This window comes from Pocillopora verrucosa, chromosome 11 (genome assembly GCF_036669915.1).
Source record: "Pocillopora verrucosa isolate sample1 chromosome 11, ASM3666991v2, whole genome shotgun sequence".
NCBI classification, from domain to species: domain Eukaryota; kingdom Metazoa; phylum Cnidaria; class Anthozoa; order Scleractinia; family Pocilloporidae; genus Pocillopora; species Pocillopora verrucosa.
Window position 1 is genome coordinate 14,259,678 of NC_089322.1, and position 54,089 is coordinate 14,313,766.

The following is a 54,089-nucleotide window of genomic DNA, read 5'->3' on the forward strand; positions in this document are numbered from 1 at the left end:
CAGGGTTTTCAGGACCAAGCTGCGAGAGTGAGTATCAAAGAAGAAACAGTTGACGCGAAAAAAAACTTTGGTCTTTCTTCCCTCGTACTCTTCCTCCTCCTTCTTCCTCCTTCCCCTTGTCCTTCTTTCCCTCAGTCTATTTCTCCTACTTCCCCTTTCCTCCTTCTCCTCCTTCCTCCCCATCCCCCTCCTTCTCCTTTTACTCCCTATTATAAATTTTCCCCCATTACTCCTTCGCCTTCTTCTCCCCATTTCTCCTCCGTCTTCTACTCTTTCTTCCTGTTCCTTCTCTTTCTTTCCCTTGTTTTTCTTCTTCGTCGTCCCTCTTTTCCTTCAGTGTCATGTCAGCCTCCTTTTCCTCTTTTTTTCACTATTTGCTTCATTATCCACCTTCCCATCTGTCTTCATCTCCCTTGATATCTACGGTCTCATTCTGTTTTTCTCATTTTCCCATTTTCTTCGTTTCACTAATTTTATTTGAATTTCCTCTTTTCTTCTGTTTAGAAGTAGATTATTGTTATGATAGCCCTTGCCTTAACAACGGAACATGTCGCAGTCTTTTGAATAACTACACTTGCACTTGTACAGAACAATTTCAAGGAAAGAATTGCGAAGGTTAGAACTCCACTTACTTTTCACTCTTTTTGTTAAATGTCGTCTTTATTTCTCTCAGTCAGATTTGTACAGGAATTATAAATTTATTACTTCTTTTATTTGTTACTTCTATTTGTCTGCAGAAAAAGACAATTGCTTCGACAGCCCATGCAAAAATAACGGAACTTGTCAAAATACGGTGGATGGCTTTCAATGCTTTTGTCAGGGAATGTTCAGTGGAAGGAATTGTGAACAAGGTCTGTTTCTTTCTTTACCTGAACACTCCACCGTTTAAAACTTGAAAAATTTTGTTACTTTGTTGGAGACGCAGTTATTGGTTGGTATACTGCAACGCATAAGGCAGTTTTAAGTCACAGAGTTCCTGTCTTTGAGTCACGGAGTTGAATGTTTCGGTAGGGATTCGGATGAATTGCTCGAGCCTGACCTCACAGAGCTTTTTTTCATCCAATGCCAAATTTTGCGAACGTCGACAGACGAGAAGCCAAGTAGGCTGAATAGCAACACTGATCGTTTTATGGTTGCTTCTAAAACTAGAAAAGGCTTCCACACTAATGGGCTTTTAGTGAGTAAGGTTTAAGAAAGTTAGGTAGAAAAAGTCGTGTACGGATCTGAATTTAATATATTTTGATTCCAGAATTACATCGATGTTCTTACAGTCCTTGTCTAAATAATGGGACATGTGTTAGACTATTCGATAACTACACTTGTGAGTGTCCAGAGGGATACAATGGACAGCTCTGCGAAGGTTGGTTTCTTTACTAGTTCTCAGAGAATCTTCATTTTTTGTTTTTTTTTCCCCTCTATGATTGATCCAGAAACTATGAAACACAGACCTAATGAATCGGATACAATTGCGACTTGATCACTTGCGCTTTCCTGCACTTCAGGCAATTTGTTAATGCCGCAACCCGTCCGAACAGGTTGCCAAAACAAACCTAACTGCTTTCTAAGTCGTTCTAACGGATATAAAAACGATCGATGTCAAGCGGAGGGAATTCTGTTCGAATGAGGATGGTCACAATTATCAGAACGGGTTTGAACGTCAATGAAAAAATTTGATATTTTACCGGAGAAACAGATTACTGTTATGGAAATCCATGCGCGAACAACGGATCCTGCATCATCACCGCTGACAGCTTTCAGTGTAGTTGCCTTCTGGGATTCAGTGGAGGAAAATGTGAAAGTAATTAAGCGTGACGTAAAACTTTTCTGGTCCAGAAAAGCTTAATATCATCTCGTGTGGATTATTCTCTCTCCGGTTTTTAGATTGTTTCAATAAACACGAACATTTTTTTCTTGAAAATTGTAATCGTGTAGGAAAAGTAATCAGTTTGTGTAATGTCAAAGACCATGTCCAGAAAGGCCATGGTAGAGTGAAGTTTTATTCAAACCTTTCGTCTTTAAAGACAAGGAAGGCTATTCCTGAAAAAACGGTATGCCTTGTTACAGAACCTTATCAGCTTTAGCTGGACTTCTCGCATCAATTTGATATATCTCTACAACCTCAAAGCCCTTACGTCTAAATTGACATATTTATCAATTTGCAGCTAAAGATCACTGTTTCGGCAACCCGTGTCTAAACAATGGAACATGTCAAAGCAATCCTGAAAACTACACTTGTTCGTGTCCTCCAAGTTACACTGGACAGAGCTGCGCAGGTTTGTTGAACAAAAAGAGACCTCAACAAAACTTAACTGAGCCAAATGCGCACTTTTCTCTTCTGTGCTTGGTATATTCTGGAGTATTGGAGTTCAGAAAATGCTATGTGAAGTCCGCACAGTTACCCTTTATTACAGAGCATAGGCTTTGGTATCTCGGAATTGCCGGCAGTTAAAAAATACGCAGTATAATGAAGTACACAACACAATGAGACACAGAGTATTCTTACCTTGCCTTTCATTTGATTTACAGAGCGAGATTATTGTCATAGCCACCCTTGCCGACATAATGGAACATGTCACAATCTTCCAAACGATTACAAGTGCGAATGTCCTTCAGGATTGACAGGGATAAACTGCGAAGGTTAGCGTTATACTGTAATAGTTGTAGAGGGGGTGCTTACAGGGACCCGATATTTCCTAAGCACGTCATCTTTTAGAGTTGTATGACGTCAAGAAACAGTTTTTAAGCCGGGGGAATCCTTATTAATGGAATACTGAAGGTAGGGTTTTTTTGCCTTTTTTTCAGAGATTGATTACTGCCATGAAAACCCTTGCCAAAATAATGGAACCTGTATTAATGATTTTGAAGATTACATTTGCTATTGTCCTGCCAACTTTACAGGACAAAACTGCGAAGGTGTGTAGTTCTTCACACTCAGTATTAAATATAATTATTTTACAGTTTTCCGTAGGAGCACAATCTTTGATTGATTGTTGCATTGGTATGCTTTTCTAAGCTATGTGATTGGTCAAAGACGTGCGAAACTCTTGGCCAATCAGATAACAAAAATTTGACCAAAGGTCACTTTCATGCATTACCGGTAGTTTGAGTCTTCAAGCTTTAATACTGTGACATTCGATTTGTTTTTTAATTTTAGCTCAGAACTATTGTTACAACAGTCCTTGCCAAAACAATGGAACGTGTCAAAATCTAGATGAAGGGCGCAATTGTACTTGTGCTTCCGGTTATTCCGGAACGAGCTGTGAAGGTTTGTTTGCTACGAATAAATTTCTAGCCGTTATTTTCTTAGCTAACTTCGAACCATTTTGCACAATTACATACATAATAACTGATTGTCTCTATGTTTCAGTGGTGGATCCCTGTTTCAACAATCCATGCTTGAACAGTGGGACATGCCTCAACTCTGAAAATGGCTATAATTGCACTTGTCTTGCAGGATTCAGTGGAAGAAATTGTGAAGGTAAGCAAACTTACATTTACATTTTTACATTTACAATACCATACTTGATTAGATTAAATTCCATTTTTGAATTGACAATTTCGTTTCTTTGTCTAGTGGAAGATTTGTGCGTTTCTCTGCCCTGTAAAAATGGAGGGGTGTGTACCTCGTTTGATGGCGATTACAACTGCGACTGCACTTTTGGTTTGAGGGGAAAAAATTGTGAGGAAGGTAAGGCATTATGGGAACAACTGCCCCCTTTGCCTGAACGAATTTTTTCAAGGGACAACTGTTTCTTGTTTTATTTTGCAGTAGAGTGTGTATTTCTGTACCTTTGCTAACTCTCCCTATGACTTTTCGTATGTCTCTGGTCCATTAATCTGTGCATGATCACGTAGGGAACCATTCACGCAATGATAAATCTTCAAATAAGATACCCGCAGGTCATCATCTACTTCATTCAAGCGTCAGTCCCATGCGCGCCAATGGGTTCTTTCCTGCTCTTTCCCTCCTACATGGTAACATTTTGAGTTTAATTTGTCTTTTGAATGGTGAACAGTTACTTTAAATTCGTTATCGAAAGTATCATATGGTAAATAGAAGTCCTACGATGCAGAGGCATCGTGTATGTAATTTCGAATTAACCTTATACCTAAACTACACACCTCATTACCCACAGAATTTTATTTCATCTCACCTAATGACTTTTGTTTACCATCGCCTGACGTTTACAGATATTGACGAGTGTTTCAACAACCCCTGCTTGAATGGAGCATACGGTTGTAGAAATACCTTTGGCAGTTACGAGTGTATCTGTGCACCAAACTTTACTGGGATCCATTGTCAAATAGGTGGGTTTTTTTTTGTGTGTAAATAGAAATATTTTTACCTATGACAACTTAAGAAAAATAATAATGCTCTATCTGTGTGCTTGTTGATTAATAATTTTCCTCCTCGGTACAGTTATTCTTTATTATATATGTTACAGAGTGTTGATGTGGCCTTATTACGTTTATGGTTATTCCTTAGAGAGCCACTCTTAGTTACCAACTAATCAGACCCAAAGATCACTTTATCTCTCGCTTTTCCCTCCTCTCGAGTTTCGATTGGCTGCTTCTCTTGTTTGGTTTTTTTGTTTTGTTTTGTTTCGTTGTTCTTTCCTCGGAATAGCTATTTTTTTCTCTGTAATGTGCACTTGTGCACATGTGAACCGATTTATATGGGGTCTGCATCCTCCTCCATCACCATCCATATACTATGTAAATATTTATGTCATGCAAGTTTCCACCTGTGAAGCTATATACATTTCAGGTTTGCTTACATTCTTATTTCAATCTTCTTTCTCAGGACTGGCTACGGACATATTTGATCTAATTTTCCTTTTTGATGGGTCAGCTCACCTTGGATATCATCTTTTCCGACAAACACTGCAGTTTGCAAACACAATTTTGTCTGACTATAACATTTCCCAACATCAAACCAATGTGGCTGCAGCAGTCTATGCGACGACTGCAGTTATTGGATTTAACTTCACTGAGCACTACGATGATTCCACCGTAACAGCTGCCATTGAGAATTTACCATTCATAAACGAGACAACCGCTTCCATTGAAAATGCTCTGCGCCTTGCTAGGAGGCAGATATTTGAAACTGGCAGAGAAAACGTACCTGACGTCCTTGTTGTTTTCGTCGGTCACTTACTAATTGGTGATTTTACAGAAGTTTCCAAAGACCTTCGTGATAAAGGAATAAAAATCGTTGTCGTTGGAATTGGAGACGGTTACGATATCAAACAATTAGACGTGGTCGCGAGCGAACCAAAAGACGATAACGTTATTACAATACGCGATGCACACATGGATGTTATGGAAGGTGGTGTCAGCGGTGCTGTAAGTCAAGGTAATAAAGAAATCTATTGCGTATATTACTGTAGATTTCGCGGCCAAAAGTGATAGTTGTAACAAGAACTCTGGCGCCATCAATTATCACGTCAACTTGATTTTGTTCCCCATATCTCTTCTATCATTTGATACTCTAAGTAGGAGTAACATGGCATGGTTTTGTCTTTACAGTTGTTGATCCTTGCGCTAGCATTCCCTGTCGTTTTGGAGGGAACTGCAGTAGAACTGCGCGAAACTACACCTGCTCTTGTCCAGTGGGCTTTGAGGGACCAACTTGTGAAGAAGGTAATCGATTTCCCTTCAGTGGAAGGAAAGAAATATCAAATTAGAGCGGTGATTGACGGGTTGTGTCCTTTAAAACAAAGCGCTACTTTCTTTAAGACGGGAAAACAATTTAGTTCCTCCTATCTAAAAATTATCCCAATGCCTCTTTCAAATAATTTTTGTGCTTCTATAGAACAAATGCACTTGCAAAACTGCAAGTACCTCAAGTGAGAGTGAAACCACAACATATAAGATTAGCGAGAGAAAAATACAAAGTGAACAATATACTCCAAATCGGGAAAAGGATTCCCAAAGATGGGGAACACTAACACAGTTTGCCAATTATCAGTTCTCAAATCAAATGATGGAAATCGTAATGCTAAAGAATTGGTTTTTTTCATTCCAACCAGATGTAAATGAATGCCTCATAGACGCTCCAAATTGCACTCATGGAACGTCCTGTATTAATACTTTGGGAGGTTATCAATGTGTGTGCATAGGCGGACGGTATGGTGCCAATTGCCAATATGGTGAGTATTCTTCGTGTAGAGACAAGTGAGATAATACCTCTCTCTTGACTTGTCTCACGTTTGGCCAACCTTTTTTGAGTTTTTCTCCAAAATTTGTCTTTTTACTTAGACGATTATTGTTATCCTAAGGGAAAAACTGAATTTTCCGGTAATTACTTGAATTTCTTTTTGCCAAAAAGAGACAACCAAATTAAAAACGATTAAAAAAAAGTAAAACAAACAAGCAAACAGACAAAACGAAAATTAAAAAAAACCAAAGAAAACAAAAACTAAACACTGAAAGGGACCAGAATCTATATTATCAACCCGGGTAGCAGCAGCAGCAACAAAACTGTGCAGCAATAAATTTAAGGAAACAACAGTAGTGAGATCATCAATAACTACAGCAGTCTTTGGAAAAAAAGCGCCTACTGATGTATAAAGCGTTTTTTGGAAGTGGGAGTATGATAGATAATAAGCTAGGAATATTCTGTGATATCCATTGACCATATCCCCCCCTACGTAGTCCTGATCATGTTAACATTCTTGTTTTGCATCTTTTTAAATCTTATTTTAGCCTTTGATACCAAATTGGACATTGCCTTCTTGATTGATGGAAGTCAGTCAGTAACAAAAGAGACCTTTCTCACATTTACCTCTTCGCCAATGCCGTCACCGCTTCACTAAATGTGTCTGAGGACGAAACCCATGCCAGTGTAACCGTTTATGGTGACAATTCCATTCTTGTGGCGAATTTAAATGATCATTTCAACCAGTCATCTCTTGAAAAAGCTGTTGATAAAACTATGTATCCTGCAAGTCTCCAAAGTAATTTAGGAGACGCGATGTTATACGTTGCTTCTATTCTCCATAACGCGAGCATCTCACGCCCAAAAGTTCAGAAAGTACTAGTGATATTGACAGCTAGCAAGAGCCATGATGAAATCGCAGTTCCCTCGTATCTTTTACTGAAGAACTACAATGTGACAGTGTTTACAATTGCTGTTGGGAGTGAATACAGCCTGGGTCAAGTTAAGGAGATCTCCTCCGATCCAGACAGCGACCACATACTCACTTACGATTCTGGTAAAGAGCTTGGATTTGAGGTTGCACACTTTAAAGAAAGGATGGCTGAAGGTAAGTATCTTGTTTTATCAATTATGAAGAGTAGGCTCTTAGGCCTATTTTCGTCTTTACGTTAGTAAATCACGACTGATTATTGTTTTAAGGAACTGGGATACGTAACTACAAATGAAACGTGGATTGATCGGAGAGGGCTAAAACTGAAACTGCATAATCAAAACAGAATGTTTTATCATTATATCTTAGCACTTGACCCATGCTCCGGAAATCCTTGTATGAATGGAACTTGTGAATCTTCAGAAAGTGGCTACGTATGCATATGCCATCCAGGATATTCAGGAATGAAATGCGATAAAGGTCAGCACAATAGGATCTTTATTATATCTGATAGTTTCACATGAGGCTTAGAAAGAAGAGAGGTTTCCTTGCATGCGACATCAATAACCTATGCCTTACTTTTTTGATAACCCTTGTTGCGCGAGACTCTCAGTGAAATGGACGTTGCGAAGTGGCGCCAATTGATTTTTCTCCAAAACATTCAAGCATTCCCGAGAAACGAAATACCTTGATCTCAAAATATCTTAAGAGGGATTTGTACCTTTGATATAAGTGTCACTTATCTCGTTCCGTTTGGAAGGGAATGCAGTACTTAAACGGGGTCAGTTTCCTTAATTTTTAAGATAATTTTAGCTGATATTCCACCTACCCTCACTTGTCGCTGTGCAAAGCATTGAAAAAAATTGGCTTTCAAACTAAGTACGAACTTAAAAGTTGTAATTTATATTTAGTTCATGATCCATGCAATCCTCATCCTTGCAAAAATGCTGGCACGTGCGAAGTCTTGCCACTCAACTCCTATTACTGCGCATGCTCACCGGGCTGGACCGGACCCAACTGCGAAGAAGGTTGGTAACTTTATAAATGTAAGCAAGTTACTGACACAACAGTTGTCCAAGGCAAATGAACTGGGGTCTTATTTTTCTAAAAGTTATCTGTAAATAAATGGAGTCGCGTAATTTTGATCTGTCTGTTTTTAAGCCAAAGCTCTTTGACTTTTTAATCTGTTTATCTTCTTCTTCGTCTCACTAGACATCAAAGAATGTTCATTACCGCACAAAATTTGCCAGAATGGAGGAACTTGTGAAGAACGAATGGGTGACTACCACTGCAACTGTACAGAAGGATATGCTGGGAAAAATTGTGATAAAGGTGAATACGTATAGGTGTTCTATCAATTTCATGCAAAGCATGATTAGGCAGAACTGACTTTAATGTCCCACGAACTTTTAATTTTTCGAAACCAAAATTTTTTCAAGACATCAGACTCCTTAAGTTCCTTGAAGCTTTGAAATACTTCTACCTTTTTCGACTTTACTGTAATCAGTTGCGGAGCGTAGAAACTCTGAAGGTGTTGTGTGATGACAGAGACTAACAAACAAGAAAAAAACATAGCTAACGAAAGATAAGGATTTGGGATTAGAAAAAACGAACAGATGAACAAATGTTAAGGAATTATCGCAGTCTTATCTGCCGGTTTTGCCTTGTTTATGAATGTTAGTTTAATTATATGCCCTTCAAAAGATCTCACATTTGGATATAAATTTTATTTTTACAGTCTTCAAAGAAACCATGATTGACATGGTCTTTATGATAGATGGATCTTCCAACCAGAACACAGGGAATAGATATTTTGTCTACATAATAAACATTATTAGGTTTATCCTGGGCTATCTTCACGATCCTAACACAAGAATTGGAGTGGTCCTGTATTCGTCGGTTATGAAAACAGAAAGTTACTACAACTACACTCGAAACCAAACATTGCAGTCATTAGAGAACTTACCTACACTTCCTCCTGGGTCACTGATTGGAAAATCGCTGAATTATACAAGACAAGAATTCTTCAACAACAGCCGAAAAAATGCTCACCGTGTTCTTGTTATTTTCACTGCTGGGACGTCAAACGATGGTGTCGCAGTTGCATCGAAATTACTCCATAACATGAACGTAACAATTCTAGTTGTTGCTATGGGAGACTGGTACGATATCAAACAAGTTGAAGTCGTGGCAAGCCAACCACATTTAAACACTATTGTTTTCACAAGTTACTACCAACTTGTACATATGAGTTGGAAAATCCATGAAATGATTTGTGAAGGTAAGGCTGAGTTACTTGCATGTGTTTGCGGATGCTTGGTGGAAAGGGTACCTTTTATGGTTATTGAATCCTAGTTTTCCCGTAAAGAAATCGTTTTACCCTTTTTCTCCTCGTACACTGTTCCTGGATTTGCGTAATGCAGTTTTATGTAGCTGCGTTTATTACTGCCTATTCCCGAGATTTTGAGTCATTTTGTGTTACGGGAACATATCAGTTTGATTATATAAAAAAAATAGTGACGAGATTAAACTAAAAAGGACTGAGGAGGATTAAGGATGAAGATGATGGACGCAGATTGAAACGAAACATCTTCAAAACCGTGTTTTTTTTTATTCTCGTGGAAAAGACACAGTGCCTCTCTACATCTAGTTTATTTACGTTCGTCTCAAGAAATTGAAAAGACGAAACCTGGTGAGAGGGGAGAGCTGGGCGAGGGGGGTAGAAGAGTTGAATAAAAATTGTAATCAAGACAAGAGATGATTGGAATTTTTTAATGTACATGCTGATGATTCATAGTATTGCAGTATCCGTTCGATCTTGTTCCCAGGGTGACTTGCATTTTGCTTTAGTGACGATAAAGAACATTTCTTGTTGAAATGATTGCTTCTTTTTGTTTAAATATCAGCCGTTGACCACTGCTTCAGCAGTCCGTGTATGAATAACGGAACATGCCACAACTCTTTGCATGGATACGAGTGCGCATGCCCTAAAGGAGTGAAGGGAACTCACTGTGAAGAAGGTACGGACGGGTAATCATTACTCTTTATTGAACTCCCAAGATCTAGCAACCTCACTATTTATATTGTTAAATTGATATTTCAAGTTTATAATGTATGCCTTGTTTACGAGTGTGATCCTTTCTTCAATTGCAGTAATAGACAATTGTGTCGTAAACAACACTTGCAGCGAAGGACAAGTTTGTATCAGCCAGGTTGGATCACATGAGTGTGTGTGTCTGGACGGATTCTACGGGAAAAAATGCGACAAAGGTAAAGAAAAAAAAACACGCAGAAAAGCAAAGAAAAAATCATAAAATGGTACTTCACTCCTTATATCTCAGTTTATGAATAAATTGTTTTAAACCCGTAGATCTGTTTGGGAATTTTCTCTATTTGCTGCTCAGTATATCTTGAAAATCAGTTTACAAAATTTGGTCTCGTACCAAAAAACTATCTCGCTGATGAATTTGTCTCACCCCATCGCACGTGTAATGGTATTGATATTGAGAGAAGAAATTACAGACATCATTTTTGGAAGTTGAACATTCAATGACCTTCTGATGTTGTTACTCTTAGATAGGTCAGCCGTAATTGTAATTTTTTCCTCCTTGCAGCTTGTAATACCACGATGGATCTTGTATTTCTTGCGGATGGGACGGAAGGAGCCAAGATGGAAAATTTTTTGCGAATTATACGACTCATCAAAAATGTCGCGAAAGTACTCCACGTTTCTGAACAAGGAGCGCATGTTGGTTTGGTGCTTTATGGCGACGATTCTCAAATAATTCTCAATCTGAATGATCATTTTAGTTATACAGACCTTTATAAAGTTATTTCCAAGATTTATTTGCTTAACAAGAAGAAGCGTTACGTTGGGAAAGGTCTAAAGTATGTCAAGGACGAGGTTTTTGCTAAGTATGGTCGCAATGGTGTCCACAAAGTCATTATCCTTCTACAAAACAAAAGATCTGAAGACGCTATAGGCGAAATCTCACAGGCCATCAAGAAATACGGCGTCAAAATATTTGCAGTTGGTAATGGAGACAAGATGGCGAAAGGGCAACTGAAAGAAATCGCCTCTAAACCAATGTCGATGTACTATAAGTATTCTAAGTCTTGGGATATAGACACGGCTTTGTTTACAGAAGAGATGAAGGACTCTGTCTGCGTGGGTAAGTCCTTGTGTGCTTCTTAAGAAACTGTCGAATCCTTTTTCCCTTGTGCTTTGTTCAAGGATAAGTGCATTAGTTGTGTTTGTTGTTATTACAGCTACGTCACGAAATCATGGTTCGTTACCTGTTTTATGCCCGAAATTACCTCTTACGCGAAAAAGAGGATTACAATATAAGTTTATTAGGATAGAAAAATACCAAAATGGATGGATCAAACATAAAAAGAGCGAAGATGAAGGAGGATGAGGGATACTGAGACTGCAAACGAGCACCTCGAAAACAGTGACCGGCAAAACGTGACATACCAAGTCAAGCCGAGCGATGTTTTCTTCAACCAAAATGCTTCGCCTGTGTTCATACATTATTCAACAAGCCAAAAATGTGAACAACCATTGCTAAATAATGAATACATTTGTGCGTGGCATACTTTTGTAAGATTAAAAAAACACTTCCATATTGCAGCATTAAATCCTTGTTCGTCATCACCGTGTCGCAACAACGGTACATGTGTTCCAAATGAAGATGGATACAGATGCAATTGTCCACAGGGATACTCAGGAAGCAGATGTGACCAAGGTGAGCTTTCAAATCTGACACATTATGACCCATTATATAATGACTTATGTGATTGCATTAAAAGTGTCTTACTGGCAAGCCTTCAATAATTTCTACTTCTACTTGAACAAGTTCTTAGAAGAAACTGCACGTGTCACTTGAACATTTAAATATTTGTATTTTGAGAATATTTTTTTTTCTTTTTACTTTTTCCCAGAAATATCCCCATGTTTTCCGAATCCTTGCCAGAACGGAGGACATTGCATTCGATCTGGATACTCGTACACCTGTAACTGTGTGGCTGGTTTTACATCAGACTACTGTGAAGACGGTATGTGGTACATTGAAAGAATCAAACATTCCGGCAGAAAAGGGGAAAGGGAGGACTTAATAATTTTAAGATGCAAGATTTTACACACAGGCATGTCTATCTTTCTGGAGGGCGTGATACTGAAATGGAAATGACTTTATGCTTATTTTATTTGTCAGATATAAACGAGTGTGACTCGGATCCTTGCCAGAACAATGGTCACTGTAACAACCTGCCGGGGAGTTATCAATGCGCATGTCCATCAGGATATTTGGGAACCAACTGTCAGTCAGGTAAGTTTTAGTCTCCTTCTCAGCCGATATTTGCGATGCCACACAACGTTCCACGAGTGCGCGTCTGATAAATTGATAAGTGAAGAAATGATAGGAAGTGTTCTTCATATTTTCTCATTGCAGTTTGCAAACACCAGAAATTCAACTTGGCTTTCTTAGTTGACGGCTCAGCCAGCATGAAAACTCTCAACTCATCCGCTGCTTTTCAATACAAACAGTTGGTCAAATCTGTGATCGACTTCTACAAGGTTGATAAAGAAGACACTAATGTCGGTTTAGTGGTCTATTCGTCACTCACCATAACTAAGTTTACCTTCCAAACGCATTACGCTAAACCAGACATCAACCAAATGATCGACTCCATGGACTATCCAGCAAATGGTACTTACACGGGCTCAGCCCTCATGGCTGTTCAGAATGATCTCTTTGCGCAGGCGCAATCTGGAAGACACAACTGCCTTGTGACTCTCACAGATGGAGTGTCCAATGATGACGTTTCTTTGCCATCAGCTCATCTCAGAGCAATGAAGGTTGTGACTCTGGCTGTGGGTGTCGGCGAATTCTACGCAGCAGAAGAGCTTCAACTGATAGCATCTACACCGTCCAATGTGTTTGAGGCTCCATCCTATGATCAGCTTCCATCTACAGCTGACAGGATAAAGGAGACGCTTTGTAACGGTAAGATCTGCTGCTTTTCCACAACATAGGGAGCGTCATCGCATAAATATTGATGCTTTTTTTTTAAACTGGCCTTTTTTATCTATTCTCTGGTCCCCTCAAAAATAACAATTTTTTTTTCTTCCGGTGAAGCTGTGGATCACTGCTACAACAATCCCTGCAACAACGGTGGAACATGTGAAAGTCTAATGGACAGTTACGAGTGCGCTTGTCCATCTGGTTATACGGGAGTCAATTGTGAAATGGGTAGGTGCACAAGTGTAAAATGTGCAAATCCTATCTATCGGTTCTTTACACTTCCGTTAAAGGGTCTATATTTGTGCATAGCATCAATTTATTCAAATTCTTTTATGTGTAATGCGCTTGAATCTTCTCATACACCAAGCATCTTCGTTTTCTTTTGATTTATTCCTTCCTCTTTGATACTTGTATTTCTCTGTACGCCAACTTCGTTTTTCTATTGTGATTGGTGTAGTACAGAACGATCTACTAAAAAACACAATGATGAAATTCCACTGTGTTGTAACCCTAAATGTGATTTATGTCTGAATTATTACCCAGATATTAACGAGTGCGCAGATATGGGTTGTGGAGATAGAAAAATATGCATCAATTTCCCAGGAACTTCATTTTGTAACTGCAGACCAGGATTTTTCGACAAAGAAAACTCTTGCGACCGAGGTACTGATAGCCTTAACTATGCCAGTCAATCTTGTTCATGTATGTTTTAATCACTTTTCAAACCTGTTATGAGTCAACCACGTCATCCAACCTCGCGCCGATTATATCCAATACATCTTTTTCTTTTCATCGTAGAATATTCAGGTACTTTCAATATCGGATTCCTTGTGTACACTGGAGGTGACGTCGACAGCTATCAGAAGGGGAACTTTAAAAAGCTAGTGGGGTTCGTCAAAGGCATCGTAAAAACCCTTAAGGATGATGGGGACGATTCACGCATAGGGATTATTGGGTACTCTGACACCCCATACTTGAAGAACCGATTGGACAACACCACGCATTCAGAGCTTGAAGTTGAATTGGACAATTTGAACACAACTGGTAAAGGAAGATATATTGGAAAAGCTTTGGAACTAACGAGCAGGGAGTTATTTAATCAGTCAAATGGACTTACTGGCAGAAAATCTCGAGACATCGTTGTTGTCATAGTAGACGGAAGTTCAGCCGATGACATTGCTGTCCCTTCATTCGCTTTAAAAGAAAACAACGTTACAATATTTAGTGTTGGTATTGGTCGGTACAAAAGTGGTCAGTTGAACGAGATGGCTTCAGAACCCAACTCAGAACATGTGTTTACTACGAATGATTATGAGGGACTTGGTCCCGTAATGGCTTCCCTGAAAGATGCGATTGTTAAAGGTAAAGAAATCTGTTTGATACAGAGATCTTATAAATAGATACGGTAAAGGGTAGAGAATTAATTCCCTATCAGTTGTGGTCTTCTTGAAGCAACCGAAGATGAAAAGAGAAAAAGGGGTCAGAAATATTTTTTTTGCACATAGTTATCATTCCCAGTTTACTTAAAATAGAATTGATCGATGATGCCAGCTGATTATCTCCTCCTTAATCTCAGCATTGTTTTATTGGCAGATGTGGATCCTTGTTCAATCAATCCTTGTTTCAATGGTGGAAGTTGTGTCAATCATCCTTCAGGAAACTACACTTGTATTTGCAAGTCTGGCTGGGCTGGGAAACAGTGTAAAGTTGGTAAGTGGCAAGTTTTGACCCTAACCAAGCAACGATGTGCTATGAAAAACAGTTTGCGTGCTGTTGTTGTTGTTTTTTTTTTCGGTTTCGTTCTTTATGTTGTTGTTGTCGTTGTTTTTTTTTTAAAGTTTCAATTGATAGATTTTCTTGCAGATAGTAAAAAAAATTCATTGTTGAGAATTAATGTTGTGTATTTGTGATATTTAGCTGGATCACCTTGTATTCTTTCTCAACTTCCTTGCTATAATAATGGAAACTGTACAATCGGAGATGACGGCACTCCTCAGTGCCAATGTGTTCTTGGATGGAATGGCACTAACTGTGAGGAGGGTAAGTGGAGAAACCTACTTAAAGTGAAATAAATATTTTCCTGTCTGGTTCGAGCTAACTCAGTCGATAAAAATTGTACCAAATAACCACTGCTCTTCTTTCCCTCCTTCATTTTTGAACCTCGTATCTCGCATTATAGTATGGCTCCTCCCGACCCCACCCGTGCCGTCACGTACGGCCAGCATAAGGGAATTGTTTTACATCCAATGATTTGCAATGTAAGCCCGTGCGGGTCATGCGATAAATATGAAAGTTTTTTTTCCAGACTTGGATGAATGCAAAAAGAATCCTTGTTTCAATGGCGGACAATGTATGAACACCCCAGGAAGCTATTACTGTAAATGTCCAGTCAAATTTACTGGGGAACATTGTCAGACTCGTAAGTACTGAGTGCAGTTTTAGTAGGTGCTAAGTAGGAAGTTGCTAAGTAGTAAATCCATCGTTCTCTGCTTGTCCATCTGGAGTTCTCTGCAAATATGCCTATCTCTCTGACTGACTGACTGACTGAATGACTGACTTAGTTTTGGAAGACATTCGAATCACCCATGTACGTTCTAATAAAGATGCACGAACTAATTCCTGCCATAAAATCATTTATTTCGCTATGTCGTTGAGTTTAATGCATGATATTTTGTCTTAACACTGTAACTCAAATGTAAGATGTTCAAATCTTTGTAGGGTGTGAAGGCCAATTTGTTAACGTCGGTTTTCTGATTGATGGATCCGCCAGCGTGGAACTCTCTGGTAGTGGAAACTTTAACAAGACACTTGAATTTGTAAAAGGTTTCATCGATTATCTTGATGTGTCCGAGGAAAGAGCTCACGTTGGCTTAGCAGTCTTCTCTACTGATGTTTACCAAGTGTTCAATTTTGGAGAGTACCATAACTCATCGGAAGCTGGAAGAGCAGTGAATGGCGTCCGTTACCCGAATCAGGGAAGACACATTGGGAAAGCATTGAACTACATGCGACATAAGATGTTCTCAGAGCCTAAACTTCGGAGAGACGTTTCAAATTACCTGGTGTTAATAACTAGTGGGTCTTCTTATGATCTGATTAGAACTCCAGCAAAGGAATTGCGTGACAAAAACGTGACAATATTTGCTGTCGGGGTCGGTGATGACTATGATGAAGATGAACTTCGAGAAATCAGCGGCGATGATGGACGGTTAGTTTATAGAACGACGTTTGATGGTTTGGAAAATTTGAAAACGGAGCTGAAAAGAAAAATCTGTTCACGTAAGTATTTTAACAGGGCTGACTGGGACTTAAATGTATGGTTATTATAGATATCACAACAATCTTATGTCGCATATATACTAACTGACTGACTGGCAAGTTCTACATGTACTAGGAATTTCATCACTGACGTTGGCCAAGATAAATTGGAATTTATGTCTGTTAACATAAACTTTTTGAGGTATAATTTCACCTAAATCCTCTACAAATTTTCTACCTAAGTCTCCTTTCTAAGTCATTTTAGCTAGAGATTTATTCATTGACAAGACCACTATATCGAGCAACTACCTCCAAGGACTTCCTGCTTAAAAGTTGTTTGTTTTCTGGACACGGGGGCCTTTTGTGGAGTGGAAAAAAACTGTTTCCATGTTCAATACCGGGTCAAAATTTATTTAGGAGGTGGTTCTTAACGAAATTTTGTAAATTTGTTTGGAACTGTTGCTTTGATAGATGAAATGAAATGAATCATTTTTTCTTGGGTTTATCAGTTGAAGATCATGGCACTTGTAACTCTTCACCGTGTATCAATGAGGGAACTTGCATTAACACAGGGAGAAGTTACCGCTGTGAATGCTCACGTGGATACTATGGACAGGAATGTCAGTTTGGTATGTGGAATTAACCACTTGTTACCCCGAAAGTAGACGTGAAATTGAATAAGAAGGTGTATCCCTTCAAAGATCTCTCGGAAACGCGGTGGTCTTAGCGAACGAGACTCTTAATCTAATAGGACGAAATCAATCATTGACATTCTGTTCTCGCTGGAATTGAAATATTTGCTTTAACTGTAAAAAAAAACTCTGTTTCCATTGTTTTTTTTTTTGGCATTTTCATTTTCCGTAAATGTTTAATTCGCTCGTAAAGAACTAGACACTCTACGGAGAGTTTAGTTTTTCTGAACCCTTTCACGAATTATATTCTGGACAAGTCTTGATTGACTGATTTCTTTCTCCAGTTTAAACGCTGTAATCGCATTTTTTTACTTTAGGTTGCGGATTCAGGGAGCTGGGTCTAAAAGTTCCAAATGAACGAAGAATACCAGATGATGACATCACAGCGTCTTCCCAAAAAGAAGAAGGACGAGCAGCATACCGAGGGAGGATTGGTGTCGAAACTATGGGTACATGGAAAGATGGTTGGTGCGCATCCGTTATAGACACAGCACCTTATTTACAGGTGTTCTTTGGTAAGGGAAATTAAGTTACTAGACTTGTCACTTTATTTCCTCTCCTCCCATCAGTGTTTGTTTTTGTTTTTCTTTGCATGTGTTTCTCTGTCTGGTTTATTGCGATGGTGCTAATTAAGTGGTACTTCCTATGCCAGTTTTCTTGCTCTTACCTTCATTTTTTACAAAGAATCAAGTGTTTATTCATTGGTATATTCGTGTTGGTATACTACTGTTTGTTATTTATTATCTTCTAAATTATTTGTTTTTTTACTCACGAGTACCATCTATTTACTTTCACATCTGTAGTTTTTGCTTTGTCATTTTAGCAAATGAATAACTGTTGCCACCGTTTCTCTGTGTTTAAGGGTACCTAACAAACGTATCCGTAATTGAGACCGAAGGTGTCACCGATGATTCAACGAACTCTTGGGTCGAAAGTTATTATGTTTCTATGAGTAACGACTCTCAACCTGGATCGTTCGTCAACTACACTGAACAAGGAGTAACTAGAATTGTAAGTTAAATTTCTGTTAGAGACCCATTCAGCAATAGTTCGCAAGAACGGAGATTCCGTTGCTAATTTTTGCCTAAGAGTGAGAACTTTCATCAAATTTCCTGTAAGATGGGTCAATTCAGTGAGGTCAGGTGTGCAAATGAAACATTGAAATTCAGGCAGACAAGTAGACACTCCACAAACCGATCGACCGACAGACAGTCCAGGAATCGAACAGACCAATTTATAGAATTCTTAAACACGAAATATGTACATGGGTCAAACAGAGAGCAGAATTTGCGCTCACACAGGGTAATTTACAACGGCAAGTCGTTATTTAGTACATTGAAATAACTGATACACATGTATTGATACATGTGGTCTCTAATGTATAATGAAGACACTTAACGCGTTCCTCTTGTCTATCATTACAGTTTCAGGCAAATGATGACATTCAAGGTAAGAATCTGAGTCTTGAAGGAACGAGAGCTCATTACATCCGAATTCATCCTGTCAGTTTCACTGGTTCGTCTGCTTGTGTGCGCATCGCTTTATATGGCTGCGACTCAGGTAATTACACTATGTAAGAACGTATGAGAAGTCCTTACCTTCCCTCAGTAGAAAATTAAATTCTCCAAGCAGGTATTAGGGTATTAATTGTGAGTAACTTAGCTGCCGGGTTAAACCTGGTAACTAATGTAGTAAACAGATAATGAGAATGGATTAATTTAGTTTCAGCTCGAGTGTGCTATAATGATATATTGTCAAATTCTTTTAAGACATTTTTCATAAAATGTTTAACTGTCCGGAGGGAGACTTATTAATCAGGTAGAATTAATGTCTTCTCATTGCAGAGGACTTCCCCTCTTCGGGCATACTGCTTCAGAGAGTGAATAACGAAACGCCAGAGGAAAGCGTAGGGTTTGATCGAATCATAGCAGGTAGGTTATGGTTTTTGGTCTCCGCTTTGAGTTGTTACTCTTTTTTCAAGTCATGAATTCTTGTGCAAATATACATGTTTTTTAATTAGTTGCAACAACGAATTCAGAAATAATGTTAATTAGAGAGAGTTTCGTGTCGAGTTTCGTGAAACCAAACCAAATTTAACGACCAATCAGAATAAAGGTCAAGTAACGTTAGGAATAATGGGAACTCAAAGTTCAGCAAGGTAATTTTTTTGACGCGAGTGAAAAAGACAGGACGATCAATGCAAGTCTCAAATGGTTTTAGTCCTGAATCTGATTGGTTCAGAGGATGGCTCAAATTTTCCAGCACAGTAGAAAAGCACAGTAACACAAAATCTTCTTAAATCTTCGAAATCAATCTTAAATTTATCTATTTTCTCCGTTTTCTAATTAATTGTTTTGTCTTGTATTTTTAGTAATTCCAGCAGTTTTTGGTGCACTCCTTTTGGGCGGCTCATTGTTATTCCTTATACGTTATCTTCGGTAAGTGAAAACGATTTGCGTCTCATTTTGCGACGGCAAATTTTGCTGATAGGTAAAATAAATATAAGTTCGTGACGTTTTCGAGTATATCATATTACACGAAAAAAGGGTCATGCACTGAGTCGTTGTTTTAGTGTTGCGTCCGGAAAGTGACGCAACAAGGTTGATGTCAGTTAGAGATAAGTAAAGGTATGTAAATCTCGGCACCGAATTTTGAAAAGATGATGTTTCGAGGACTAGATCCTTGTTAAGCAAGAGTGCTATATGGTCTATCATTTTAGTTTTATGCGGTTTTTTGTATTCGTGTAAGCTCATGCCAAGTAGCTTCTCGCGGAGTGTTTTTAAGAAATTGGCTATCATTTCTCTGGATTGTTAATTTTTTAATTTCCTTTTTCTACAGGAAGAGATCTTCACGACAAATGAAAGGTTATTCAACAATGGAAGAAGAAGAAGGAATCTACCAAACAATCCCCTCTGATCTGCCCATGTATGAGGTGCAGACTGTGGCAATCGAGATGGGCCCTGACAAAGCCTTGAATAGCATTGGAATCTGGAACGAAGCGTACGAGTCTTACGTTGGAGACGAGGAAGAAGAGGAAGGAATTGAGCGGCATTATCAGAGTCTAGATGACGAAGAATACGAACATATTTACGAGAATCTACCTTCAGCTTTTGAAGTACAAACGCTGAGTGTGGAGGTGAACGGAAAGGAAGTGGTACCGGGGGAGGTTCACAGTGAAAACGCGTTTTATGAAAGTGTTTACCCAGAGAGCAAACTCGAAGAGAAACGAAGAAAACAAGGGTTTTTTGAGTTACCGCGATATCGGGAGTTGTCAGAGGAAGAAGATGATGACTACGACGATAACGAAGACAATGGCAGCGATAACGAAGGTTATGAGGATATTTACGACAATATTTTCTTCCCTGAGGAGCCATCAGAGGATCAGAAGAGGAGGACACTTACATTTTCTCCGCAACAGACGGCCGAAGATGGAATTTTCTCTTACGAAAACAAGGTAACAAGTAAACTTTTGCTGCATATAGCGATATGCATCTTTTTGAGGCAAAAAAAGCGACATAAAGATCATACATTCCACATTGCTGCCTCCTTGAAAAAAAACCGTTTTCTAACTCATGTTTTCTGAATCAGATTTTTAGCTTTGATCGCCGAACGACAACGTTGGAAGAAATCCAGAGGAAGAAGAGTCAAGTTTTTCCATTCCTTTAAATTTCCACAAGTTATTTATCGTACCATAGACTGTCTTAAACTGCACTACCCCAGCATTTGTCATGCAGTTCTTGTTGCATAGTTTAAGATTCCTATAAACAGTTGAGGCTCACGTTATTGATAACTCGATTGGTACAGAAAACGTGTTTGTAACCGAGGCACGAAATACGATTGTTGTGTGGTTTAAAAAGCGGAGTTTTTTCTTTTTGGGGGTTTCCCCAAATAGCATCGTCCACGTAAGGGAGTCTTTTGCAAGGCGTGCCCCAGTACGTTAGACTGATATGAGAGTCTTTGTTTTTGGACAGCTAGCAGAATTATTTACAGATGTGTAACGAAAACTGATGTTTGTAGATAAACTGTGATGCTGCTTCAGTGAGGAAATTACAAGATAGTTTGGTTTTATGAACAGAATCGATGAGGTAAATTGGCCACCGTAAAGAGGGGTAATACCTCTTTGCGGTGCCTAATTTAGAGTATCAAACCAAACGATCTTTCTTTAAGATTTGATTGGTTTAAAATCATAGATACGTTATACAAAGTCCTTGTTCGATAGCATTGTAGACCGTAAAAATCAATTTTGTTATCGTTAGTTGGGTGAAAACAGCGCAACAGCGAGACCCTGGAAAACTGATTTTAAGGTAGTATACAATTACTAAACCTATTCTATTTTAAACAAATTCTATATCATATATGTAAATTAAGAAAAAATCATAAATAAACTAACATAACGAAAATTCTTGTGTCAATGATTAATCATTAAACAATTCCTAGAGAGAATCTCGGTCTTCGCCTCATAATCCAATGTTATCAACATTATATGACACATTACATGCCGTGTATGTCAATCTCTTGATCTACGGACCTGTACAATAAGTACACAGCCTGTTCCCAAGGATCTCTCTCTTGTCTCTCCCGCGCGTAGCCTGGGAATAAGAGTCCGGATTAATCATCAACGCCCGGAGTAAATAACGTAACAGAGCAATAAAAAGGCGCAACCTGTAGTAGTTCAAGAACATTTTAAGTTAAATTTTTGATAATTAATGGAAATTTTTGAAGAAGTCATTTTTGTTTCATTGCTTTGTTTCGTGGAATTGGTTATTTTCCTGTTCTTGTGACCTGGTGAGCGAGGACATTGAACCTCTCCCAATCTACGTCACGACAGTTATTGTTGTATAAACTGCTTTTAATCGAAATGAACAACTTAAAATAGTAAATTGCAAGGACGGACAAATGTCAAAGACAAAAGAGTGAGTCAGAAGGGAACGAGGAAGCTTAAGGACGGAGGAAATTTACTAAGATTACAAATAACAAACTTGAAAAAGTACAAAACATATCGCAGTTTCACCCCTGTTCTTTCCAAACGGACCGCAAACGATCCACAGATCATAAATATATCTTTCAGTCAACCGGAAAAACAATTATTTGTTGTGAGTCACAGGCAACCATTTAATGATCTTCTCGTAATTATCGCTCAGAATTTATCAGAATTCTAATTGATAAAAGTTTAGGATTTCCACGGAGTTACATAGCCCAGGAATATTCATCTTAAGTGCGAGATTTGTCATTACCTTCTGGTCTAATATCGATGTCTTTGTAGCCTGAAGTTTCCGTTTGCTTTTGTTTGTTTCATGACGACACTTGGATTGATATATTGAGTGATAAAAAATACGTGAATATGCAGATTTATGGATATTTGTGATTTTTTTTACACTTGCGATAGAACTTACAAGCCAGAGAGCAAAGTGAAATCTTTGCGCCGCTCTTAACCCAACCTGAGAAAAATGGCACTCAAAAACAAAGCAAGGATATCATTATTGTTATTGTCTTTTAACTTGTTATTGTTCCTATGGATCAGGTCAATTAGTAGCGAAGGTAAGTTTATGTTGTTTAAAATGACTTCTGTGGTTAGCACTTCGTGTGAAATTATTTAGATACTCTCATGGTTTTCGCTTGCGATGTCTTCGGTGTGATTAAATTGCTTTGTTACGAGAGCCTGCTGATCTGCATGTAAATTATGCAAACACAAACAGAATTTAGCGTCCCCTAACAGAATACAGACTAAAATTGTAAAGGAAACGTTTATTTGCCAGCTGAAAATCTCGATAAGAACGAGGGAAGTAAGTGACAAGTATGGGCATGTAATGTGGACAAAAATTCAAACTATTCTTAAATCAAAACACGTAATAACCCAGTTATTTTCACTTTAAACTTGATTTGAATTAGTACTACGCACGGCCAAAAAAATTTGACTAATTTCCGGATAAATGTGACGTTACAGAACTTCAAGGTTAACTAACTGAAAGTTAAGTTTCGCTACTTGTCGAGCACGTGCATCGCTCACAATGGAGTGAAACCTAGAAAAACGACTGTTAATGGCTAGTCCCTCTAACCCTAGATTTCTTGATGACATCTTTTTACTATGGGATATTTCTATGAAAGAAGCTTACAATTTTGTTGACTTCATCAATACGTTCCACCCTACAATCATGTTTACTTGTGAAACGTAACCTCGCAACAATCACAAAAATCAACGAGGCGGTTAAAAGCAAACTGGAAGGTAATTTGCATATGATCAGTTTAACTGACTCCTAAAGACGGCAGTCACGAAGTTGGGAGTATAAATTACAGATATTGCTCGTGGTTTATGGTTAAAAGAGAAATTAAAACTGTGAATTAACAGAGGCGGCGAATTCGGCATGTTAGTAACGAACATGTAGCGAACTCGACGAGTAGCGAGACCTGCGTAAAGCGTTTTTCATTGCAATACGAATAACTAACTACTTTAATCAACTGAACCAGAACTAAAACTAATTGAACGGCTTTTCATCGGAAGCGGCGTAAAAGCTACGTGCAGAGGAAACTAAGGGGGCCGGGATATATAAAAAAATCCTGCTCACGTTCCACGGTAATTTAATGAGAAGTTTTAAAGTCTGTGTCCTATCCATTATTTGGGAGAGGTGCTGACGCTTTCATCGACAAAAACTTGTTTTCAGCGTCTCGCTTCATCGACAGACCCTTGGAACAAGATTGTAATCAGCAGAGCTGAAAGAGTGCCGTCATATCTGAATAACAACTATCTGAATATAACAACTGTGACGTAAATACTCTGTGGTTTTCGAAGTTACCTAAACGACTTGGTGGTTTCCAACATAAATTGAGATATATTCAACTTTGAAGAGCACTTGATTGTAATAGATTTAAAGTCGTAGGTTTATTTTAAAAGAAGGACACTGGTCGTTTTAATTCGCGGCAACCCCTCTTCATTTTGCTCATGCTCCTCAATTTGAATAATCAATATCACTCTTCTTTACTTAAAGAGTTGGAGGGGGGAGGAGTGGGGAGAGGTGAGAGGAGGTTAGGGAGACGACTTGTTCTTTCTTTGTTTAAAAACCCGTACGCCCGAATCGATGAGGCATTCAATTCATTCGGGACTTTTCCTCTTATCCTCTTTTATTTATTTATTTATTTATTTATCTTTTTTCAGCCATTTGTTCCACAGAAATGAATGTCGTATTTTCTGTGGAAGGATCCTACACACTGGGCGAGGTTAACTTCCAAAATATCTTCAGCTTTATCTTTAATTTATCGAGCAACTTTGACTTGGCAACCAATAAAACATGGATCATTACACTGGCTGGAAATGAGACGAGGGTCTATAAAACGAAAGAAGACCTGAAAAATGCCACAGCGCCGCATTTTCCAAACAGTTCGCAAGTGTCTTTGGGTAAATTACTGGAATCAGTCAGAGATTGGCTATATGGCAATTACTCGCGATTGGATGTTGCTACTATCGTTGTCGTTATCACTTCTCAGAAGTCTGATGACGACATCGCTATTCCAACAATTAACTTAAAAAACTCCAACGTAACTTTGTTTTCTGTGGCAATTGGGAGCCAGGTGTCTCTGGGTCAATTAAGCGAGATCGCTTCAAATCCCAAAGAACACCCCTTGTTGCAGGCTACAAATACGATGGAGCTATCACAGAATTTTAACCTCACTTTGGCTAGGAGAATATGTGAAGGCAAGTTTTTTTTTTAAATGAACCATTTTATCCATTTGTATTTTTGTCCTTAGCTTTTTTTGTAAGCCCCAAAATATTACAGATGTAGTGGTACATGATCGTAAAACGTCTTTATTAGTGCTAATCTCGTGACTGTTTAGATATGACGTCACATTTATATGAAATATTGATATTAATTTTAAATTGTCAAAAAAAAAATTTTAACATTGTTTATAGTGCCGCTTCTTCATAAAAGCTGTAAACACATTGGTCGGATCCGAGTTTCATTATTTGTCAAGTTCCTGTTGTAAGATCAAAGATTACCAAAGGAATATCCTTCTCACATGTTTTAAGTGTGATTTGAAATGACTGTGGTACCTAAATTTATTCCACAGTTGTCGACAAATGTGTCAGCTCTCCATGTAGTAACAATGGGAATTGTACTAGCTTTACTGGTGGTTACAAATGCACTTGTCCGCCAGAACTTCAAGGAGACAACTGTGAGATGAGTAAGTAAAACTAGGAGACTTTTTCATTACTTCCTGTTTTGAGATTATTAAGAGATCCGTTTCAAACCCTAGCCACAGTTTTTCGCAGCGTTTATGGTTGTATTCTTAAGCAAGGGACAAGGAGGCCTGGGCACTTTCTCAGCGCCTCGTTTCACTTAGGTGTAGGATTTAGCAGGAGGTCGAAAGTTGTCAGGGAACCCTGACGATGCTGAGATTTTTCTAACATCATTGCGTAAATATACCATTCATCGCCTTATCTAAGGAACTTATGTTTTTTTTTTCATATTCAATTCTAATGCCTATTTTTTTTTTTTTTTTACTTTTCCAAAGGTATATCTGTGGAATATCTGCTACTGGGTTGCTTCACGAACGCCTCTCAGACCATTCCATCCCTAGAGTCAGACAATGCAACATACCTTGATGGCGATTTTGAGACCAGAGAAAATGTGGTCAAGAAATGTGCTTTGGAGACTGCCAAGAAAGGCTATAAACTGTTCGTTATGCACAACTTAAAAGCTTGCCACTCTGGTCCAGATGCACACCTCATCGATTTTACGGATTTGGAAGGTTGCGGTCCAGGAAATGAAGACGAAGTGTACCTCGTGGGAGGTGAGATCATAAAAATCGAATTCGAGCTCTTCACCCTAATCACTCATCTGCTTTATTACATGGCTCCAAAGGGTGTCCATATTTTTCAACGCTTATTCTAGATCTGTAATTGATGGATAGGGTTTTGAGGAAAAGGCAATTTTTCCTTGTCAAGGGATGATCAATATTTAATATAATATGTTAACATGCCGGAAAAGCAACGTATTAGCCGTTAAAACAATGTTCAATTTGGATTTCTATGCCTGCAACTAAAAACAAGCTTTGGTGACCTCCACTTTCTATTTCCTGATTAACAATTAGCAAATTAGAGTTCACCTATTCTGTAGATTCAGAGCCACCTAAGCTTTTGAAGCAACGCAAACGTTGTCGCTTTGATCAAACATTACCAAGGATAAGTTTCAGCCAATTTCAATAACGCTGATCGTGCTTCTCTTTGGCTAGCTAAGTGTGGTGACCTACTCAAAGATGGCCTTATTCATTTATCGAGCTCAACAATCCAAGGATCATCCTACAACTCTTCCTGGCGAGTTCCTCTTTTAGATGGCGACTACTCTTGGTGTCCAAAGGAAGACGACCCAGTCCGGAAACTTAAGGTTGATCTGGGTAAGTTTCTTAAAATAAATGTGGATTTTTAAGGGTAATACCGAGCTCGCTACTGAGTTCGACTTGGGGTAGAGTATAGGCGTGGAAAATGCAAAAACCGTAAGTTCGATTTCTTAGGAAGACTCGGATGATTTCATTCTCCCAGGCACGCTGGTGGTCCTTGACTCAAGTCCTCTAAATTGATGCTCACTGGATTCGGTTGAGACGAGTTAAGCAATTAGGCTACATACACCCTCTGTAAATAGCCGAGTTAAAACGATTTGGACAGTCTTAATAACGTAGGTTATAGTATATGTTAGAGATCGAAATTTTCTCTTATGCTGAAACATTGTTTTCAAGGGCGAGAGACTTATTTGAATAAAGTGACCTTACAAGGTAAAAAAGATTCTGCGGACTATCCTGACAACTACTGTTTTGGTTCCATTGTCAATGGCGGTCAAGAACGAGAGATCATTCGAAACGAATCTACTTGTCTGGTAAGAAATGCATTTAATGATGAAGGTAGTGCATCTAACGCAACCCATCAGTTAGCTAGACAGATTATAAGTTATTTAATCATTTATTAGTTATCAATCGATTGATCGCCAACAAACAACAAAGTAACGAGTTCGGTGACCAACTTAAGAATAACAAGTTTTGGCAAAATTGATACTGCTTTGGCATTGATGTTATCATTTCCTTTATAGATCAGCCTCTCCACTGCTAGTTCAAACGCTAAAACAGAAGTCACACCGAGTCTTGGGTCACTAGAAGCCCAATATTTGAGTTTTAGTCCTTGGAGACCATTCAAGGGTGATGGGTTGTGCCTGAGAGTAGACGTGTTTCGAAAATACAACACATGTATGGCATAATTTATATCATCTCAGATTTTTGTGTTAAATGTTTAAAAGTACGTAGCTACGTCACAATCTGAATATTTGTTCTTCTAAACTAATTGAAATGCCTTTTGCCTTTAAAAAATTCTTTGGCACCGGGAAAAATTCCATGAATTGGCGTAGACAAGATTCTTTAAATCTGTGAATTGAGTTTGATATACGTTCTTGGTTTACTGTTTCTTTGTTTGACTTTATATATGAAAGTAGAAACGATGTTAAAAAAATGTTACAGGATATAAAAAACCAAGCTAACTATTACTATTTTAAAAAATTTTTAGCAGATCGCCAAATTTTCTGTATGACTTATCAATGTTCCATTTTGCCACACAATCGGTATAAAAATTTTTTCTAAAAGTGAATATTTCATTTCATCCTTTGTATCACAGCAACCAAAGTTTCAGTTTTAAGGGAGGCAGGTAACCTCATCATATGCAATCATTCAAATGTTCGCTCAGGATTCTCTTGTCCTCCATTGATCGACGGACCTGTGGCTTGGTGTCCTGATCAATCCGTTGCATTGCCGTTTCATCATCACTTCTTTCAAATGGATCTCAGTTAGTATTTTAATTTCTTCTTCTATACTCGATGGCGAAAACGTTGTAATTTAACGGCCTCTTTGGTTGATGTTTGTTATGTATTAACATAATCTGTGCTTAACTTGTTTCAATAGTCATGGAAAGCTTGGATGACCTCCATCACTTACGACATGCGTTTGATTCCGGCAATTATGTACATTTATACCCGTTAGGCAACCCAGTCTCACTGTTTATGTGTCACGTTTTGGCAATCGAGGGAATACATGCGCGAAACATTGATGGAACAAAGTGTGGAATAGTGCCGTTGAATTATCAAAAGTGGTAGTCGCTAAAAATTTGTTGACGAAAATGTATTGATAGTGATTTTTTCTTACAGGGCAGCCATTCAATATTTCCAAAGTCGTAGTGCAAGGAGCAAAAGATGCAAGCGAATGGCCATACAAGTTTTGCCTTCGCTACGGCCTCAACGGATCGGATTTGAAGGAATTAACTCAATATCAACAAGAATGTCTAGTGAGTAGTTGGACCCTAGGGAGGGGCGAATATGACCTTGTTTAATGTATTTTACCCTACCCCTCCCCCCTCCTCACCTTCGTCAAAGCCCTCGCTAGGCCATTAGCAATCTCGCTTTTCATGCCGTAAGTGATTTGCAATCTCATATTATATCAGTTCTCTCGCTTCGACCACATCAACAGTTCATCTGCCCTTAAAAATATCTCTCCTTTCTAGCTGTTCAAACAAACCAACGAAGACCTGAGAGGGAACAGTAAACGTCCGAGGAAATTCTCAGTTCCTCGACTGGTTCAGTCAGTCAGCGTGCAGCCTAAGTATGCCACATTTGGTACGAATGATGGTTACTGTGTCAGGACAGAAATGACTGGCTGCGTTACAACCACAGTTGATGGAGAGAAAGTTACTGAAGGTGAAAATAATATAATATAATCAATTTTTAATCCAGAGCATAAAACTATTTCTTTCTTAGCGTGAAGCCCTCAGTGGTTACTTCGGTGGTAGGTCTCCTTCCGGCCATTATTTCATCGATTCAAAATGAAGTTTAAATTAAGTTAAGTAGTCAAGCCATATTTTTCATTTATTAAAGATTGATTTAGAAGAGATGACTGGTGAGAATTGTTTATCCACAAAGCGCGTCCGACGGCATAATCGGGTATAATATCTTTATGAAACATAAAATTACTGGTATGGCAAGCAGGTGGCGTGCCGTTTTCAGAACAGACATATTTCTACAGCTAAAGCTGACCCAGAATGCTTGACGTTCTGTGTAATAAACTAGAATCCTCTTGAGTATGACCTAAAATGATCGTGGTATTACTTTTCTTTGTCAATGCAGGATGTACGCACAAGACGACAAGAGGCAAATGCTGTGTGTTTCCTTTCATCTATGAAGGCCAAATGAAATATTCTTGCATTAAAAACAATCACAACCAACCATGGTGCGCAACTACTGACAATTACGACAAAGACAAGCTTTGGGACAATTGCAATGGTACTCGCAACTTTGAAACATTACTGGATATTTTTTGAAGAAGTAACAAAAATATTTTGAAAAAGTTCGCTTTTCCATAGGATAGATAGCTTTCCATATGGTTGTCAATGATGTCAGTAGAAAGATAAAAGCTAAGCGTGGTTAAATATTTATTAATTTCGGCTTCGAAAGAAATTTTATTCTTATGGTGTATCATCGACAACGAGGTTACATAGGGTTAGCGTAAAGACTCCTATTATCCCTCAAAAAGATCAACAGTCGATCGTATAGTCTGATCTTCCGATGCCAATAATCTTTAAAAGAACTGTTGTCCGTGAAAGCGATAGGTATATAAGCAAATGAGAAGAGATCATCACCTGAGTAAAGTGAGGAGCTGTTTTTCAGTCTGGTTCGCGGGAACTAATTGATCAATTCTGCTGCAAAGTCTTTATTTGTAAGACCCAAACCTTCTGCTATAAAAATGTAGGCAGTATAAAATAATGATAATAATTATAATAATAATAAGTTCGCTGGAAGCAGAATTGATATCTAAAATGGCGTTTTGTTGTTGCAGCCACCAGCCCTTGTCACCCAATGGCTTGTCAAAACGGTGGTAAATGCGTGGAGAACTTAATAAAATGGTCATACAAGTGTATTTGTACAGAGAAATATACAGGAAATCATTGTGAAGATGGTAAGTGATAACCACATGTCCATCCATTTTCCTTACAAGGGCTCATCTGGTGTCCCAGGGATCATGTGTTTTCCTTTGAGACCGATGTATTAGAGACCGCAACATACATAATTTCCACAAATTTTATTCTGTGTGTTTTTCTCTCAGATGTAGACGAGTGTTTCAACATTCCCTGTCAGAACGGTGGGAAATGTATCAACAGAAATGGCGATTATCGATGTGATTGTAACCATGGAAACAGTGGCAAGAACTGCCATTTAGGTAAATATATTCGGGCTCCTTACGCTTTCCAAAATGTTGGATAATTTAGGAATATGTAAATGAAAAAAAAATTGCACACATTTTTATTTAAGCAATGTGCATTAACCTAAAAAAAAAATCCTGCATACGTCGCCTAATGTTTGAGGATTTTCACGAATAGATTATTAAAACATGAAGCTAGCGCCAGTAATTAGTTTGTGATAATGAGTATTACTTTGATTTTCAGATTGCAAGGTCAACAAAGTTGATCTGGGGATTCTAATTGATGGCTCTGCTAGCGTGCAGTTCTACGGAAAGGACAACTTTCAGATTATTAAAGATTCTATAAAAACCTTTATACGAACATTCAATGTGTCAAGTAGTTTAACACGTGTTGGAGTTATCGTTTTCTCCACAAATGCCACAGCAGTGTTTAAACTGGACAGTTACACAACTCAGTCAGACGTTGAACAGGCGATTGATAACATAACGTATCCTGCTGGCGGCACATATACTGGAAAAGCCTTAACAAAGGCTGCAGAAGATTTGTTTGGGCCAAACTCGGTACGATCAAGCAATGTTTCCAAAATCCTGGTCGTAGTTACAGATGGTGTTTCCACCGATGACGTCACTCAGCCAGCCGCGCTACTCAAGAACATTAACGTGGTCCCTTATGTTGTTGGAATTGGTTCAAACTATGATGTTTCCCAGCTCGAGCAGATAGCTGTTAATGCCACGAATCGGGTTTTCAAAACTGAATTTAACTCACTTTCGGAAACTTTTATCAGACTTAGAGGAAAGATCTGTCAGGGTATTTATCTTTTTCATAATGTTTGTTTTAATATGAGATTATTGGGGCTTCCTATGATCATTTTCCTCTGTTATTTCATCCGCAGATTTGGATAAATGTGCGGATAATCCCTGTAGGTTTGGTGGTGTTTGTCAAAATAATGGTTTGAATTGTACGTGCGCGCAAGGTTTCCAAGGAGCAGAATGTTCTGAAGGTAGGACGATTAAAATGATGTGTAAGCATGCTTCCATAAAATGACGTCACAGATCTGTTTGATACCATTATACTTTTGCTTTTACTGGTGATATCAAACAATAACAATATCAAACTTCGTTGCACTATTGACAAATATCTCGCACTAGGTCCCTTAGGAAAACAAATGGTTAATTCAGATGTTTCATACGCTCCTAGGAGTTGTGACAATGGGTTTTGATCCAAATTTGTTGTTGTTTCAGTTACCATATTGTCTCTTTTTACACCACTAGAATGTGAGACGTTTTTTTCAATTTTATGCTATCAGATGTAAAAGAATGCTCAAACGTAAGTTCCAACTGCACTTTTGGAAAACGTTGCACTGAGACCTTTGGTGGGTTTGAATGTACATGCGCTAATAGTTCTCTGTACGGTGAGAATTGCACCAGAGGTGAGTGATTTTAAGGAGCTTTATAATTATGATTGTTCACCAAGGAGGAGGTTAATAGTAGTGGAGAATTACCGAGCCAAATATCCACCACTTTCACCAACACTTAGGAGAATAATTACTTTAGCATAAACCACACAATAAAATACAACTTGGTTTATTCCTGCAAAAATTGGTCGGAAATTGAATTGATGGCGCGCGATTTTGTGTCTTCGGAGGTGAATAGTAATTCCTAATCACTTACTGACCAGCCAATCAGCACGTGCGAAAAGCACTATTCACCTGTGTGGTCTATGTGGACTATCTTTATTGCAGAAACAACCTACCTGAGAGTGAAAACATAATGAATTATTTTGTAAACAGCCAAACAAACAGAAAAAAAATTTTAAAAAATGAAACAAACAAATAAAACATAAGAAAAATAGAAACTGGATAGAAGACTAGATTTCTGAATCTAGCTAGTTGACACAAAAATGATCTACTGGTCTACTGAGACGCTGATAATTTCATTGACCAAGAAGTAGACATAACGACGTATACAGAAAAAGAAACACATTAAAATATGCAGACGTACACAATGACCAACTGATATACTATAACCATACCTTAAAGAATAATTAACTTTCTGATTGAATTTTGCTGTTCAGATTGCAGCAACAATGGCTCCACAGTACTGTTTCTTTTGGACAGAGGAAAAAATGTAGGACAAGACAACATAAAGCATCAAATCGAGTTCATCATCTCGGTGGCATCTTCCATTTCTATCGTAGACGTTGCAGTCATTTCCTATGCAACTGATGCTGATATTGTCATCAGACCTGGGCAAGCATCGAATTTAACCGAATTTTCTGAAACTTTACGCAGCGCGAATTATTCCATGGGTTACATGAAGAACTTGGGTGTAGCATTACAGAAAGCTCAAGTGATTGAAGAAATTTATAACCACTCAAAACCAGCAGTCGTAGTTGTGATGATAATGGGGAAATCAAATGATGATGAAGCGCCATATGCGGCAGAATTGAAACAAAGAGGTGTTACTGTTGTAGCTGTACCCTTGGATAACAATTATAATCTAGCAGAGTTGAACTTGTTGGTGTCAAAGCCATCTACGGACCACATTTTGGCGACGGACGTTTCAAATTTGAAGCATTTCGTTAGTAGAACAAGAGACGCGGTTTGCAAAGGTACTTATGACACGTGGCAAGGGTAATCCTTCACTTGTTTTGATTGTTGAGGGGAATAGGAGGGGTCATGTAAATTAGTGGTTATTTTAATTAAACCTTCAAATAAGATTTTGCAAAATGAGACAGTGCTAAAGAGGCAACTCTTGAACAGAGGGGAACAGTGATAGTTAATATTAAAAAAAATTCGTTGATTTCTAGGGACAAACTAATTATTATTTTGGCCGTGATGAGGAACAAAGTTAAGGTTGAGGAAGTTTAAAGACGCATTAATGAGGATGTGTGAACCTATGCTTTGTGTTAGAACTTGTTGTTGCCTTCAGTCGCCAAAAATGCGTTCCCATGGCAGGATTAGGAAATTGTTCTCCTACACCTTTCTTCTGCACGCTTTGTAAGTTTGCGGCCACCAAATTTTTAATTGGTTACTTAAAGAATTATAATTATTAATTATCAATAGAGAGGATCATAGATCATACTGCAAGAAAGAAAACTTGCCAAAAAAAAAGTGTTCATTAAATCATAAGAGTTGAAACATGATCATGTATGTTACAGGGAAGTTTTTCTGAGACAGGCTTCTCAAAATTATACGAAAAGACAGTCTCTCTCTCCTTCTTATCGTCAGCTTGGAAACCATGCACCAGCTCAGACTGTCCGCCTACGCACGAATGTAAAAATAATTATGGACAAGATGGAGGGTTTCGCTGTATTCCGCGTGAGTAAAAGGAAAAATATAGATATTATACTTGCTTGATAACCTGAACTTTGTAGATGAAAGACCACATGGGGATTCTTTCTTATTGATGGCATTCACTTCAGGTTAAGGAGAATAATGGACTCTGTAAGTGACTCATGTCCTTTCATTTAAAAGCCCACTCTCAGCTTCACAAAGCCTCAAAACAAGATAAAATCCATATTTTAAAATAAAGTTTTGACTCTCTTTAAATTTTATTTAAGAAAGAACAGCCTGGTTAAATGCAACATTTCCGCGAAAAGCGTTTCTATCTATCACGACACTGGCCCTTATATTTGGGTATTTAAATCCTCTTTATCTGGCAGTTTTGGTGAACTCTATGAACACCAATCGTCGTTCGGGGTTCTTTCATTTTTTGCAGTCATTAAACATGTTGAGTTGAAACCGCTGATATTTGAATCAACAAAAAACTACTTTTTTTTTTCAGCCCCCTCTGTGTGTGAGCCTAACCCTTGCAAGAATGGAGGAAAATGTCAAATTGTCGGCTACAACGTGCACAATTGCACTTGTCCAGCGGGAATCGGAGGTGTGAACTGTACGGAAGGTCTGTATTACGTTGGTTTTTAACCTTGCAGATAAAAATCAAGTCAACTTACTAGCCAGAAAGCCTATCGGTCAAGAGCAATGACATGTCTTCCAAAACGATACAACATAAAAGTCTAATTGTAACGAATCATATGAAAGTAGAGTGGCTAGAAAGAATCAAAGAAACACTCAAACAACAAATTAAGAGGGACGCAAATCAGCATTAAACCTTAGTGGTCTGAGGTGGAGTGCCGTTGTCTATAGATAACTTGTCAGTATCTTACAAAAGCGATCAGGCAGCAATGGAGGTAACGTAACATTACCTCTCTGAAAGCATACACCTAGAGTTCACTGATAATTTAGGAAGTTTTCTCATTAACTTAATAGGACGTTCTTATGTAATTGAGTATTTTATTTTTGCGACACATGCATTGCAGATATCGTAAACGAATGTGATTCAGCACCCTGCAAAAACGGCGGGACTTGCCGGGATCTCCTGGGGGCTTTTACATGCAATTGTACAGAGGAATTTTCTGGAAAGCAGTGCGAAATTGGTAAGTGCTTTTTGCATGTCTCATGCGTTGGAAATAGCTTAGAATATTTCCAGTTTTTCATTTACGTACCTTATTACTCACGGACTGACTGACTAACTTGCAACCAGGCCCTCATTAAGAATGATGCATGATGCGCGTTTCTCTGTCCGCGGGAGGGTTGGAGGCAAGGCGCTGGAGTCAGGGAAAAAGTTTGCAAGAGGTCAGGCGTTGTCAATGCTATTTTCGAAAAAAAAAAAAAAGCTCGTGCAATCATTAACTGGGAGGACCTTCTCGCAGTCTTCTGACTGAGTGATTGAATGGTTGGTTGAATGTTTTAAACCAAGAAAGGATAAAGTTTACGTCCTCTTTTGTCTTCTCTCCAATGAATGATCTGGCAAACTGTATGTTTGAAAAAGTGTCACTTTTTTCCGCTACCACGCCCTTTTCTATAAATTTGGAAAAGATGCTGAGTGTATCATTCAAATAAATCTTTAAATTTATGTCACCTTTTCTTTTGCTTTAGCTTGTTCAAATAAACGATTCAATTTGGTCTTCTTGGTCGACGGATCTGGTAGCATAGAACTCCAAGGAAAGGGAAACTTTCAACGTTCCAAAGACTTTTTGATTGCTCTCGTACGAGAATTTGAAATTGGTCCGGACCAAACCAACGTTGCCACTGTTCTGTATTCGCAACACTATCGCATCATCCATCACTTAGATACCTTTAAAACATTGGTTGGAGTAGAGAACGCAATTCAAGGCATGGGTTTTCCATCAGGTGGTACACGTACTGGGCAAGGTTTAAACGTGATCCGCAACGAGATATTAAAAAATTTAGGAGCTGCCAGAGAAGATGTTCCTAAAATTGTGGTTGTTTTGACTGATGGATTGTCTAAAGACAGTGTAGTTGGTCCATCTCGTGCTCTCCGAGATATGGGAGTGACAATTATTACTGTCGGTGTTGGCTGCTGTTTTTACAAGCCTGAGCTAAACGAGATGGCTACGGATCCTGATAAAGATCACGTTTTTGAAGCTAAATTTTCAGATCTACCAAAAATTGTGGAGTCTCTTCGTGAAAAGATTTGTTCTGGTAAGCAGATAGATGTATTTCGAATTAAAAGACCTTTGTCTCAAGGAACCTTTGATATGGAAGCTAGCATAAGTTCAGTATATTTTGGTTTTTTCAAATGAGTTGATTATGCAAGTTACCCCCTCTGACGCAGCCCCCTTTGCTCGTTAATATCATTTCACTCAGGCTGCTGTCAATTAAGGCATTCCGCTGCCAAGTAAACGTATGAATGGCTACTGGTGGCATGTTCGATGGAAGACGTTTTGCCTATATTTTTAATATGTTTTTCGTTTTTCAATACAAAGTATATTGCTGCGTAAAAACGCAGCATTAGATGGGCGTTTTATTCCCTATGTATGCATTTTCATCATTTTTTTGTTCCATTACACTGCAGCTGTAGACGTTTGCAGAAATAATCCGTGTGAGAATAACGGAACTTGTACCAGCTTACGGGATGGTTTTCAATGTAATTGTTCATCAAGTTGGACAGGAAAGAATTGCTCAATTGGTGAGTTAGACAAAAACGTTTTATGGCTTCTTTTCTTTCACTTGTACCTAACACATTTCTTATTCAGGATTTAACAATACTTGTAAAAGGTTCCTTCAAATAGCTTCACCTGTCTTTGATGACACTACGTGCAACTACTTAAGCAGTGCAGTTTCAACTGAGTATTGAAAAGAATTCGTACATTGCTATATTTTTTTTAATTGCTTAGTGGTTGTGCTAGAAAAAACTCCCATCGCCTTCTCAACCAGTCAGTCACTTATGACTTAGAGAATAGCAAATATCTATTACACCCTTTTCTCGGGCTTCAGGCAGTTTGTTGGTTGCCTTCTTTAAAATTTTTTTTTTATTTTTGCACTTTCCGTAGATGTCGATGAGTGTTCTACCAATGCGACAAAATGCAATGAAAACCAAGCTTGTCATAACTATCCTGGAGGATCAAGTTGTCTTTGTAGTGACAGCCGATATGGTTATAACTGTACCATGCGTAAGTAAACAAAAGTGATATATAATGTATTCGTTTTCATTCTGAGGTTATTCTTTAGATGGGAAGAGATTACTCAAGCGCACGGTAGCTTGGAGGCACTCGTCCATTAACAGAACTGTATTACGCATTGCGACTTTCGAAACTGAAATTTCAAGAATTTCCTTTGTGATATTGATTTTCTTTTCATAACCAATATGATTATTTAAATATTGGTTCTACGGTGCTAGTAGAAATGCTCTCTAGAAATGAGGGTTTCAAATGGCGGTAACAGATCCGTGATTGCTCTCAAGGCTGAAATCATGACTTAAGGTTATGTTCGTCTTTCTTTTCATTTTGCTTGTATTTTAAGGTTGCAATCAAACCAAGGCTGATGTTGCTTTCCTCGTGGATAGCTCTGCCAGCATTAACCAGGGAGACAAAAATAACTACCAACGAATCAAAGATTTCATCGCAGGATTTGTCAAGTCTGTAGTTATTGGACAGAACGACACCAGAATTGGACTTGCCACCTTCTCCTCGCAAAACAGTTTTAGAGTTCATTTCAATTTTACTGAATATTCCGCCACAGAAGAGTTGGTCAATGCTGTACAGAGCATTCCTTATGACGCAGGTGACACCTATATGGGCGCCGCACTGACTCGAATAAGAACAGATATCTTCAGCATGGCCAGAGAGGGAATTCCCAAAATTCTCATCATTTTAACAGACGGTAAATCGCAAGACAAAGTGTCAGTTCCATCGAAAAGTCTACGCGATGAAGGTGTTCATATCATCTCAGTTGGTGTTGGTAATGCTGTGTACAGTGAGCTCGCAGATATGGCGTCTGAACCTGATAAAGAGAATATCTACAAAGCAACGTTTGATTCTCTTAGTAACATTTTTGGAACTTTACAGGAAACTGTTTGCAAAGGTAATTGGATTTTTAGAATAAATACGTGGGTGAGGTTACTCTTTTCCGGTAAGGGGAACTTGCAGAAGCGTTTTTTTGCATGTCAGGTTTTTATCATCATTTCTTGGGACCAGAATAACATTTTCTCCTTTTCTCCTTGACTTTTTATAGAACAGATAATTAGGTGGATTACACTTTTCCAGTAAGGGAACTTACAGAAGAGATTTCTTGCATCTGAGCATGTCAGGTTTTTATCATTTTTTTATAGGAACAGTATGACTTTTCTCCACAATTTGTTTACTCTCTCTCTCTCCAGTTGTACAAAACAATACAGACCCTTGTCTAAGCAATCCATGTCAGAATGGAGGAAAATGCGAACGTTTCACCAATAAATTTAATTGTACATGCTTAGCTGGTTTTACTGGAGACAAATGCGAGACAGGTGAGTGAAAGTCGTTTTTAAAATATTGACAAAAAATAGACGTTTTACTTCAAAAAATAAATGTAATGTCCGGCTTATTGGCTGATAGCTGCCATCGATAACGACTAAACAAAAAATGTTTGCCTTCTCGCATTCCTCAGCTGTTAGGTTCTTTACTTTGTTTTGCCTTTAGTTAAAAAACTCGACAAGTGTACTCCTTCGCCGTGCTTAAATGGCGGACAATGCGCAAACACTAATCAGACCTTCCGCTGCTTCTGTGCACGTGGTTACTATGGAAACCGCTGCGAGTCAGGTAAGTAAATTTCTAACTTAACTATAGATCAAAAGCAGTTTTACTTGAGTTATACGTAGCGTTTTCATATCACACTACTATTAAAAAAAAATCACCATCATCATCGTCGTCATTATCACTCCCACCTGAGTTATACGACATGATGTGTCAGCGATTGCTTGTCATTAATCGTATTTTCTTGATGATTCTCATATCACGCATCAGCACACACACACACAAAACCACGCGTCATCATTTCTCACCTTCAATAAGGGCATACAAGTCTCGTATAGCTTTATATATTACCAAAGTTATCGTTATCACACAGGTCGTGTCATCGCGGACCTCGATTTAAAGACCGGTGCCATGTTTTTGATTGCTCAGTGTTTTTAACAACACCTTGCTGTACAGTTTACGTTATGTACCACTGTCAACTTGAAATAATATTTGCGTTTGATCATTCAGGCTGTGGATTTAGAGAGCTAGGATTGAAGATACCCAATACGCGTCGAATCCCAGACAAACACGTGACTTCATCTTCACAGAGGGACACCGGTCACTCTGCTCATCGCGGGAGGATTGGTATCGAAGTTATGGGAACGTGGGATGACGGGTGGTGCTCATCGCAAACAGACACAACGCCTTACATGCAAGTGTTCTTTGGTGCGTATATGTATTTCATCTCTTCAGATCAGGAAAACGTATTAAATAAAGAAATGATGGGCGTATGAAATTTCTAACGTTTAAGTGACATGGGAACGAATTAGTTAGAAATTGATATTCTTATAGCGCGTTGAAGAGGTTCACGTGGCATCATGGAGGTTTAGGACCATTTAATTATTATTCCAAGATGATAGAAATAGGAGTTATCGAAACTGCTCATCTGAAATGGATTAGACTTGTATCACACAGGGAAAAAATGAAACGGCACAAGCACTTACTCGATTTCTTGTTCTGTTTTGTTATTTTGCTTTTTTGCTTTTTCCATTTTTTTGGGTCAACTTCATCTAGTGCCTTTGTCACCCCCCCCCCCCTCTCCCCCCTCCCATCAACCACTCACCTATGAACCTTTTTTTATCGAGCAGAATACCTGACAAATATCACTGAGATTGAAACCGAAGGAGTCGAAGATGAAACGAATAATTTGTGGGTTGAAAGTTACTACGTTTCAACGAGCAACAGCACAGAGGGGAATTCTTTTGTCAACTACACTGAAGATGGAAAAACCAAAATTGTAAGTAGATGATTATTATAATCTGAAATTTTTAACGTCCCCCAAAATAAGTTTAAAGTATTTGTTACTCGATGCTTGATGCTCGATGCTCGATCTATGCGAGTAGCGAGACCAATAACCGAGTATCAAGAGTCTAGTGACGATAATCAACTACAGAGGTTCGATTGTAAAGGATTAAGTCAATCAATTTTCTAAAATGTTTCATCTCTGATTTTTTAGTTCAAAGCTAACACAAGGATTTCCGGGAAAAATGTTTCTCTCCACGGAACAAGCGCTCATTTTGTTCGAATTCATCCACTTAATCACACTGGATTGTTTGCCTGTTTGCGGGTAGCGATGTACGGTTGTGACAAAGGAGGTATCTATAATCTACTTTACGCGTTTTTCCTGTTTTTAATAATTTTATAAGCAGATGCATGTTTTAGTTTTAAAGAATTAAAAGATCTTAGCAGCAATAAATCCGGAAAGGATCGGAACAGAAGCAAACAGCGAATCAATCATATAATTTACATTATTTATTTGCTCATCTACTGATTTATTTGATCAATTTTTTAAAATATCCATACATTTATTTGTTTATTTTTTATTCCACTTTCATTGTCTAACCAGGCGACTTCCAAGAATTCCCAACCACTTTGGCGGAGAGGCTTGACAATGCTGCTTTCGCCAAGGACCCACTGTTTGATACGCATTTAGCTGGTACGTTCCAATCTGTGAAGTTTACCATAATAATCAGACAATTTCGGTTTTCGTAATGTTTCTCTTTGTTATTTTGTTTTCTTTTTTGTTTTTGTTTTTGTTTTTCACCATCTAGAGTAAGTTTTTAACTCGTTGATTTCTATTTTTCAATTTGAAACAGCTATACCAATTGCAGTGTTTGTATTCCTCTTATTGAGTTCGTTATTTTTCCTTTTGCTTCCTCTTAGGTAAGTCAAACAAATATTCCTAACAAAAATAATACTTATGGCAGATTTGTCACGAAAGGCATTGCATTCTTGTGTTGATATAACATACACATATGTAGTGAAGCCATGTTTTTTTTACTGGTTATTGGAGGAAATCTTAAGTAATTATGTACGTTATCAGGCACAGTAAAATTTGGTTAACTCTCGTTTTCCTGGTTAAATTGAGCGGACTTGAGACACGCACCAATTCCTGCCTGTTCTCTGTGGTGCTTCCGCCGATGATAGCCTAATAAAAATCTTCAACGAAGTGACTTAGTCATCTGGTCTTGAATCAAAACAAACTAATGACAACTCAATGGATTATTCAGATAACGTAAAGAGCAGATCAATATCAACAATCAATGTTAACGATTCGCGAATAAATTCAGAATATCCATTCATCCATTTCACTCGTCCTTTTCAGGACTCCTTCTCCGTCAGGGCCGTCAGTGAGAGAAAATATAATTCGATTCGAACAAGAACCACCTCAGCATGGCGCTATTCCGCTTGTCCCTACATATGAAGTTCAGTCCCTCAGCATGGAACTCGGAGAAGAGCCTATTTTGCAAGTGGAGGATGTTAATACCGCCTCGAACGACGCAATTTTCTCCTACGACAACAAGGTAACCCAAACAGCTAGAAAATAATTCACGAAGGGACCATTTTTAATGCTATCTTTTCAGGTTAGAACACAGGAGAGAAAATTGTGACTGCAGTCCCTCCAACAAGTCGAGACCGAAATTTAAACCATTTTACCTGTTCCTCGAATTCAAATCTAAGGGAATTGTTTGGCACATGTTCTGAGCTTTCAGATTCAAGGATCAAGTCTCCGACCTTTCCCATTTACGTTATGGTTGCTTTATCGTGTGAACTGTCAAAGAGACTCTCAGGGACATTCGTTTTTTCTGTATAAGGAAACTTACAGAATACCATATAAATTCAAGGGGTGTTTCTCAAACAGCGATGTATTTCCTTGTGGTAGAAGCTACCCGGACGGAATTTAACTTGGAACTTAAATTTTGTTGCTAAGAATGCCTTATCTAGTGTATGCTTATTAAGTTCTTGTCTCTTTAAATCTCTTCCTCCAGATTTTCAGTTTCGACCGTCAAGTGGGTTTAGCTAGCCAAGGCCAGAGCAATCTCCTATGAGCATCTGAGAACGGTTAATCCTTAAACCCTAACATCAGTTTACGTATTCTCCATACTGTTCTACATACATTTCCTAAGATGTCGACAAGGAGAATTTGTTAAACAAGCAAGAGCTTTTTTAATGAATGATCATTTCCTTTTACTATCGTGACCCTAATGTGTTTATCAGAGGTTATATTGCGAAGAGATGCTAGTCACTTTATGGAAGTCAAAGGGTTAATGGTGATTGTAAAAAAATTTTCCTTCCACATCTTAAAATTCACAACACGCCATGATACAATTTGGCATAATTGGAGCCAATTTAGCTATTTTTGAGATAGAAATATGGCTTGACATGTATAATTCAAAATGACAATTTATAAACATATTTTTAGTTGCAATACACTGCTATATATTAATCATCAAAGGAGATGACTTTTCCTGCAGATTCTAACAGATATAGAAAGAAAAAGGATATCGCTAAAAATGTAATTGTCTTAAAAATCCTGATGCAATTTCATGATAGATCAAATTACTTTTTTACGTTCGGTAAATCTAGTTTTCTTTTGTTTTCAGTATTTGTATTATTGTCCTGTAGTTGTATGATGAATGGAAAATGAATTAAAATTATGTAAGGCTCTTTTAACAATAAAGATGCGTATTCTCGAAAAGGAACATCTGTTTTGAATTGAATTCCAGGTGGGGTGTTTCGCTTTTAAAAACATCTGAGGGAGGGGGGAGGGAGGAGGAGGTCTAACACTAACACGTCCTAATAAGACGCTTACACTTCAGGCTAACTGAATATCGTTGTAACGAACTTTTATGTCTCAATGATCGCAAATAACTGCTTGTTATACAAAGAAGACAAAAAAATAGCCGAATAGTTAACAAAAAAAACAACAACAACAAAAACAAAAAAAAAAACAGCTCAGCTACTGAGAAAACGAACGATACTTAAACGAAGTTTTTACAAGCAAGGCATAGTATGCAACACAAAGATTGCATATAACTTACATCGCATTGGAATGGTCTGATGTATCGAAAATAATAAGGGTATCAGTGGTGGGTTGATGAAGCAAAGCCAAGTAGACAGCAATGATGTCAGGTTTTACGCCTTAAGGTGGCTTAATATGGTTTCTCTACCTTCAAGCTCTAATTCTTTGATCAATCGATAATACCCTCCGGCAAGATCCCTCGAAACGACTTTAAAAAATGGTGCGCAATTATTTCTTAACACGCTCTGACAGTAAGTAATTTTACGCACAGGGTTACCATTGCAATGCGACAGTCTCTTCGAAACACTCTTAGTTTAGGCCTCGTGTTTCTGTACCTTGAAAACCAGTTCGGTAAAGTTTTCATTTATCATTGAAAATACGGCTTAGAGGCATCATAAACAATGAAAACGTTACATTAAGGGAACCTGTGGGCTCCCAGAATATCTGTCTCTCCAATATCGATGACCGATATAATAATGAAAGCAACTAACCATTGAAATCTCTGGTGATGCAGCCCCCGTTGCCTTTTTCCATGAGTTTTGACCGAAGACTTCATCTGGAACACAGAGTAACGGTGCAAACTCCTAAAATAATTATTTGTAAACGACAGGAGGAACACAATTATAAGAAAAATGAACTTTGAATCGAAATAATGGTGAAGATGATTATCAACGAAGATTTATTTTACAGAGCACTTCATCAGCAGCCTTTGAGACAGCTGACTCTTAAAACGAGTAACCATGTTATCAATGTTCAAACGGTAACCAAAAAAAGAAAACTTTCTTTGAATTGCTCCTCTGGGAATAAATTGATTCTTTTCTAACGAAGTGGAGAAAGAAGATAACAGGTACTTTACATGTATTTCAGAATCCAAAACCGTTTTCTATAACCTTTGATGATTTCACTTGGAATCGAGCCAATAAGAAGACAGAAACATTGTGGACGGACAACCATCTGACTCCACTTAGAGTAATATCTGAACAAGCAAGTTGAGTTAGGAGTTTATAATAAGTTCTGTCATGACACCCAATTCAACACACTAACATTCTATGTACACCATCACGACCTACATTATGTAAGCGAAAAGGACTATGGGACATGAGTGAGAACCGCCCATGTCGTTACAAAAAGCGTGCTTTGATCAAAGTCGTGTTCAGAGTCAATCCTATTGTTTTGTTGGTCGTCAGACCCCAAACAGCACAAACACGGTTAAAAATTCAAACGGAAGGTAACTGAATCATTATATTTTATGATTTGATACAACACCGCTAAGTTTTAAACGTTCAACGTGTTGCAAATGAATATAATTACCTTTGGCGATAAATATTTCGAAAGAGAAATCTTTAGTGAAAATGATTGCTCGCAGCGTAAGTATTATTTTTAGGAAAATAAAAGACGAGAATGATTTACATATATAATTGCAATAATTGTAATAGTGATAATATTCAGTAGAAGAAATAAACAAACAACAATCATACCGGCAATAATTTTTGAATGTTGATAATCTATAGAGGATAAATATGTACGCAGCTTAAATATTTTACACAACGATGGCTGATCAGCCAATTAACATTTTGTTCTTTCTGTCAATCACATATTAAGTTTATGACATCGTTCTTTCAAATAAACCAATCATACGGTCGCCCCTCGACGTTTGCATCTATCTGGTGACAAATACCATAAAGTTTAATGACGTTTTAGATTATTTAAGTCGACAGCTGTCAAAATGTACCTGTAGTCCTTTTGCAAGCTTCTGAAACTTTAGCATTTACAACAGTTTCTTATTATCTTTTTATCTCATGTCTATCGAAGCCGTTTGACCAGAATTAGAATCACTGCGTGGACAAAAAATAATGCCACTTCAAGGCAATAAGTTTGAAAATAATCATTTAATTACGAACGGAAGGTGCACAGAAATAGGAGTAATTACTGCGAATAAAAACAACGGAGATGATGATTATTAGCGAAGAGTAATTATGCAGAGCACAGATACAAAAGCTTGACAACCGAATTGTAAACTATTAATCATGTTTTTAATGTTCCAAACGGTAGCAGAAAAAATTCACCTTTCTTTGTTTTTGTCGGATTTGCATAACATCCGAGCATTCTCCCAACCTCCCGCGTGTCTAGAAGTCTCTCAACCTTCTGAGCTTTTAGATACGGCTACATAAACACGGAAGTGTTCTTAATTGCTTTTACAAAATATTTCTTTTTAATAACACGAAAAATGAAGGAAAATGTTGTGCATTTAGTTCCTGTTTGATATAGATTTTTTAAATACATGCCCTGGACGACAATTCTCCCCATTAACCATCAAATCGCGCATCTGACGACAAAGAAACCCTTTAGATTTGCGTTATAAAATTCAAGTCAAGTTAAAATTTGTGGCAAGCGCTTGTTCGTACTTTGGTAGAAAAATAGCAAAGTATCTGAAATATACAGTTACTTAGGAAATAACTTCAACTCACCAATCAGCCAATGCTATCTGGATTATTTTATCAGCATGTCTTGTGAAGCTGCAAGCATCATTTATATTGTGATTCTAAGGGTTTTAATTGGCTGAAATGCCTTGATTAATTAAATATTATATATGGGTTGGCTAAGATAACGTGTAACAACGAGTTAGACTCCCGATTGAAACAACTACAACTTGTACCTAATTCACCATTTAAAATCATAATTAGTTAAACCGGGTTTAACTGATTGAAAATCAAACACAGAACTGAATTTTTCACGGGATTAAAGTTGTCGCTAACTTGTATTTCGATTTGTCAATTTTTAAGTAGACAAAAATCGTTTGAAGTCGACAAAAATCGTTTGAAGCACCACAGTTTCTTTAGAAACTTACCTTCGTTATTCCTACATCGGTTGGTGCAGCTTCTATGAAGAAAACGAGAATGAACTGTGTTTAACAAAACAGCTTTAAAACATGTTTAAGCTTTGTTGTAAAAGCCCTTTTCGTAATTCCTTTATGAATAGCTGATTTCCTTCTCATGATTTAGAATAACTAAAAAAGTCTGCCTTGCCAAAACAGCAGACGATTTTTTTTTTCTGAGATTTTGATGAGAGCCTCAGAGAACCCACCAACCTACAAATGGCATAGGCAACCAAAAACCACCTTAAATGATTTTGGTTTCCCAATAACAGTTAGTCGCCTTGTTGGCCAGTTAGTCAGACTAGCCATTTTTTAGACTGTTAATCAGCTAGCTAACTAGTGAATCATTTGTTCCATTATTCAGACAGTCAGCTCAGGCTGTCTGTTTGCCAATCAACTATACATTTAGTCAGTTAGCCAATCAGTCATTCGGTCAGTCAGCCTGTCAGTCAGCTACTTGGTCTGTTAGCCAGTCAGTCAATCAGACAGTGAGTCAGAAGGTCTAAATGTAATTTTTTCCAACAGGACATTAAAAGTGTAGAGGGTAGCAGATCCTTACCAGTGAGGAGATCTCACTGGGTCGATTCTGTTAATAAATTTCTCCAATCCGGATATCCTGAGTCTTTATCTAATCAAGACTTCTAGAAAAGAAACAAAAATGAAAGTATTCGAAGATAAATTACATTTAAAATACATTAGAGATGTTTTGAGTGCTCCAGATAGAGAACAAACCTGAGCTTAATATATGTAATATCCGTCTTTCTTTTTAGGAGCCGCCATCACTAAAATAAAATGCTCTCAGGGTTTGATATACGCCATTACTAAATGTGACAGACAGAAAGACCCTTAGAGCGAGTATTACGGTCGCTCAAAAGTAGCAAATTCATTCGATGAAATTGTTTTCGATAAAAGTTTTTTTCAGTGTACTTTAGCACCAGGTAAATGTTAATTCTTCAAGGCAGCGTGTACGCCAAGGTCAAACTTCCACACAGGTGCCAGTATTAATCGCATGAAAGCATGTAATTAAGAACAACGTACATCATTTAGTATCCGTAGTGCAAAAGACGATAGAGAACTTGCGATGGCGAGGCTCTTGAAAGCAGAAAATCTAATCCGACTAATTATCGAAGGGTTTGAAGTCTTAAATCAAAGTTTATTGAGAAATATTAAAATGGCCTCCTTACAGAAGATTTTGAAAAAAGAAGATGGTCTCAGCGCCAAAAAAATCAACGAAAGAAAAGCACTTCAGGAGAGGCACGTAGTTACCAGCCTTATGACATTTGCACCAGAAGTTTAAAGTAGTCCTGACATGCGAAAGACAATGATAGAACAGCTGGTAAAATATATGTCACGTCTGCTTGGGTGCGTTGTTTTTCATCCTGGTACCACTATAAGAGGTTCGCGAACATTCTTAAATTACTTTTTTTATTGACAAGTGACACTGATTTGACGCAGGATTCTAGTTACCTCTGCTATGGACGGCTGTGATATGCTTGTGTTGCACGTGTTCAGAGCTTATGCTTGCTTGTGGCATTAATATTTGAACACAATGTACTTGGAAAAAGCCGGGTATCTTCTTATATATCTTATATATGTTATAAAATTGAATGTCATGTATTAGACACTAAATGAATTTGCTTCCACATTGGAAAACTTCGTAGTTTTCTTGCACAAAAAAAGGGCGACAGCATCAAAGGTTTGATGGCCGTAGAATTTTTCCCTCTTATTAATTGTCTAGTCATGAAAAAATATCAACACACTGCATTTAAAAACAGCCAGGTATCTCCTTTTTGTTATAAAATGGGATATCATGTATTTGACATTGAATGAAATTTTTTCCAAATCAGAAAACGAGATAATTTTGTTAACATGAAAAGAGGGCGACAATATCAAATGTTTGATGGCTGTAGAATTTTGTCTTTCTTATTTTTATTCATATAATTTTTTTTGCATAGTTTATTTTCTTTCTATTCAGTTTCCTTTCTGGTCAGAGAATTTTTCCTCAAAGGATGACAATGAAGCTTTTACTCTCTGTGGCTTTATCAGGTAAGGAATTTTATCTTTCCATATATCTTTTGCACCACGGAAACGAAGCAGATCGGTATATGTAACGGTCCTCAATTTGCGCTTGGCGCTTGATATTGCTTTGTAAACAAGCGCTGATCATGACCTTTCTTCCCTGATAAGTCATGATTTGTGTTGATTTACATTTTCTGCTGTAGATATATGATAATGCACGTTTCTAAAATATGGTTCTGTAAGAAAATGTTGGGAAAAAAACATTGCGTATCCAATTAAAGATTCGTCCTAACTGTGAACTGAAGCTCGAGAATCTTATATTAAGACTTAAAAATCGTTTTCGCGGGGCCATGTAATGATTCCATTCAATGACATTTTTCCCTTGTATTGTAGTCTGTGCCATTGTTCCGGGTGATTCTCAGTCCTGTTCGAACGAAGGCGCCAAAGTCTCAGACTATTGTGGTAATACATGTTATTGCATTGGTGGTCAAATTCAAAACTGTTGCCGAGTGCGAAAGGAGTTTACTTCTATGACGGAAGCCGAGCGGATAGTGTACGTCAACACCGTTTGGAAAGCTTCAACTGATCTCCAATTTCAAAATGAGTACCAGAAACTTATATCCATGCACCAAAGATTGTTTCCAACAGGAATTCATCAAAAGGACCAGTTTCTACCATGGCATCGTTGGTGAGTAACTAGTTTTAAGAGCTGAGGGTTGTGGATTAAGGCAAGATAATTCACACCCGCGGTGCTTCCCCCCGCCATGGAGGATAAAGGGCTCTGAAGTAAATCCGGAGGAAGTAAAACCGGGGAAAAGCAATGGAATCTGAGCCACTCTGTTCTGATATATCATCTTCCCCCCCCCCTCCCCCTTCCTTTTACCTTCCTCTCGTTTCGAACCACTCTTCAACCACTCCAAATGTTCTCATTCAAGTTAAACTCTACATTTACATGCATAATGTTTAACACGATACGGTTTATTTGATTTTTCTTTCCAAGGTACATTCTTCAATATGAAAACCTATTGCGCCGAGTCGATTGCCGAGTAACCGTGCCTTATTGGGACTGGAGTATTGTCTCCATGACACCCTGGCACACAGACAAAACAAGAGTTTGGTATAGTGGACCCTCTGGATTGGGAGGCAATGGTATTACACCATCACGCTGTGTTCAAGATGGAGTCTTCGGTCAAGACTCATGGACGAAGACAAACGGGGGTTGCATCACCAGAGATTTCAATGGTTAGTTGCCTTCGATATTATGCGTTTCCTCGCTCCTGTCTAACCTTGGCGTGAGGGGGGGGGGGGGGGGAGGGAAGGGTGCGGCTACACGTAGGCTATGTGGGAGAAAGAGAGGTTCCTCTAACATTTTCATCATTTAACCCGGTACGCAAAAATACTTCCTGTCAGAGCGTGTTAAGAAATCATTGCGCACCATTTTTTAAGTCGTTTCGAGGGATCTCGTCAGAGGGTGTTATTATCGTCTGTTCAAAGAATTAGAGCTTGAAAGTAGAGGATGCATTTTAGGCCACCTTAAGGCGTAAAACCGTGTCCGCTTCTAATCTTCTGTCTTCTGCAGGTTTTACACCTGACGTCATTGCTGTCTACTTGACTCTGCTTCATCCTCCCACCGTTGATGGCTTCGACATTTTCGAGAGGGATCTTCGAATTAACCTCCACGATACAGTTCACTGTAGGATAGGCGGTGACATGTGTCTTGTCACCTCAGCTGAAGCTCCCGAATTCTTCCTTCATCATGGCTTTATCGACAAGATCTGGTCAGATTGGCAAGAAAAAAGCAGAGATCATTTGACAGCCCACTTTCGTAATATAACGAACCCAATGATTGGAACAGTATACCGACCTGGAGATTTTCTCGACAACTCAAATCTTCCCGATGTTGAAAGGCCAGGGTGGCCAACCTGTGTTTTATACGACGACCCAACAAATCCTGTCTACCGGCAAGTCATGCAGCGTCTTCAAGGAATGACACGCGAGCAAATTCTTGAAATCCCTCGGCACTCGTTTAAGCCTCTTACTGGTCGCCAAATGAGGTTTTTCCATATCAGCCCACAGGAGCAAAACCAAGCCAGACAAGATCTGCGAGAATTGGAACCGCGCCACCAGCTTAGGGGGGAGGCTGGACTTACCGGAATGGACAGGAACATCGGTTTCAAGATGGAGTCTCTTTCCGCGACCTTTGGAAAGAAGCGCTCAGTTATTAAAAATAAGTAAATCCTCTATGCGTGGTGGAGGGTGGATGGCTCAGGAAAACTGTAGAAAACATATTTGGCAAATTTCTCGCATTGTATTATGATGCTTTCCACTAAAAAAAAGAAACACCATGACGAGCTTTGCTCAAGAAAAGAATTCTCACCAGGGATGCGTAAAATGATCCATAGGCTTGTCAAAGTAAAGCGAGAGGGCTCAATTAGCAAGTGAAAGCGAGGTGTTTGGCTTCGAGCGTGAAATTAATTGAAGTTAACAATTAAAATGAAAACAGGCGCGAGGATCCGCGCGGCTTGCGCGTTAGGAGTGCTACGTAAATTTAGGACTCTTTTGCACAATTTTCTCTTTGGAGATAACTACGCATTCATGGCGTGAATGGCAATTTTCATAATTATAGAATGATTCAGCGACAAGAACGGCTTAGCTAAGCCGTAGTGTGTCATGGCATTTGAGGATAGCCTGGTTGTAGTGCGTGACATGACAATCAAGTAACAGTTATTGTACCCAGCATGTTTTGTTCGTGATCTACAGATTTATTGGTTTGTGACGCAAAGAGCGATTATCTATTCTGTCACGACAATACCAAAATTAAATTGTGTTAGCCAACTTATATTTCACTCTGATCAGACCTTTGACCCTAAGTCAACATGGAAGCCGGTGAGCCGCTCGGTAAGGACCTTGTTTTCGAGAGAGATTTCGACTGCAGTATGTTCTGGAGATACAAGAGTATCATTTAACACTTGAAACGATTGGGTAGATATTTTGATAATACTTTTCTGGCGTCCATACTGAGGAGCTCTTTCAGTATAAAATATCATTTTAGTAAGTCCCAATCATCAGGTAAGCGCGGGAACTTATCCCGCGAAAATTCTGTGCGAAGGTACGAGTATATTCGGCGGTATCTACGAAAAGGGGCCATCGTTCTTTCCTTAAGGTAAGGTCTTAACTGTGTAAAACTTCGCGAGGAAGAAATTCTACTCGCTGGCCTGTCCAATTTGGCTTTTAGATAAGGTTGTATGCCTGATAATTTCTGTCTAGAGCTATATGATGACGCGCGATAAATCTCGCTGCTTAATAACCTTTGAGCGGAAAATGATGATGCCCAAACCATTTAATCAGCAAAGCAAGGTTTACCTTTACTTCTGTGCTTTCGAAGCAAGAGAAGGAATTATTTCTGTGATAGTTAGGTGACAGATGCTTAAAATCACATGGTGTATTATCAAACTGTTGAAACTTAACATGAGCAAGATGAACTCAGTAATTATGGAATGAACCCTGACATCACAGCTCAAATATTCCTTCCCTATAAGATGACGCGCTCTTGGCAGGTTAGTGTGTTTTCTTACTAATCGTACTGTACTATTTCGCAGTTTCGAAAGCAGAATCCTGAAGATACTCTCGTTCATTTGTTATTTCGTACCCACTCTCTCATGTAATCAGACTTATCTCCGTGAGGGAAGAACCTTCATTTTTTAATTTTTTTCCCGGTTTTGTCATTCGTATGTGAGCTGTTGTTATCTGAAGGCAGAACCTTTCCTTTTTTTTCACCTGGTTCTGTCTCTCTTGGGTAGTCAGTCCTGTTTGGGTTGTTGTTATCTGAAGGCAGAACCTTTCCCTTTTTTTCACCTGGTTCTGTCTCTCTTGGGTAGTCAGTCCTGTTTGGGCTGTTTTTATCTGAAGGCAGAACCTTTCCCTTTTTTTCACCTGGTTCTGTCCCTCTTGGGTAGTCAGTCCTGTTTGGGCTGTTGTTATCTGAAGGCAGAACCTTTCCTTTTTTTTTACCTGGTTCTGTCTCTCTTGGGTAGTCAGTCCTATTTGGGCTGTTGTTATCTGAAGGCAGAACCTTTCCCTTTTTTTCACCTGGCTCTGTCTCTCTTGGGTAGTCAGTCCTATTTGGGCTGTTGTTATCTGAAGGCAGAACCTTTCCCTTTCTTTCACCTGGCTCTGTCTCTCTTGGGTAGTCAGTCCTGTTTGGGCTGTTGTTATCTGAAGGCAGAACCTTTCCCTTTTTTTCACCTGGCTCTGTCTCTCTTGGGTAGTCAGTCCTGTTTGGGCTGTTGTTATCTGAAGGCAGAACCTTTCCTTTTTTTTTACCTGGTTCTGTCTCTCTTGGGTAGTCAGTCCTATTTGGGCTGTTGTTATCTGAAGGCAGAACCCTTCCCTTTTTTTTCACCTGGCTCTGTCTCTCTTGGGTAGTCAGTCCTATTTGGACTTTTGTTATCTGAAGTCAAAATCTTTCTTTTTTTTAATTTGGTTCTGTCTCTCTTTGGGAGTTGTTTCATTTTAGACTGTGCGTTTTCATCTTATGACAAACTAATTTTGAATTGCGACATAATTAAATTTACTTGTCTTGATTTTTTTTCCTTTGCAGATTTATTTGAACGTTAACCGCGAAAAGCCGTGATGAAAAAGCAATGTTTGTTTTAATAGAAAAAGATATTTTTCCTGTTTAGATGACCAACCAACCTTAACTTAATTACAGATCATAAGTGCACGTTCCGTTGACTGGTAATTTTTACGTCGATGTTGTGTTTGCCTTGGTGGTGTCTGTCCTCAAATCCCGTGATTTTTCAATTAAAAATAAATAACGAATTTAGGAATAAAATTACCAACGAGTAATTACCTCTTCTCTTCCGAAATACCTCTTCTCGTAACGTATTAAATTGCATTTCCATTTCCAACTCTTGCTTCAGACACGAGATGTAAAATCGGTCATAGATTGTAAAAGAGATTTATGAGTAAAGAACTTTTTCTACTTGTCTTTGTTTATTTTCTCGCAGCCTTATACATGAGGTTCGCTGTGTTCGCAGTGGCGCGCCAGGAAACCCCAGCAGGAAAAATTTTTTTAAAGATTTTACTCCTTTAATGATCTCTTTAAAGTATATTACTTCCGTAGCATTTAGCCAATTATATGGTGCCGGCGGAGGGTACAAAAAAACTCCATTACATATTTCTTTACAGGCCAATATTATCGGAAAAAACCAAACAAACAAACAAAATGAGTTCTGTTGCGCTGTGTGATCCATGAGTGTTCTCATCGCGGTTAGGGCTTGCTGTTGTTTGCGGTATTATTTTCCGGAGTGGACATGCCATTACTACATTTTTGTTAGCGTTTAAAAATCGGAAATACATGGTTTTGGTAAAAAACTTAATCTTTTTCAACTTTTAATGACTGTCGAGTTGTGTGTATCAATAGAGTGGGTCAGCAAATTTGCATTCTATGTTGTGCAAGGGGCAAGAGAAAATGGTAGACTCCCCGCGAGTGAAGCTGACGCTCTAGGTCGATGTCGATCCATTATTATCCTTTGTAAACAAAATTTCGATCATGGAGTTAAATTATAAAATTACTTTGGCTTAAATTGTGCACTTTAAAGTAAACTTGAGTTGTTAGATCCACGCGAGGGTTTAACCTTGAAAAATGCAATCACGCGAGTTGAGCTGACATTAACGCGTGTCCCTATCTGGAAAACATTCGTATTGTGACAAGAAGGGTCTGCTTTAAGGTTTTGGGTTACTCTCGCCATGCAATTTGGACGCCGAAAAGTGCCAAAAAAGTAATTACTGAAAATTCATTCGCAACACCTTGGTCGTTCTGTGGGCGCGAAGTCAGTTCTTCTCTTACAGTTAATAATTGCCAGGCGGATCTCAGATCCGCCTCAGCCTCATTTGCATAAATTCTTTTGGTGAGCAAAGCTCGTCATGTGATACATTTTAAAAGCAATTTTTTCGCTTAATGGCCCATGCACTTACAATCATCATGGAAGCGTTGATGTGCATTTTAAATTTGCTGCAGTCGTTGAGAGAATGAATAAATCTAGACAGTCTAACGCTAATTTCTGCTGGAGTTTCCTTCGTCACAAGAATGAAATCAGAGAAAAAGTTATTGTTAACACTTGAAAGCAAAGGCTGGCAATTAAAGGGTTCCAAATATTACTTCACAAGACGAAATGTTTGGCAATACTGAAACATGTTGTATTTGGAAGAAAAAAGTGTTCCAAAACCTCACAATTAAATTGGTCCGCAATCAGCTAGTTAAAGCTTGGAGTGAGGCATTGAAATAATTTTTTTCTTCACTGTTTTTTCTTCGACTTGTGCCGCGGACTTCGCCGAAAAGGAGGAACTGCTCGTAGTGGTAATGCCGTTATCACCGGTTACACTTAATAAAATCCAGTAGTTTGGCGCTGAAATGTTCATACAGACTTGAATAGCTTAAGCTCTCTAAACTCAATATAAAAAGAACAGAAACCAACTTTGTTTTTTTAAGTTTCACGTTTCACGTTGACCGAACACTAATCAATATG

At 38.4% G+C, this 54,089-nt stretch overlaps 7 protein-coding genes and 1 long non-coding RNA gene across 8 annotated transcripts; 7 read left to right on the top strand and 1 right to left on the bottom strand.

Annotated features, from left to right (window-relative positions):
* Nucleotides 1–2,838: 2,838 nt before the first annotated feature.
* LOC136284197 (fibropellin-1-like) lies at nucleotides 2,839–6,818 on the top strand. Its single transcript, XM_066174041.1, has 9 exons — nucleotides 2,839–2,998; nucleotides 3,155–3,265; nucleotides 3,368–3,478; nucleotides 3,575–3,688; nucleotides 4,192–4,308; nucleotides 4,805–5,356; nucleotides 5,530–5,643; nucleotides 6,033–6,152; nucleotides 6,709–6,818. The coding sequence occupies exons 1-9, from the start codon at nucleotides 2,839–2,841 to the stop codon at nucleotides 6,816–6,818; spliced, it is 1,509 nt and encodes a 502-aa protein (XP_066030138.1).
* A 119-nt stretch (nucleotides 6,819–6,937) lies between these two features.
* On the top strand, nucleotides 6,938–10,644 carry LOC136284198 (fibropellin-1-like). Its single transcript, XM_066174042.1, has 8 exons — nucleotides 6,938–7,268; nucleotides 7,461–7,571; nucleotides 8,003–8,119; nucleotides 8,304–8,423; nucleotides 8,830–9,372; nucleotides 9,998–10,111; nucleotides 10,245–10,361; nucleotides 10,496–10,644. The coding sequence occupies exons 1-8, from the start codon at nucleotides 6,938–6,940 to the stop codon at nucleotides 10,642–10,644; spliced, it is 1,602 nt and encodes a 533-aa protein (XP_066030139.1).
* A 75-nt stretch (nucleotides 10,645–10,719) lies between these two features.
* On the top strand, nucleotides 10,720–13,128 carry LOC136284199 (matrilin-4-like). The gene is made up of 5 exons (XM_066174043.1): nucleotides 10,720–11,263; nucleotides 11,726–11,839; nucleotides 12,036–12,149; nucleotides 12,308–12,421; nucleotides 12,545–13,128. Exons 1-5 carry the CDS (start codon nucleotides 10,720–10,722, stop codon nucleotides 13,126–13,128), a joined length of 1,470 nt encoding a protein of 489 aa, XP_066030140.1.
* A 720-nt stretch (nucleotides 13,129–13,848) lies between these two features.
* On the top strand, nucleotides 13,849–16,069 carry LOC136284200 (uncharacterized). The gene is made up of 6 exons (XM_066174044.1): nucleotides 13,849–14,479; nucleotides 14,711–14,827; nucleotides 15,035–15,157; nucleotides 15,423–15,536; nucleotides 15,836–15,981; nucleotides 16,055–16,069. The coding sequence occupies exons 1-6, from the start codon at nucleotides 13,849–13,851 to the stop codon at nucleotides 16,067–16,069; spliced, it is 1,146 nt and encodes a 381-aa protein (XP_066030141.1).
* A 49-nt stretch (nucleotides 16,070–16,118) lies between these two features.
* On the top strand, nucleotides 16,119–21,290 carry LOC131794494 (uncharacterized). Its single transcript, XM_059112008.2, has 9 exons — nucleotides 16,119–16,396; nucleotides 16,885–17,004; nucleotides 17,385–17,582; nucleotides 17,930–18,078; nucleotides 18,492–18,627; nucleotides 18,912–18,998; nucleotides 19,439–19,505; nucleotides 19,906–20,521; nucleotides 20,656–21,290. Exons 1-9 carry the CDS (start codon nucleotides 16,123–16,125, stop codon nucleotides 20,731–20,733), a joined length of 1,725 nt encoding a protein of 574 aa, XP_058967991.2. The 5' UTR covers nucleotides 16,119–16,122; the 3' UTR covers nucleotides 20,734–21,290.
* A 1,166-nt stretch (nucleotides 21,291–22,456) lies between these two features.
* On the top strand, nucleotides 22,457–42,331 carry LOC131794493 (neurogenic locus notch homolog protein 2). Its single transcript, XM_059112007.2, has 33 exons — nucleotides 22,457–22,605; nucleotides 24,218–24,754; nucleotides 25,129–25,242; nucleotides 25,573–25,851; nucleotides 26,293–26,454; nucleotides 26,794–26,930; nucleotides 27,141–27,294; nucleotides 27,716–27,883; nucleotides 28,242–28,378; nucleotides 28,595–28,787; nucleotides 29,214–29,369; nucleotides 29,923–30,042; nucleotides 30,190–30,303; nucleotides 30,530–31,093; nucleotides 31,179–31,286; nucleotides 31,593–31,715; nucleotides 32,360–32,896; nucleotides 33,516–33,605; nucleotides 34,072–34,188; nucleotides 34,607–34,723; nucleotides 35,226–35,792; nucleotides 36,166–36,279; nucleotides 36,644–36,763; nucleotides 37,113–37,673; nucleotides 37,969–38,094; nucleotides 38,267–38,386; nucleotides 38,831–39,028; nucleotides 39,451–39,599; nucleotides 39,819–39,957; nucleotides 40,209–40,298; nucleotides 40,459–40,525; nucleotides 40,968–41,166; nucleotides 41,632–42,331. The coding sequence occupies exons 1-33, from the start codon at nucleotides 22,515–22,517 to the stop codon at nucleotides 41,689–41,691; spliced, it is 6,528 nt and encodes a 2,175-aa protein (XP_058967990.2). The 5' UTR covers nucleotides 22,457–22,514; the 3' UTR covers nucleotides 41,692–42,331.
* Nucleotides 40,188–46,179, bottom strand: LOC136277045 (uncharacterized). The gene is made up of 5 exons (XR_010715753.1): nucleotides 46,100–46,179; nucleotides 45,514–45,545; nucleotides 45,134–45,181; nucleotides 43,157–43,221; nucleotides 40,188–40,310 (listed from the first exon to the last, which is right to left on the bottom strand). It is a non-coding gene; the product is annotated as an uncharacterized lncRNA (long non-coding RNA).
* Nucleotides 46,180–47,555: 1,376 nt separating this feature from the next.
* LOC131794512 (grixazone synthase-like) lies at nucleotides 47,556–49,794 on the top strand. Its single transcript, XM_059112021.2, has 4 exons — nucleotides 47,556–47,586; nucleotides 47,953–48,247; nucleotides 48,560–48,801; nucleotides 49,139–49,794. Exons 1-4 carry the CDS (start codon nucleotides 47,556–47,558, stop codon nucleotides 49,792–49,794), a joined length of 1,224 nt encoding a protein of 407 aa, XP_058968004.2.
* Nucleotides 49,795–54,089: the final 4,295 nt, after the last annotated feature.

What these genes read in the sequence shown, in the direction of transcription:
- LOC136284197 (XM_066174041.1), top strand. Translation starts at nt 2,839, where the DNA reads ATGGAACCTGTATTAATGATTTTGAAGATTACATTTGCTATTGTCCTG. An exon ending in TTCCGGAACGAGCTGTGAAG is followed by an intron (nt 3,266 to 3,367) that starts GTTTGTTTGCTA and finishes TCTATGTTTCAG; the next exon opens with TGGTGGATCCCTGTTTCAAC. An exon ending in CAGCGGTGCTGTAAGTCAAG is followed by an intron (nt 5,357 to 5,529) that starts GTAATAAAGAAA and finishes TTGTCTTTACAG; the next exon opens with TTGTTGATCCTTGCGCTAGC.
- LOC131794512 (XM_059112021.2), top strand. Translation starts at nt 47,556, where the DNA reads ATGAAGCTTTTACTCTCTGTGGCTTTATCAG. An exon ending in ACTCTCTGTGGCTTTATCAG is followed by an intron (nt 47,587 to 47,952) that starts GTAAGGAATTTT and finishes CTTGTATTGTAG; the next exon opens with TCTGTGCCATTGTTCCGGGT. An exon ending in TTTCTACCATGGCATCGTTG is followed by an intron (nt 48,248 to 48,559) that starts GTGAGTAACTAG and finishes TTTCTTTCCAAG; the next exon opens with GTACATTCTTCAATATGAAA.
- LOC131794493 (XM_059112007.2), top strand. Translation starts at nt 22,515, where the DNA reads ATGGCACTCAAAAACAAAGCAAGGATATCATTATTGTTATTGTCTTTT. An exon ending in CTTCTTTCAAATGGATCTCA is followed by an intron (nt 27,884 to 28,241) that starts GTTAGTATTTTA and finishes TTTTTCTTACAG; the next exon opens with GGCAGCCATTCAATATTTCC. An exon ending in GCTTTGGGACAATTGCAATG is followed by an intron (nt 29,370 to 29,922) that starts GTACTCGCAACT and finishes TTGTTGTTGCAG; the next exon opens with CCACCAGCCCTTGTCACCCA.
- LOC136284200 (XM_066174044.1), top strand. Translation starts at nt 13,849, where the DNA reads ATGAGTCAACCACGTCATCCAACCTCGCGCCGATTATATCCAATACAT. An exon ending in TGGCACTAACTGTGAGGAGG is followed by an intron (nt 15,158 to 15,422) that starts GTAAGTGGAGAA and finishes TTTTTTTTCCAG; the next exon opens with ACTTGGATGAATGCAAAAAG. An exon ending in TGGGGAACATTGTCAGACTC is followed by an intron (nt 15,537 to 15,835) that starts GTAAGTACTGAG and finishes AAATCTTTGTAG; the next exon opens with GGTGTGAAGGCCAATTTGTT.
- LOC131794494 (XM_059112008.2), top strand. Translation starts at nt 16,123, where the DNA reads ATGCGACATAAGATGTTCTCAGAGCCTAAACTTCGGAGAGACGTTTCA. An exon ending in AACAAGGAGTAACTAGAATT is followed by an intron (nt 18,079 to 18,491) that starts GTAAGTTAAATT and finishes CTATCATTACAG; the next exon opens with TTTCAGGCAAATGATGACAT. An exon ending in TTTTCTCTTACGAAAACAAG is followed by an intron (nt 20,522 to 20,655) that starts GTAACAAGTAAA and finishes TTTCTGAATCAG; the next exon opens with ATTTTTAGCTTTGATCGCCG.
- LOC136284198 (XM_066174042.1), top strand. Translation starts at nt 6,938, where the DNA reads ATGTATCCTGCAAGTCTCCAAAGTAATTTAGGAGACGCGATGTTATAC. An exon ending in TAAAGAAAGGATGGCTGAAG is followed by an intron (nt 7,269 to 7,460) that starts GTAAGTATCTTG and finishes ATTATATCTTAG; the next exon opens with CACTTGACCCATGCTCCGGA. An exon ending in CGGACCCAACTGCGAAGAAG is followed by an intron (nt 8,120 to 8,303) that starts GTTGGTAACTTT and finishes TCGTCTCACTAG; the next exon opens with ACATCAAAGAATGTTCATTA.
- LOC136284199 (XM_066174043.1), top strand. Translation starts at nt 10,720, where the DNA reads ATGGATCTTGTATTTCTTGCGGATGGGACGGAAGGAGCCAAGATGGAA. An exon ending in GAAGGACTCTGTCTGCGTGG is followed by an intron (nt 11,264 to 11,725) that starts GTAAGTCCTTGT and finishes TCCATATTGCAG; the next exon opens with CATTAAATCCTTGTTCGTCA. An exon ending in GGGAACCAACTGTCAGTCAG is followed by an intron (nt 12,422 to 12,544) that starts GTAAGTTTTAGT and finishes TTCTCATTGCAG; the next exon opens with TTTGCAAACACCAGAAATTC.